Source organism: Ipomoea nil, unplaced genomic scaffold, assembly GCF_001879475.1.
Source record: "Ipomoea nil cultivar Tokyo-kokei standard unplaced genomic scaffold, Asagao_1.1 scaffold0276, whole genome shotgun sequence".
NCBI classification, from domain to species: Eukaryota; Viridiplantae; Streptophyta; class Magnoliopsida; order Solanales; family Convolvulaceae; genus Ipomoea; species Ipomoea nil.
The window spans coordinates 3822408-3894496 of record NW_017616704.1 but is presented as its reverse complement, the minus strand read 5'-3'; the positions used below and the strand labels follow the sequence as shown (position 1 = coordinate 3894496).

General features: G+C 33.9%; 7 protein-coding genes and 1 long non-coding RNA gene across 8 annotated transcripts; 3 read left to right on the top strand and 5 right to left on the bottom strand.

Annotated features, from left to right (window-relative positions):
- Nucleotides 1–7912: 7912 nt before the first annotated feature.
- Nucleotides 7913–9139, bottom strand: LOC109155874 (protein FAR-RED IMPAIRED RESPONSE 1-like). The gene has a single exon (XM_019303557.1). The coding sequence runs from the start codon at nucleotides 9137–9139 to the stop codon at nucleotides 7913–7915; it is 1227 nt and encodes a 408-aa protein (XP_019159102.1).
- A 205-nt stretch (nucleotides 9140–9344) lies between these two features.
- Nucleotides 9345–10598, bottom strand: LOC109155864 (protein FAR1-RELATED SEQUENCE 5-like). The gene is made up of 2 exons (XM_019303545.1): nucleotides 9784–10598; nucleotides 9345–9390 (listed from the first exon to the last, which is right to left on the bottom strand). Exons 1-2 carry the CDS (start codon nucleotides 10596–10598, stop codon nucleotides 9345–9347), a joined length of 861 nt encoding a protein of 286 aa, XP_019159090.1.
- Nucleotides 10599–25127: 14529 nt separating this feature from the next.
- On the top strand, nucleotides 25128–26333 carry LOC109155855 (putative F-box protein At3g52320). Its single transcript, XM_019303533.1, has one exon. It carries the CDS (start codon nucleotides 25128–25130, stop codon nucleotides 26331–26333), a length of 1206 nt encoding a protein of 401 aa, XP_019159078.1.
- A 1422-nt stretch (nucleotides 26334–27755) lies between these two features.
- LOC109154823 lies at nucleotides 27756–31010 on the bottom strand. Its single transcript, XR_002049797.1, has 2 exons — nucleotides 30759–31010; nucleotides 27756–28137 (listed from the first exon to the last, which is right to left on the bottom strand). It is a non-coding gene; the product is annotated as an uncharacterized LOC109154823 (long non-coding RNA).
- Nucleotides 31011–44940: 13930 nt separating this feature from the next.
- On the top strand, nucleotides 44941–49744 carry LOC109155840. Its single transcript, XM_019303511.1, has 9 exons — nucleotides 44941–45013; nucleotides 45717–45851; nucleotides 45934–45990; nucleotides 46102–46182; nucleotides 46870–46878; nucleotides 46993–47441; nucleotides 47570–47897; nucleotides 47981–49198; nucleotides 49314–49744. Exons 1-9 carry the CDS (start codon nucleotides 44941–44943, stop codon nucleotides 49742–49744), a joined length of 2781 nt encoding a protein of 926 aa, XP_019159056.1.
- Nucleotides 49745–49936: 192 nt separating this feature from the next.
- Nucleotides 49937–50971, top strand: LOC109155832 (ATP-dependent DNA helicase pif1-like). Its single transcript, XM_019303499.1, has 2 exons — nucleotides 49937–49993; nucleotides 50057–50971. The coding sequence occupies exons 1-2, from the start codon at nucleotides 49937–49939 to the stop codon at nucleotides 50969–50971; spliced, it is 972 nt and encodes a 323-aa protein (XP_019159044.1).
- Nucleotides 50972–53556: 2585 nt separating this feature from the next.
- LOC109155822 (ATP-dependent DNA helicase pif1-like) lies at nucleotides 53557–55035 on the bottom strand. The gene has a single exon (XM_019303491.1). The coding sequence runs from the start codon at nucleotides 55033–55035 to the stop codon at nucleotides 53557–53559; it is 1479 nt and encodes a 492-aa protein (XP_019159036.1).
- Nucleotides 55036–55557: 522 nt separating this feature from the next.
- On the bottom strand, nucleotides 55558–56568 carry LOC109155818. The gene is made up of 2 exons (XM_019303478.1): nucleotides 56505–56568; nucleotides 55558–56396 (listed from the first exon to the last, which is right to left on the bottom strand). Exons 1-2 carry the CDS (start codon nucleotides 56566–56568, stop codon nucleotides 55558–55560), a joined length of 903 nt encoding a protein of 300 aa, XP_019159023.1.
- Between the last annotated feature and the right edge of the window lie 15521 nt (nucleotides 56569–72089).

Sequence of the window (72089 nt, the reverse complement as noted above, 5' to 3'; positions counted from 1 at the left end):
CATCCCAACACACCACAAATTATTTTCATTTTAAATTTTAACCAAATATGGTTATTCACATTACCACACATCTTCACTTTCTACCTTTGCTTCACTTAGCCGAATGCACGAACCCATTCATCTTCCACACAATTACATACTACTAAAATGCACAACTACAAACTATTATCATGCACTCTAATCCTAACACACAATACTAATATGAACACACATTTCAAAATAACACAAATTCACCACACTACTTCCCCTGACAAGTAACCACAATGACCAATTCTCACCCAATATTAAAGATTTTTCTTTTGTTAGTGATCCCTCACTATTTCTATTCAACTAATTAATAACTCAGCAGATCCACCACAAACAAACTCTAAAATTTGTCTTCTTATACTATTACGCTGCTTCAAACCATCCCACCCCTCCCACTGCCTCGCAGCCACACCCACCCTCCCACCACCTCACAGACACGCCGCCCCTCCCACGACCAGTAGCAGCGATTTGTATATAAATAAATAAATAAATAAAAAATAAACAAAGCAACCAATTACAGATAACTTGCAGTTCCTACATTTGCATATGACCGAACAACAACTTCGAAAATTTTAATAGCCACAAAAAAAAAAAAAAAAAACAGATACTTACGGATTCTATTCGCCGCTGACTTCGCTTTGGTGTTGCGTCGTCCATGGATTCTGATGGTGAACACGATGTCTACTCTACAAGTTCTTGTCATATTGTGCAAAGCTTTGCCTGAATTGATTGTGGACGACTGACATCTCACCTACAAGAATGATGTGAACCCTAAGGAATTTAATCGGGTTTTTTCTCACATACCTTACACGACATTGCCACAATCACATTACCATTTACCTTTTTATCCCCCTACACTAATTATTACTACCGTTACTGCCTATTTTTGTGGGATTTAATTCTCCATTTTTATGCAATCTCAACCGTATAATGATTTCATCCAAAGGCTTACAATCATCCACAGTCCTCACCTAGGACACTATCCTCACTTGATCTTCACCCTAGATTTCGAATCAGGTGCACACCCCCCCTTTAGCCGAGCACATGAGAACTCTTTTTAATCGTTGATCTGTTATTTTGAATGGTCCATATTATATATAATATTAGTACACGTGAGGTGTTTTTTTTATATTGGACAGGGGCGTTTAGGTAATTGCAAATGTGGGGTGATTATTACACACACCAATGTTCGCCGGGTTTGGTGCGTGTGTGTCTATTAAAAAGGGTATTTTAAGCATTCTCTCTCCGCAGTCAATTTGTGCTTCCCTTAGACGCTTCCTCTGTCTTCTCCGTTCTTCGTCTCTTCGTCTCTCCGGGAGCTATTCGATCGGCTGCTGGTAGGCATGGCTGGGTCTTCGAGGAGACTTTCCAAGCGGCTTAGGGGGATCTCCTCCGCTTCAACTTCCGGTAATCCTCACTCCTATTCTTTGTTTTTCTGTTTATCTTTGTTTTTTTTTTTTTGTTTATTATTACTTTTTTTGTGGTTTTATGCCGTGGGTATGTTGTTTAGCATTATTGCGATGAGTATTTCCAATCTAGGGTTTAAATATGCATTAGGTTGTAGTTCGGTTTTTCGTTTTTTTTTCGATGTCCGGTGATTCGTTGTGGGTTTGTGGGGGTGCACGGCGTGTGCGTTTTGTGATGTTGTCCGGGTGATGGATTAGGGTTGTTATTTATTATTATTTTTTTTTTGGTTAAGTGTTGAGGGGGTGCGGTTGGACTGGTGTGGGTGAGGGGGTCAGAGTAAAAATGTCGGGGGGTGCGATTGATGGGTTAGGGTTTTGTTAGTGTTCCCTGTTTTTTTTTTTTTTTTTTGAATTTTTTTTTGATTCGCCTGGGGTTGGGGGTTTTGATAGTTTATGGTTGGTAGGGGTTTTGGTGGGTTTTGGGTTGTTGGTGTGTGTTTGGTTTTTGTGTGTTTCGATTGTTTGTGGGTTTTTTTTTTTTTTTTTATTTTTTTTATTCGGATTTGTGGTGTTTTTTGTTCCAGGTTGGATTTTCATTTGCAGTGGATATTGTGTGGGGTCTCATTTGTTTGTCGTGTGTATTATTTAATCCTTGTGGTGTTGGTTTTGATGCCAAAAGTGTTTTTTTTTTTTGTATTGTTTTGTGCCTTTTATTGTCCTTTTTTTTCCTGTATCTTTATGGGGGTGGGGGACCTTGGTAGGTCGGTTTGTGCGTAATTTGCTGTTTCTGTGTGCCTGCTTGTTTGATTGTATATTATATTTGTATATATTGTTTGATTTGTTGCCTCTTGTATGCTTCGTTAGGGGGTCAGTGCGTCGTTATACTATCTGTGTGCGTCATACGGTTTTTATTAGTTTTTTTTTGTTGATATCTTAAGTTTGTATTATAGGTCATGGATGTTTATATTTATGATTTTTGGGTTCCGGTCTATGCATACGAGTGTCCCACTGTGTGCGTGGGATATAAACTGGTGGCATTTTTACGTTGTTTTGTGGTGCTTGGTTAATATTGGGGTTTTAGGTAATGTATGTTTATGATTAGGTTGTTTGTGTTCCGGTCTATGCGTACATGTGTCTCATTGTGTGCGTGATAAGTAACGGGGGGTGAGTGGTATGGGCCTTTTTGAAATTGTGTTCATGGTCTGTGCTTATAAGTTTAACACTGCATGCACGTATGGTATTCTGGTTAGTGGGAAGTTGGGGCGCTGCATTGTTGGATGTTTTTGTGTCCTTTATAAAGTTTCAAATGCTGGGTTCCCGGTATATGCGTACATGTCCATTGCGGTGTGCATTTGTATGCATTTGGTTTTTTTTTTTCCATTTTTTTTTGTGTCTTGCGTATAATTTTTGCTGCCTCCCTAGGTGATTTTGTGGAGGAGCCTGTAGGTGTTGCTGTTGGGGAGCAAGAAGTTGTTGGCGATGGCGGGGTACCTGTGATGCCGCCTGAAGTTGCCCAATTGCCGCCGCAGCCCGCACAACCAATTGTGGATGCCGAAGTCTCGCCCGAGATCCCCGATCAAGTTGATGAGACACTTTTTCCCCCTCTGAAGATTCGTGCTACTCCAACGCATCTAGTTAAGCCGATGAAGAGGTTTACTGCGTGCCAAAAGAAGGCGGTCGTGGAGATGGGTTTAGGGGATTTACTGAATCTGCAAGTCCGGGACATCCCGAAGTCATTGGCCAGATGGTTGCTTGTCAATTTCGACCCCAAGGATATGTGTTTGCGTCTTGAGGATGGGGCTGTGGTAAAGGTCACGGAGGGTGATGTTCATTCCATCTTGGGACTGCCGGCTGGCGAGACTGTGATTTATAAAAGGGCGAAAGATGACGTCAGCGACTCTTTGAAGGATTGGCGGTCGCAGTTTGACAAGACAAATCATGATGTTACTCTGCCGATGATTGCTACGGAGTTGAAGGGAAAGCTTGAGGGTGATGTTTGGTTTCGGAGGCACTTCGCTATGCTCGCTATTAGTACGTTGGCGGGCCCTATGATGAATGGTTACGCTAATCAGCGTGTGTACCACCATTTTGAGGATGTTGAGCAGATTAGAAACCTAAATTGGTGTAAGCTTGTGATTGAGTGTTTGGTTGAGAGTCACGAGAAAAGGCTTGTGAAGCAGAATCAGCCCTTTACCGGTCCTTATTTGTTTATGTTGGTACGAATTATTTATGTTTGTTATTTTTTGGTATTCGGTTTCCCATTCTTGTTGATGCTTTTTAATTCTTGTGTGTGTGTGGTTTCCAGTTGTTTTATGTGGATAGGGTCGTCCATGGGGAGAGAGTTGTGCCCCGGGCGATGCCAGCTTCGCGAGGATAGACTACACGTCTTCTTAAGGAAAGGCAACTTGCTGAGTTCAGGGATGGCGGTTTTGGACGTGGTCAGGTGGTTGGGGCATACATTCCGGATCCTGTTGCTCCAGTTAAGGTATTTTTTTCAATTTCTAATTATATTTGTGTTGTTGGGGGTTGGTTCTCAGTTCTGGTCTGTGCGTGGGTGCATTAGTAGTGTGTGCATCTTTTTGTGGTAGTCCATCATGATGTTAGTGAATTCGGTTTAGGGTTAATTTGTTTGGTTGATGGTCTATGCGTATTTTGTAATCGGTTTGTGTGTGAATTCTTCTTGTCTACTTTCCATTACGGCGTTATTTGTGTTTGCATTATCAACACTTTTAGTTTGTATATTGTGTTCTGCGTATCTGTGATTAACTCTGTGCATATCCTGTTGTGCGAAGTTGAGCTATGTATTGGATTTCATGTTTTTTATTTTTTTGCGTTAAAGGCAACTCCTATACTGCTAGTGCTGTTATGTGCATGAATATTATGGGGTTGTTGCGTTCAAACGTGTTTTTATTTTTTTGATTCTGATTTTTGTTCGAATTCGTGGCAAACCATGTATGCTTTATTTTGTTGTTGGGAGTGTGGGGGTGTCAAGAATTTCCTTTTATTTTTTCTATTTTCTCTGTTAATGACGTAATACAATTTGGTGTAGACTGTTGATGAGCTTTTAGCCGACAAGACTGGTATGGTTGTTGGGGCGTTGGATGATTTGATGCAGTTTATGGAGCAACACAATGATCGTGCTGCGCAGTCGGAAGCTGTTTCGAGGGTTGTTGCTGGTGCACGGAGATTCTTGCTATTGGCTGATCGTGCTGGAGAGTCTGGCGGGGATCCTCCTGTTGAGGCTAGAGCTGGGGGTGCTTTCAGTGATGATGAGATGTGGAGGGACCCTGAGAATTTGGATGCTATTGATGCCTGTGACGTAGCTGCTCAGCAGGAGAAAGCTGTTGGAATTGTGCCCCCCTCTAGTTCAGTCATGGACCAGCAACAGTCGACTGTACGTTCTGCAGAGGCGGTAGTTGAGAGTGGGGATGGTGATGGTATTGATGTTGAGGTCCCGCAAGAGGTGCAGGCTGTTGTGGAGACCCCTGTAGCAGTTCGTAAGGTTGGTCGTTCGCGTAGGAAAGCTAGGCGTCTTTAGGTTCTTTGTGGTGACTATCTATGAACTTTTTTTTGGATGTCTTTCGCCACTAACCCGTTTTTGTATTTTGTTATCATTGTGTTGTGGCATGCACGGGGGTGGTTGTATGTGACGTTGGTGGTAACTCTATGTACTTTTGGTTTGTACATTATGTATGCACAGTCCTAGACTTCGGTTAACTATTTTAATGCTTTGATCTTTTCCATTTTCAGTGACCAGCTCGATATTCATTGCGTCTTTTATTTAGTTATACACATGATTTTGTTTGTATGACTTTTTACTTGCATTCGATAGGGTATGTCAGATATTCCTTCGTTCAGTCTTGGCTTGTCTCAGGATTTGCCTAGTGGTGGTTTGTCTCAGTATTTGCCTAGTGGTGGCTTGTCTCAGGAGTTGCCTTCCGAATGTTGGGAGGTCGTCGATGCAATTGTTTGGGAATATAACGCACGTACACCTGACGTAGTGCGGCGGGGCTGTTCATCAGCTCCATGTGCTGCGGTAAGTGCGGTTTGTACTCTACGGTAGTTAACTATTTTTCCTGTGTTTTTTTTTTCTTAAAGAATGGTCTAACGTGTTTTGGGCCTGGGGTTTTGACGTGTTTACTCTGGGTGCGTTTTCCTTTTTAGCTATGTGCGTATCACTTGTTCTGTCCATTTTTGTTTATTCACTGTCTCTGGTTGGGTCTGTGCGACTTTTCTGCTGGACATGTATTACCATGCTTGTTTCTTTGTTTTGTTCATTGTTGTGTGCATTTTTAAGTTTTTTTTTTATACAAAATTATTCTATATGTAGGGATGAGGAATTATTTTATTATGGTGGTCGGTCGGCACAGAGGGCAGAATTTGTTTCTCTGTTGGAAGGTAATGAGGTGATGGTTGGTATACTGAATGCTTGGACTGCTGTTTTGACTTATAGGGAAAGGATGAAGGCTGTTGGTTCACCTTCCAGATTCTTTGCGTCACCGACTACTACGGTTCTGCTCTATTCCTCGGTAGTATATGTTTGTATGAATGCTTTGGTTCTTATTTTAGCTTTTGGTTATTTGAATGTAGTTGTACACTGTTGTTGATCTTTCGGCGCCACACTCACGTCGGTTGCAGTGGTTTACGGATAGTATGGAGGCTGAGTTGGACTTTTCTTCATATACGGCATGGGATCAGTTTGACATGGTTATTGCGTTGCCTGTCTTTTTTGATATAATGTGCATTGTCTTTGCCTGTTTTATTTAATGTTCCCTTTGTCCTTTTGTTGCAGTTTCTGTTTCCTATCCTACAAAAGGGTCACTACTATGTCATTGTCGTGGATCTCAGGCGCATGCGGTTTGATGTAGTTGATAATTCATCGGTTGGTAATCTTTCGCTAGATAAATATGACCACGTCCCCACGGTGCTGGTATGTTTGGGTCAATACTTTTAGATTCATATGTGTTCGTGTATGCTTGCTTAACTTGTTGTCATTCTTGCAGCACGATTTGCTTACCGTTTTCATTGAAGATGTTGGGGTAACTGAGTTGTTTATGAAGGTCACAGAGTTAATTCCGCGTAGGGTTCGATTCTCATGGCGTGATGCGACAAACACAATTGATTGTGGTGTGTGTGCCATGCGTCACATGGAGTGTTGTATTGGCAAATCATATGCTTCATGGGACTGTGGTCTTCGGAGGCGCGATGCGCGTGCGGTGCAAGCTCTACGTGTCCGGTTCGTGTATGATATCTTGATGTTTGAAGGCAACACTCATCGCCACTCAAATGTTAACTGTGTTATGCGATCCATTGCAGTGGTCCGTGGCAGGCCATAATTTTATTCGGATGTTTTTTAACATTGTCAACCACATTTAATAATGTTATTTCTGCTCTTTCTTTCCCATAGAGATTTTGTTTGTTTCTGTTTTGCACGGCAACATTGCGTTTTACACTTGTAACCCGAATTTAAATAATAGTATGTGGTTTCTGTTTTGTCCCTTCCATTTTTTAATGTTTGTTCTTTCATGGTGGTCAGACAGGGTCTAGCTTTAGTTCAAATAAGCTAGTCACACACTTTACAACCGGTATGCTATTCAAATTATCTAGTTGTTTACCTTCTTTGCGCATGTTGTGGGTTCAATTTGCGTGTCTGTGCGTAATGGTCGCTCACTAAGTGCGTGTCATGGTTACGGTCCGTGCGTATTTGTGGCTCATCATTACGGTTTGTGCGTCATGGTAATAATTTCTGATCCATGTTTGCCTTTATACATTTCTGAGCTGGTGTCTACTCTTATCGCTTTATTTGCCTTTAATAATTTTTTTTTTTTTGAAAATTATTTGCCTTTAATAATTTAGTTTTCCCAATATATCTTCTACGCTTACATTGTTCAATTCGTATAATCGACTAATAACTATATTGTGTCAAGACATCTTCTAAGCTTAAATTGTTCGATAATAACATCAAATTATTCCCGTGTCCATTTTTCTAGACACAGTACTACCCTTGTGCGTCGTCTCGTAATGGTTTGTGCGTCATAGAAATAAGTTATTCGTCTTAATATATCTTCTACGCTTAAATTGTTCAATACTAATAATCTACTAATAACTCTATAATGTCAAGACATCTTCTAAGCGTTAATTGTTCGATAATAATACCATATTATCCCCGTTTCCATTTCTTTCGACGCAGTACTGCCCCTGTGCGTCGTCTATTATCGATCTGTGCGTAGGTTTGTAGGTATGTCTACTATCACCTCAACTCACGTGTAAACTGTATTTTTTACGCTTGAGCTGTATACTGGTTCTCGCACATGCATGCTGTATTTTTTTTTTTTAAAAAAAACCACAATGTAATCGTAAGAATTAAATACATGATCTAGTTGTCCAAATATAATAGTTCGCATTAAATAGTAACGATATGACTATTTTTCCCAACTTTATTTTTGTGGACAGCTCCTACTATTGTGGCTGGTTGCTAGTCAACAGGTCTTGCATGTTCGTTTCTTCTTACTTTGCTCCTTCATTGCTATCTCTTTAGCAGTCCTCATTCGTTTTCCTGACCCTTTGTTGCTTGAAATGGGTGGTGGGTGCACATTGACTTCCTCAGGTTGTGGGACGCCGCAGTATGACTCCATAATCACTTGTTTGCCTTTATCTGGACCCCCTCGTTCTCCCCCGCTCTCGGACCATGTCGCTTCGAAATCCTCTAGTGTTTTTCGAATCGGCTCCAACTTCGAACTGTCTCCTTGTGCTAGACCTAGACATCTGTATAACAAATTAATTATGGTGTTTTCTTCGTTATTGTTGGTTGAAGAAGTCCTAGCATGTTGCAGACTATCATTCCCCACTCCATTTGTGTTTTTTAATGTTGTTTTTGTCCATCGGGGGTTGATATGTTGGGGAGGTGTGTGCTCGATCCGTTCGTAGATTAGCACCGCATAAGCATGACTGCACAACAAACCAATCCGTGTGTACATTCGGCAAGTGCAAGTTGTTGTGTTTGTCCCATTCTCTACTATGACCGTGAATCTCTTGTTATATTCATCCTCAACCACGTACGTGCCTATTGGGCCATCATGCTTGACAGAACGCACTCGACAATCAAAACATCCGGCGCATATATTCTCTTGTACCTCGTAAAACACAGTTAATGTGTACTGTGCCGCTGCATCTTGCTCTATTCGCAGTTGCGTTTTGAACAAGGGTGTTTGTGCGTTGCAAGACCCACTTAGATCCGCCTCTGTGATCCGTTGCTTTCTAATTGTACTCTCTAGCCGGATGAAAAATTCCGAAAGACACATGTGTTTGTTTGTGTTGGTTCGGAAAATTCTATTTTCTGCTTCAGACCGGGATGTTGTACGGAGTAGTCCGCCCATAAACACGTCTTCAAAACACGCAGGCACCCATTTCTCACGCTCGTCGTACATACGATTCAGCCATGCATTTCCTTGTAATTCGTACTTTTCAATTACTCCTTTCCATGCAACTTCGAAATATTCGGAAGTCGCGCTGTCATTCCACACTACATCATTTAGTTCCCTTCGGAACTCTTCGTTTCGTGCCATCTCTGCGCTCACCTTATCACTCACCTTCGTCATTATGTGCCACATGCAATAACGGTGTCGGGTCTCCGGAAATTCTTTTGCAATTGCTACCTTCATTGCCGGGTCTTGATCGGTTACTGTAATACGCGGTATGCTGCCCATTGCGTTCTTGAAGTGCCTCAGCGCCCAACAATACGAGTCCACATCTTCCCTAGCAATTAGTGCTGCGGCAAATGTCACGCATTTTTTGTGGTTGTCTACGCTCGCGCAATTTGATTGATTTATTTCTTCCCTTTTTACATATGGAGGAAGAAAACTTACATTTAGAGGATGGTAAACACACGATTCCTTTATCCCCCCTTACCTTTCATGATAAAGTGGCTCCTGTGAATGGGACAAACACGAGATTGTACCTGTCACACCAGAAAACTAGTTACTTCTCATGCATATACTGTCCAGTTTTGATGGTCACGTACGTGCCCATGCATGTGGTAGACACTTGTTCGCTCACGCCTCAACTCACGCACGCACAGCAGAATGCTATTCACCCTATACCGCTCCATGTACATTTTAAACAAATTCACACAGAATTTTACTTTAATTTTTTGCCGTTCTGTTAAGTCGCCATGCATTATCTACCCTCTAATACGCTCACTATATAACTCACGCACGCATAGCGGACTGTTTTTCCCCCATCACCCTCCCCGTTGATTTTTAAATAAGGCTTGCAAAACTCTGTATCAACCTCAACGTTTACACATATAATACGATTGCAATTTTAGTTTTTAGTTTCCGGAATTGCGTACCTGTTTGTTTTGTACGTTGCATCGAACGATACGACATCTCCGAACGCACAGAATTTTTGTCGTGCTACTCCGTCTGCCCAAAACACACGTGCCAATTGATCTTTTTCATTTGCTTCGTATTCGAAGTACATGTCACTGTAGTCAGATTTGATATCAAGGTATTTTGATATTACCATTTGTGCGTCTCTACCTTGCATGTATGCCAACACCTCCCTTCGGTAATTCTTGAAATCCTGCTGCATGCAACCCACATTCTCAACTCCACCAACCATCTCTGCGTATATGTCAAAGCTCTTACTGGCACCGACATTAACCTTAGAGCAATTCGTTATGAATTGTTGATGACCAACATCTAGTTTCCTATTCACTTTCAAGAAAGGCTTGTAACTCTCCTCGCACAAACAGTGCGTGTGTGCCTCTTCGAATGTCGTCACAACATACCTTCCCGCCTTGTCTCGTTTGAATACAATCCTAGCCATGCACCCAACTCTTGTTGACGGCCGGCGGCATCTGGCCTTGGTTGGTGCATCACTAACAGCCGGCTCTGTGTTTTTGGTTTCCTTAAAACCTTCACGTGAACAAACCATCTTTTTCCTCAAAATGGCCCCATACCTGTTCTTCTTGTCCGAACTTTGACGCACATCAAAGCCAGCTATAGATGCATACTTCATGTAGAATTCAATACCGTCATCTAAGTTTTTAAACATTTGACCTTGTGTCGGCTTAATGTTGGGGTCGCATTCTGTTAACCAAGTCTCATTGCCGCCTGGTGATACGTCCATAACACACTCTCGCTGCCCGGCATCATCTTCCATGGGTAGTGAACGTGACAAACAACATACATTAGTAAACTGGTAGTATGTTCACGAACCACTGTTAGCCCAATATGCACCAACTACTTGTGTACCACGCACACGTCACAATATTCTGAAATCATGGTGGTCCTCACTGTTACGAAGACAACCACACGCACACACCTGCAACTACGTGTTAGTTGGTGTCAAAGTGCACAGCCACAGTTTCAATATAAGTGTCAGTGGCCCACACTCCTAACTCTGTCATTTTCTATTCTCACGCACACACTGCGATACCTAACCCGCACACAACCAGCACACCATCCGCATACAATGTTCTTAAATACGTCGCCTAACACTCCCAAATTATTTTCCATCCGCCCAACAACAATTATATATCAAACTAATTAACATGCATAAACGCACATACCAATTAACGAAGTCGCACATACCTTTGCTGCCTGAAGCAATGTCTACAGTCTCCGCCGGTTACTATGCACTCTCACACTTCCTCACGCGTTTCATCTTTTACCCGGCATATGCACATTTATATTACCTATAATATCTTCCCTAATATCATGCTTAAGATTCCATTAATATAATGTCCATAATTAAACAACTAAATACAATTACATTATGATCCTTGTGATTTCTAAATCTCCTTAATTTCTTACAAAATCTCATCTAATCTTGACCATTCATGGAAATGTAATCAATGGATATAAAGAGTTCTCATGTGCCCATGTGAAATGGGGTGTGCACCGGATTCGAAGCATATATATATATATATATATATATATATATATATATATATATATATATATATATGGGTAGACATCAGGTGAGACATGCCATCTAGATGAGAAATAGGACTTAATCTTGACCTTAGGATCTAACAAATTATTGGCTAAGATTGGTTGGGAAGATTTAAATTAGATAGTGTAAAAAGGCGCTGGTTTTTTATTGTAACAGGCATTCAAAGGGCAAAGGTGTAATTGTGTGTGCAATGTCAGTACGAGAACATAGGAAACCCTTGACTTTCGCTCTGCCCACTCCGTATACTTCGTACGCTTGAACCCCAATCGCCGCGACGAATCCAATTTCCAGACGGCGTTGAGCTTGGCTGACTCCGGCGAAAAATGTTTGGTTCTAGACGGCGTGAAAGGCGGCAGCGTGCAGCGAAGACCCGAACAGAAAGCAGAGGTAATTTTTTTTGTTCTTCGTTTAATATTAGAGGCGTGCAATTGCCGGATGTAAAACCCCAACCGAGGCTACGGTTCCGGCGCGACTGAATGTCTGAGCCGCTTCGGGTTACCGGCGCATGTTGATGGTTTATTAGGGATTAGGCACTAGATTTGTAGCCCACAGTGCACATAGAAGGACATTTAAATGCACACTGGATGAAGTATATGTAAATTTTGTATATGTAAATATTTGTTCAAAAAACAGTGTGCCACATGCTTATTATGTTGTGTGCACGTAGAAAGAAATTGGCGTCTAGAATTAGTTAACCCCCCATGCACAGCGCTCACAACTAAAGTGCACACTGTGTAGAACACATATGCAGTTGCACACTGTGTAGAACATATATGCACTGGTTTTAGCCCACAGTGCACAAAATAGGGCATTTAAATGCACGCTAGATGACGTGAATGTGAATGTCTGTTCAATAGTCATTGTGCCACATGGTTGGTATGTTATGTGCACATAGGAAGAAAGTGGGTTGCAGCGGTAGTCATCCCACATGCACAGTGCTCACACTAAGGTGCACACTGTGCAGAACACAGATGCACACCAGCCCACTACGTGCTTGTACATGGTATATATACCAGATTAATTTGGAGATTTGGAAAATGATAGGATTATTACCTTGCACAGAGTAAAATTGGTGTTTTAACAAGTGGTTTTTAGTAAACATTTTTGCAGCCATTTGAGGATCAGGTTAGTGAGGCGATGACGTGAATATGAATGACCATCGACCTTCGAACATCAAGCGTGCAATTAAGTTCCAAGATGATCTATTCCGCTGTTATGTGACACAGGAAAACTGACAAGAGGAGTTACTGTGGACCATGGTGTCCATTGATTTTATTTTGCTACTACACGCACTCATTCCCATATTGAAGTAGATATTGTTTTGTAATATTTTTGTGGAAACATTTAGTTCGCGTTACTCAACATAATAACTGGGGATGATTAAATTTGTCGTGAAACATGGATGAGTAGTAGTGCACAGTTATTTTATAAACTCAAACATATTGTTGTGGTGAACAAGCAGAATGGCTGGCATCACTAACATAGCCGGACTACACTTAAACTAATTAACATGCACACCACAGAATAAATACGTGCACACACTAATATTCCCTCCAAGGTATCAGTTTTTAATTCACAAGTGAATAACTAAAGATATAGAGTTGCAATTGAATCCATCAATTTTGTAGTGGACCAAAACTCCAAGCAACGAGCAGTGTAGACAACAAAAATTTAAGAAAAAGAATAGAATGTACTACACTCTAGTGCACAGCCAAGTCCAGACTCCAAACTAACATGCACACACACCATTTAGTTCGTGCACACATTGCCTCAAGTAGGTGCACACGCGTCCTTTCATCTAAAAATTCCCATATTAAACACCATAGAGGTAACCCAAATCAGACAAACCCACTACCCAGCAACAAGGAAAAAAGTTACCCAATGTCCACCTCAAATGTGTCAAAACGGCACACGGTGATATAGGAGGTGCACACGCCCACATACTGTATATGGGATGCATTTAATTTAATATGCTCACCTAGACTACACTGGGTGCACACACTTGACAATTCATCCGTATGCTAATAGCTCTCAAACATATACTAGTAACCAGATTAAATTATGTAGATTAAACGTACATACATAAAAATGAATAATTTAATAGTTTCAAGAAATTTCTCAATGGAAATTTAAAGAAGAAGAACTACGCTTTGGCTTTAGGGGGGCAATTGCAGCTATCACGACCATCATATTTCTGTCAAGTCTTGCACTCTCGGGTTGAGTTCGCAGCCTTTCCTGCAGCAAACTCTTTTGACGATTTGAACCACTTCCCACAACCCTTATTCTTAGCAACGGTTGGTGGGTGGACAACAATATCAGGAGACGTGAGCACACCACCAAACGCCCGAGCAACACTTGACTTACCTCCCCTCACCTATTTTTTGAATCCGTGCTACGACGAACATCGAACGCAACTGTACAAGCATAGCAGATATAGAACTCAACACCATCATCCAACCTGCGAAACCTCTAACCAACAAATGGCTTGCTAGCATTGTCACAAATCGGCACCCAATACTTCATTTTCCCTGGAGAAATATCCATGACACACCCCGCGAATATCATTTGCAGAATCTCCACTAACACAAAACGATGCTGCCACATGGTGAAGAGAAAATTTTAAAGACAGCCACTAAGCAATAATTTCTAGAACAATAGAAACACACAATAGCAGTGTGCACATAAGTCATATGGTCTGTGCACTGACTTTCAAACATAGAATAACAAACAAAGAAGTCAAAAATGCACAGAAATGATCCAAAATTAGAAGAAAAAAATGCCACAACCTGGAGATTACACGTCAAATTATTACGCTCCAAGACTTCCCTACAAACAACCTTTGACATAAATAAAAAAATAAAAAAAAAAAAACTAAAAAAAAAAAAACTAAGGGTAATAGAATATGGTAGGACGCATGAGCAGACATGCACACGTTAGAATACATACATTCCCACACTGGCGGGATAATAAAAATCACTACAACATGAAGATGAACGAGAAAACGAGCACTGTAAACAACTTGAAACCACCAATGTTAATAACTAAACGATTGCGAACAACAAACACACTCCCACGCCCCACACCATAATATCAGTATGATCCAGTACAAAAAACCCAAAAAAAACGTAGGAAAACATACCTTCATTAACACATTTCATGCTTCAGCAAAGGAGAGGGATGGCGTGCTGCTTCGGCAAGGAGAAGAGGCTGGCGTTTGACGATGGTAGACACTACGTTCATCAATGACGAAAACCAGAAAAACCAATCCTACTAAAATTAAAACCCCTAAAATCAAGCATAATATATGGATAGAATTCCATTCTAAAAATAAATCAAACGGACAATTACATTAAAACCCCTAATAATTAATATTAAGCAAATAAGGAAGTAAAAAAGAAATCATCTCAGCCATCAAAAAATCAAAGATGGACGCTCCAAAACAATTCTTAGTTCTCACCTAAATAGGTTGTCTCATTTGATTACAAATCATATATATATATATATATATATATATATATACTAAACTTAATAAAAAATAAAAATTTTAATATAACAAATGTTGGGCCAATCTACAATTATATATATATTTTTTTAATTTCTGGGCCAAACCTATCTCATTGCTGCAGCCCATTTTTCCAAAGTCCATTCACAATTTTGGAGGGAAAGCTAAGATTTTGCTTTATTATATATAATAATAATAATAATAATAATAATAATAATAATAATAATAATAATAATAACTAGTATTTGAACCCGTGCGATGCACGGTATAATAATATGATGAGAACAATTATCTATCAATAGTGTATTATAGACAGAGATGTAATTATAAAATACAAAATACAATTGGGCATATGCACTTTAACTATAATAAAATAAAACTAACGTTTATCAAAATAGTTTAAAAATTATTAAATACTTCTTTATATACAACATTTGTAGTTTAAAAATTTTTTATCCATGCATCGCATTGGTTTCTTAAGATGATTTATAACATTTTCAAATTTGTATTTATTTTATAAAAACCAAATATCAGAATTTAGATTTTCAAAACTATACTTTATTATTGATTAGTGACCATATATTTATCTAAATATAATTTAAAATTTTACAAAAATTAATTCAATACTTCAACGAATTAAAAAAAAAAAAAAAAAAACCTTAATACATGAAATAAATTAACCCAACAGGGTAGCTCAAGTGGCAAATGAGCTCTCTTTGTGGGGGAGAATTTTGGGATAACTCGGGTGCGTCCCACAAGTGATGATTCCCTTTGGGCCAGCTTCTGTGCCTCCCGGAGCGAACTGGGTGGACCTGGACCTTTAGACGGACAGAGAATGACCCGGATCACAATGTGTGGTTTACATCGAAAAAAATGAAATAAATTTTTAAAAAATCAAAACAAACCAAAAAAATGAACAAAAACACATATCAAAAAAATATAAGATGATTTATAACATTATCAATTCTGTATTACTTTTTATAAAAAAAAAAAAAAACAAATATTGATTTTTCATTCAAAAATATACTTTAGTATTGATTAATATCCATATACTCACCAAAATTTAATTTAAAATTTTACAAAATATTAATTTAATACTTCAGCGAACTAAAAAAAAAAAAAAAACTGCCTAATACATGAAATAAATTTTTAAAAATTACAAAACAACTTTTATATTAAAATTCATTTCAAAAAAATAATAAATAAACTGCACAAATAAAAATAAATTACAAAACAAAATAATTACTAATTATTACAAATTAATAACAATAATATCTCAACAAATTATTTCCAAAAATAAAACTAAAAATATAATATTCGCTAATAACATTTCCATATCCAAATCTTATAAAACGTAACATATACTAAAAACAATATATATATATATATATATATATATATATATATATATATATATATATATATATAAACTAAACCAGCCCAAATAGCCCAACTAACCCATCCGTATATATAAATATATTTACTCATACCCGACCCAAACCATACACAGATATAACCAAAACCCCTCAAATTAGAAACCAAATTCCCCTCCCCTTTTCCCGTACATTCCTCGTCACTCCGCCTGAACAGCTAAGCTCACCGGAAATGGAAATCGTGCCAAATCACTAACAACAACCTACAATCGAAGCTCTAACAGGCCCAAAATAGTGCAAATATTGTCGCAATTCCGTCATTTCTATCTCTCAAACCAAAAACACGGCAGATCCAAACTCTGCTACCACACAGTTTACCGGAGAAAGAAGATTATCAACGGCGGCGAAAGAAAGAACCTACCGTATCAGGTAATTTTTATTTCATTCTTCAATCTACGCATCTTTTTGTACATATCTTCACACAAACCCTAATTTTTTTTTTCTCAATACACAGTGTAGATAAAAACACAGTGAAACTATCTGCAAAAACACTCCAAGATTATGCAGCACAACACAAATTGGAAGAGAAAGCAACAAACCAACAAAGATAAGTATCTGACTCGCATTTTCCTGTGTATTTAGCGAAAATATGTAACATCAGCAGCTATAATTTGTATATGATGTTTAGGTTTTTTGAATTTGATGGTTTTTAGGGCATGCATGTATATTTATCTTCAAATTTAATTGAATAATTGCTTCTATTACTTCATAGAAATATAGTTCTAATTTTTTCAATTTTTCTAGTGTCTAGGTTCACTCTCAGAATATTTAATAATTCCATAAATTTTTAACAGCATCCATTATTTGTTTAATATCAATTTGCATGCTATAAATTTTTTTTTTAAATGCAAACGATAATTTACTTCTACACATACATTATTTTCAGTATTATATTACAAATACTATGAGAGTGACTTAAATATAGAATTAAAAAATATATATAATTGTAGAAATGAGATTATAACTTTATTTCCATGCTCATGTTTTCTCTTGCTAGTGATTATTGTAGAATTCTCTATGTTCTTCATTTGACTTTAATCTGTAACTTGTTAGCTACATTTGAAATTTGAAATTGGAAATGAATATGGTTCATTCACACATGTGAAAGATACCAATTTATAACACCTACAAAGCATTGATAATAGCAATACAATGATTACTATTTCATAGGCTGGAAGCAAAAATCATGACCTATCTTATTGGTAGTATAAATTTTATAGAGATAGTACTTCAATCTCAGTCTACTTTAACCATTTGGTTATATGATAATACACTGATTTGATATGAGTTTGGATTGTTAGGTGTTAGAGATTTGTAGGAAAAAGTGTATCCGTAGACTTCAATGATGTTACTAATCTCTTTCTATCACCAATAGATAGAAGTCATATGTTAAGACCAAATTCATATTGAAGAGTATATAAGAAAACATTACATTTATTTGGGGGAATTAGGCTTTTATTTATTTTTTCTTATTTTATGGAAGGATATCTAGGTTTTTTTAATATTTTTTGGGTTTTGAATTTTTCTGAGTTGTTTGTTTTTTGATTGGTTCTTTTTTATACAAGACTGATTTTTCTAATCATTTGTTCTCTGTGAAATGTGTGTGTTTAGGCTGTTGATTTCCAATGTGATCTTTTGTGTATCTAGACTAATTCTAATAATTTTGTATAACTATATATTTTTTTTACTCTAATATTCAAAGGTGATTATGGAAACTTGCGCTTCTAAGTTCTAGATGACAATACAGTCTGATACTAAGAAACTATGATTTGCCTAGAGCATGAATGAACTTCAAGTCAAACATTTTTCTTGATTTTTAACCAATTTACTAATTCCTCCCATATTTTACTGGGATATTCACACTTAGTTGCTTCTTCAAAACACTAAACTCCTACACTTGTGCAGTTTTGATTTGCTTATCAAATTTCAGGACAATGGCGGTTGAACACAAAATAGCTGCACATCATAAGAGGAAGAAGTGCTAGTCTCCTTATGTCAAGCATTCTTTTTTTTTTTTCCAAACAAATAATCGATATTAAGAGATGTGCATTTTGTAACCATACTACAAAACAGCTTAGGGGTTGCAACCATTGAAAACCATTTTTCCAAATTTTTAAGTTAGAGCAAGTTTTATGTCCATTGATTTCAGATTCATAGAGCACATTAGTCAAGATGTGCATGTTTTAATTGATATCCCTCTCAACCTGTATATGTTAATTGGCTCCAAAAAGAGATTTATAATTATATGAAGCTTGATTAGCTAACTGCAAATAGAAACATAGTGTTTCAGTGATATCTTATTCTCAAACTCAGTTTATTGTTTCTAAGATAACACCATGTAAAGATACCATTTGCTGGTTTTATCTGAGTAAAGAGTAACACCATATTAGTGTGATATATCTTCTTGGCATATGGATAGTCTATTTGGACTCACATATGAGAATCTGTAATATTGCCTTCCACTTTGTTTTTGGTAGATCACAATCAATCCACACATGAAGCAAAGAGATTATAAAAAAGAAAGGTAGATTTTGCAATTAGGCAAATTACATTTTCTGTGGTGGAGATGTTGACCATACACCCTTATGTTCCTTATGTGTTTTATGCATTAACCTTATTAAAATGGACTATTTGAGAGAGAAAGCCATCAATATTAGAGAATGGAAGACATCAATTTACCTGGATTCTCATGTGGACAATTCAACTACCACCTATCAACTATTACATCCAAACCTTAGAATAATTCAATCAAATCTTACATTCACACTGTAGTTTTTATAATAAAACTGATGTCATTTTTTTGATTGTATGAGACACATCTAAATGAAGAGCATTGAACTATCAAGGGGATTAACATGCCAAGAAAACGAAGTGAAAAAATGAACATTCAGATCTCTAGGCTGGCAGGTAACAACTGTATTCTTTGGTATTTTGTAAAACTTAGACAATAACTAACTTGTGTCAATTTTATTTTTTTTTTGTATGACACACGTCTAAGTGAAGAACACTGGACTATCAAGGGCATTAGCAGGCCAAGAAAAAGGAAGGGGAAAAAGGATCTGTTGAGACTGGTAGGCTGGCAGGCAAGAACTGTATTCTTTGGTATTTTATAAAACTTAGACTGTAACTCCAAATATAAGCTATACTTGCTATCTCCATTCTAATAAAGAAATTAACAACATGTTCTTTTTATTTTCATATAAGTTACATGTATATGAAGAACACTGGAATCCAGAGGACAAATAGCCAGCTAAAAAATGAAAGGGCCAAAGTAATAAGGTAAGAAGTTGACTCCCTTTGTGAATGTATTGTATTTCAAATAGAGGATTAACATTACTGCCAAATATGAATGCTTTTATAACTAACAAGTTTTTTAATTGGAGAATGTAGAGCAATCTCAAGAAAGGGAAGAACATTAGAAACTAACAGCAACTACTAAAAATATTATTGCTTTGAACAAAAGGAAAAAAAAATTACTTACTATCAAATCATGAAACACACATTCACGACTTCTAATGACTTTCTCATCTGTTCCTTCAAATGCCAAATAGGTACGCACCAGACGCAAACGCATTGCTTTGGAAGTCTGCTGAGGATGGATTTCAGAGCAAAGAATAAACTGGCCAGGCATGGTTAACGCTAAGAAGCTTTTGGGGTGGTTTACAGGGAAGAAGAAGATCGGAAGTGGAAGAACATTAGCACAACCTACCTATTTATATTGTTAAATAGTTGTATTAGAGATGTAAAACCCATGATTAAAAGTTAGGCATGCGCCGGCAAGCAGTAGAAGGACTCTTTGAAACCAATACACAATTATTAGAATTAATATAGATACACAAAAGATCACATTGGAAATCAACAGCCTAAACATACACGTTTCACAGAGAACAAATGATTACAAAACTCAGTCCTGTATAAAAAAAGAACCAATCAAAAAACAAACAAATCAAACAAATTCAAAACCCAAAAAATGTTAAAAAAAACCTAGATATCCTTCCATAAAATAAGAAAAAAAAAAGCCAAAATTCCCTCAAAACAGTTTGGGCGGGATTTGGAGGGCAATTTGATTGGCCAAATCTATGGGCTTTATTATATATAAGACTAGTATTTACACCCGTGCGATGCACGACCATATATATAATATATAGAATATACAATATAATATAATAAAAAGATAATTTTTTTAGGATAATATGAAGAGAATATAATATATGAAAATCTAAAAATTTTGAAACGATAAAAATTAGTAAATTACAATTTTATTACACATTACAAAAAATTTCTTTGTACATAACATTTTTAGTTATACTTAGAATTGGTACATTTTCGCCACAAATCAAATATGAGTATAGAAAGTTACCCGACAATTAAATAAGAATTAATATTTAAATAGGTACTTAACTAAAATAATAAATTTTTAATACAAAGTATTCTAAAATAAAAATTATTAAAAACATCTTAGTAAACAACAAAAGAAATCTATATTCTCATTTATCATTACACCAAAATCAATTAATCTATATATTAATTGCACAATTTGGTATTGTCATATCTTTGAATAACATAATATGATTGGTGAATGCTCTATGACTTCATTATAATATATAGAAGGATAGAATGATATATAAGGAGACAACGGTGTAGTTCTTTCCAGATATGGCGCCTACGTTCTTTACGGCCCCACTGAACGTCAGGTGAGGCACAACCGCACCTAAATAAAATTTGTATGAAGATACTCACAACTACGTGTTTATCTACCGTATATGGTAGAGATCAATAAAAATTTCTATCTTATTAGATGAATATAAAATTCAAGCTGCATGTTGATAGATATTCTATCTAAGCGTTTATAGAAATTAATATCTCCAAAAAAGAGGTTCAATAGCAAGGGTTAAAGAAGAAAATTCATTTACATGAGTTTGAAACTACGAAAAAATGCAGATCTGGGAAAAGATAAGTACATATATTTTTATTAGTTTTTTAACAATTATTTTTTAAATCCATGAATCTAATAAATTATATTTGGATTTTAGAGTTCTAGAAATAGTATTTTCAGAAATACAGTATAAGACAAAGATACTTATAATGCATTAAACTTTTATATTCTAATAAAACAGTATTACCAAATTACCAATTACCAAATATAATAATAATAATAATAATAATAATAATAATAATAATAATAATAAGAAGGGATAAGGGTCAAATAGACCCTCAAACTATATACCAAAGTGCAATTAGACCCTTAAGCTAAAACAACATTCAATTAGACCCTTAAACTTGTTAGATATGTGCAATTAGCTTACTTAACAGGTTACCAAAAGGTAAATTACAACTTTTCTTACATGACATACATTTTTTGTGAAACCTTATTTAAAATTTTTAAAAAATATATTTTTAAAACTAATTAAAAAAACTTTCCATCTGATAAGAAACCTAACTACGTCTTCTCATGAACAACCTCAGCTCCTCTAATCATCACCAAATTAAACCCCGACCTTTTTATTTCATATTTTCTCCATCTTAATTCAATTATTAGTACTGATTCAAAAAAAAAAATAAAAATCAATTATTAGTACAACATAGCAAGCTTTGCTACTGTACGTTTCTTATACTGCAATATATATATATATATATATATATATATATATATATATATATATATATATATATATATATATATATATATATTTGCAGTATAAGAAACAGTAGCATAGCTTGTTCTAGTGGAATGAACTTGTTCAGGATCGAGCGAAGAGAAACTTGAGAGCGTTAAATCGCAAGAAGATTCGCAGATGATGATGGATCAAAGGAATCGCAAGCGCATGATCTTGAACTGGGAATCAGCCAGCGGTCGAGGATGAAGAAGCAAAAGCTTCGTCAGGTGGAAAATTTATTATCATGAGAAGACGTAGATCGAGTTTTATCTCAGATGGAAAGTTTTTTTAAATTAGTTTCTAAAGATTAGCTTTAAAAATAATTTTTTTTTTTTTAATTTTTGAATAAGATTCTACAAAAGATGCATTTTATGTATTAAAAGTTGACAAGTTACCTTTTGATAACCTGTTAAATAAGTTTTTTGCACAAATCTAACAAGTTTAAGAATTTAATTGGATGTTTTTTTAATTTGAAGGTCTAATTGAATTTTAGTATATAGTTAGAGGGTCTATTTGACCCTTATCCCTAATAATAATATAAGTAAGCCGTTTCATCCCGTTCGGCCATTCCCATCTCGGTCTTCACTCTAATCCATGCATTCATTTCCCTTCTCTTTTTCACTAATCCATCCATTCATTTCAAGAAGCTTCGCTCAAAAATCTTCGCTTTTGTGCTTTCCGTTTGCCAGTCAACTACAACACACCATATCACAGCTCCACGATGATTCTCGTGAATCGCAAGAACGTATGGTTTGTTTCTCACAATTTTTTCAATACCCATCTGAGATTTGTAGATTGCAGAGCATTTCCCTTAAATTTATAGGTCGAATCTTGCATAACAAATAGTAGCAGTTGCACCCTAGTTGATATAGTATATTTAAGGCATGAAAAAAGAACTGAATTCTGATGCGAATGATCTGTTTTTTAACAAATAACAGAATATTTATTGATTCATTTGAACTTAAATTTGTCTTTTTTTCCTCAATACGAATGTCTAACTTTTGTTACTTAATTTGATTGTAGGTAATCCAATTTTAGGACTAAAAGATTCAATGAAGCATTGTGAAAAGTTGTTCAATCTGTTCTTTATGGTTTTATATTGTCATGGGATTTCCAGTGTAAGTTTTTTATTCTACCAACATAAAGAGTTAAAACAGTCACTAAATACGTAATTATTTATATCTGCTTTAGAAAAGAAGAATATTGACTGCAAACGGAATATAATTTCAATAGAATATGGACGAAAGAAATAAAAATATGATATCATTCACTGGAAAATCAAATCTGATATCTAATAACCGTAAAAATATGATTTAACGCATTTGAGAAGATAGAAGCACAGTCCTCAATCTCTACCTGTCAGTTTTTTTTCTATCACTATGAATATTGTATTATTTAATCCTACCCAGAGTTCAATAATAAATAACTTTTAATGGATTGAGATAAGGTATTAGAGAAATACCTTTTAATGGGTTGAGCAAACTCGTCCAGATTGATGATGAAGAAGATGAAGTGAAAAGTGCATTATCTGCCCTCAAGCACAAAAGATTGATGGTACTGGAAATCATGAGGTAAACATATATGTTTTGGGCTATTTTCATCAAAATTATTATAAAGATAGATGTTATAGACTATATATGTATGTCATATAATTTATCGGGTCTTAAAAAAATAGTAAAAATTGAAAGAAACAATATTAAACTCAATATTGATGTTTAATGAACTTACCCCCTGAATTAGCTTATATATATGATTAATATATTCATAGTTTTATATAATATATCACTACTGAAAATTATGAAATTTCCGACCACCTGAAACTGATCTTAAATCAAGTCAAAAGCCTTGTTCCGACCACTTTTGGTATCCGGAAAAACCTTTGTTGCTATTTCCGACCACTTTTTGGTATTAACTTGATTTAAGATCACTTTCAGGTGGTCGGAAATTCCATAATTTCTAGTAGTGTATGTAGATAGATTTTAAATTTCACCAATGGTATAATTTTCTATTCTTTGGCTATGAATGTCTCTTGATCTCAATGGCTATGAATGAAATGAAAGAAATGTGTTAGGGATCAAGATACATTTTAATGGAAGAAATATGTCTGTTGAAATTTAAAAGAAATATTTTACGAAATATATATTGAATATATATATATATATATATATATATATATATATATATATATATATATATAATCATAGTTTATATAATATATGTAGATAGATTTTAAATTTCACCAATTGTATGATTTTCTATTCTTTAAAAAAAAAAAAAGAGTTGAAAAAGGATACAGAGATTTACCAAATGTGCAGGTGTAGTGCAACAACTCTTCTGGATATGGAAGCTTCGGCGGCAACACCTCACGCAGAGAATATGGGTCTTGTTCCTCCTCTTCTCGAGGCTCTGTTCTCTACACCATTGCTATGCAGTTGCAGAGAATATTCACTTTCGTTCTTTGTAACTTGGTACGGTTTGTATTGAAGAGAATGTGATGTATATATATGTGTTTAGATATAACTAAGGGTAATAGTTATACTTTTTATTATATTACCAATTATCATTTACCAATTAAAATTAGGGTTACCATTTTACATTTGCTTACCAAAAAATTATATATAGATACCTAATTTGTATTTGAAGAATATATTTACCTAATTTATAATGAATAATATATAATATATAATTTTTATATTTTGATAATTTATTAAATTAGAAAATTATAATATTACATAAATGCCTCTAAGTTTTGGGGGGAAAATTTGGGAAGGAGGATTTTATTTTTATTTAGATATAGATATAGATATAGATATAGATTTGTAATTGTGAGACTACTATGCATGTGTTGACAGTATTATTTTATTTTATTTTTAAAAAAATAAAAATTAAAAATAAGTGCTACTTAGAATTGAAGTAGAATGATCCAAATTAAAGTTCGTTCAAATCCTTATCCTAATTGTTTTGTCCAATTCCAAGAATTCTAGAACTTGTATTAATATTCCTTAGCCAGTCAGGTTTATGAATCCTATAGCTGCATGGTTTCTTGTCTCATATGTTTGCAATAAATTAAATATGAATAATTGTTGTTCAACCAATTTCATAACTCCATGCACGCATTGCATACGTCCTCCCTTTGCATGTAATGGCTCAAATGTCAAAAGCAATGCCGACGGTATCCGATGCATCACCGTCGGTGCCGGAAGATATGGTGGCCGAGATCCTGAGCCGGTTGCCGGTGGAATCATTACTGAGATTCAAGTGCGTCTGCAAGGAGTGGTATCAGCTCATCCAACAAGATGACTTCATCGAAAAGCATCACCGCCACGGCGCCATGAGTTTCTACTATCATAAAGAATACATAAATCAACCCTTTTACTGGCCAGATTGGCGGATTCCTCCGATCCATAAGGATGCGGAGTTCACGTGTATTGATATACAGAAAGGGTTAGTATTAGAGCAAGAGCGCCGTGAAGTTCCCACGGAAAGGCTTCGCATAAGGAATCCGGCAACGAGGCAAACGGTATACCTGCCGGATCTCCGGGTCGGCAACGAACAGCGGACTTGGGTGGTGGCCAGAATGTTCTTCGTCGCAAAAAGCAGTAAGGAATGTAAGGTGATAAGTTTCTCGGATTTGGAAGAATCAGTTTTGTTCGGACGATTTAGAGTACTAACAGTGGGCGTTGATGCAGCGTGGAGACCTCTCAAGAATTCCCCACCAAACTCCATACACTGCATTAGCAAAGCCGGCGGCCTTGGCCGGCACCCGAAGATATACGCTCTGAGTATTGAAAATATTTTTTATGTAGTCGCAATGGACGGCAAAGACAGGAACATTCTGTGGGTGAACTCAGAAGACGAGAGCATTAAAACTGCTGAAATCCCAGAAAATCTCTTCTCAGATTGGAAATTTGTGATGCCAAGAGAATGGAATTCAAAGCTGTCTCTTTTCTACAATGGGGGAATCCGAGATCTAGATCAAATCAACATTTGTGTTTTCGTGAATAACAACAAGAATGAGTGGACTAAAACCCAGACCGTCGATCTTAAATCATTCATCCGTGATTATCCAATCCCGTTCTTCACAGAGGAGAAGAAAATATGGGTGAGAGGGATTAACGGGAAACGGTGGGAGGTAATTTGGATTCCAGATGTAAGCTTATATGGTGTTGTTCCATGGCGTATGAAGGATGAACTAAGCATTAAACCCACAGTTTTGCAGCTAAAAGGAATGGAATCAGACAAGTTTGATGAAGCAATCGGCGCACGTTTTTGGAAGGAAAGAGATATGCCGACCACCACCTCCCAAATTATTTCTGCAATTTCAATCCAAATTAAATCTCTGATGTGAATTCCTAAATTTAGTCATTCAGATTTTGCACATATTAATAACTAGATTACATGGTGAAAATAGAATTTACAATTGACCGTTATCCTTTTTTTTTTTTTTCTCAGAAGTTAGAGACTAAACTATGGACACTTTTATCGAGTTAATTCCAGCAATGGTCCTCCGACTATTGTGATTTTTCAAAATTAGTTTCCGATTTTCAATTTGGACGAAAAGGACATTTGACTTTCTAATTTGTTCCACCAAAGGTCCTTCTGTTAACAATCCGTTTCTTGGCCCTTAGAGGGCAAATGTGTCTTTTCGTTGCTTTCTTCTTCCTCTTAGCCTAGCAGCCTTGGTTTATTTTACCCACAGAAGCAGTCAAAGAACTCCAGTGACATTGTTCTTCCCACATTGACATTATGTATCCATAGATCTGGAGATATTGATAACAAAATATAAATAATCTTGGAGATATTGATCACGACCGACCCAACCGCCAGTCTCGCCCACTCCCTGAGCGCAGCCGCCACTGCGGCCATGGAAGGGGTTCTTGGAATTTGTTTGAACTTTGTATATACCAAAATTAGGACTTGGTCATTGCAAGGCATTGTAATCGAAAGTTACCTACGGACAAACCTTGTTGTTGAAGGCTATAGTTGGCAGTAGATATGAATTAGTGCAATTTTAACTCACAATTAAATCAAAATCACTATCCAAAAAATGCATTAATTACATATAGTTAAATTCTTCTGCTAGATGTCTTATCATCTGACTATGACACTGGAATCAGCAAAAAATGCATTAATTACATATAGTTAAGGTCTTTTGCTGCTAGATGTCTTATCATCTGACTATGACACTGGAATCAGCAGAAGTACGAAAGTCGAGACTTAGAAGACCTTTTGTGAAGCAAATACTAGGTTGACTAGTAGATATATTTTTGACAGAGTCAATACGAGAAATTTTCTTTGAACTTTTCTGAAAAGAGCTGTTAGGCACTTTTCCCAATGACTCCTAACTACAAGTTATCTTCTGAAAATTAAAAGACATGCTTTTTGGACATGCACCGATCAATGACATTCATCTTTATACCAATATAGCCAGGAGATTTTGGCTCTCATTCTCCCGCCCAACAATTAAAGATTTTCCATATATTTTAACCTTTTTATTTTTTTTTAGCTATTTTAGATACTATGATTGTTTTTGTTGGTTTTGGAATCCTATTTTAGAGGATAATCATTCATTTGATTGGTTTTGGGGATGGATTTCGTTTTCCGATTAATTTTTTCTAGGAAACGTGTTATTGTATCTATTTTTTCCTTTTTTTTTTTATAGCTATTTTAGTGGGCATGAGTGTTTTTGTTGGTTTTGGAATCCTATTTTATAGGATAATAATTCAAAAGATTGGTTTTGGGGATGGGTTTCGTTTCCCGATTTCTGTCATAGAGGAAACATATTATATTTGAATAAGAAATCTAGGTTTTATCTACTAAGCTAATCCTCTAATCTTCTAATTTTTCTCTTTCTATAAGTATTCTACTGCTGCGACTCTGCATTATCTCCCTCAGCCGGCTACCAGGTCTTGGAACTATCAGCTCTTCTTCTTTTTCACTCAGCTGTGATGATTACTTACACAGCATAAGTGATGGCTTTCAGTATAAATACACCTGTTTATACAAGCAATTGCACATTGCAACCTTTCAATATTAGTCTATTCGAATCACAAGCTCTTCTTCTTTGATGGCTGGTCAGTTTGTTCTTGCTTCTCAGCTCACTCCACTGTGCAATAGGAAGGCCATTCGAGTTAGGCTGGTGCGAACATATGCTGTTTACGAAAACAGAGAAAACAAGGCGATTAGCAGTCTGGAATGTGTTTTCCATGATGTAGAGGTGTAGTATTTTCGATTTTATTAACATAAAATTTCTTTGTATTTGCTTATGTTCACTACTTTCCAGTTTAATACCTTTGAATGTGTTCATTTAGGGTGTGTTTGTTCATTGTACTATACCTAAGGATCAAGTGCAAAAATGGACCAAATTCAAGGAAGGTTGTGTTTATGGGATAAAGAACTTCCTTTGCATTACTAACTGCTTGAAGTTCAAGACAAGTAATCATCGTTACATACTTAAATTTAAGCATGATACTATGGTTAAGGAGTACAAGAAAGTCAGTTTTCCTAACAAGACTTTTCGTTTAAAATCGATATCTTCCTTGGTTAGGAAGGATGATATTGATGAGAAGATGCTCATAGGTATATTCTTATCTTTAAATACAGACTTTTTAACTTTTAAAACTATCCTTATTTAATACCTAACTATTTGTATTTGTTTTTCTAGATGTGATTGGAAGGGTCACTGAAATCTATTCTCCAGTGGAGAGGGTTGTAGCAGGACAGAGAGCTAGGCTTATTGATTTTGTTTTGGAAGATATCAAGTGAGTGTACATGTTTATATTACATTTCTATGAGTCTAAAAATTTTTATATTACTATTCTTTTTAAAATAAAATTTTCTTTTATTTCTTTTAGTCAAGATCAGATTCAATGTACTCTTTGGGGGGATCATGTGAACAGTTTGCTTCCTATTTATAGCTCAACAGTCACTGAAGAACCAGTGATTGTTTTGCTACAGTTCTGTAGGGCAAAGATCTTCGATAGTATGTGTTCTCTTATTCTTCTACTCCATTGCTCAAGTTTTATTAATTTATTCTTTTATCTTTTAGTGGCATTATCCTGAAATTGCATATTCTTTATTTCTAGATAGAGATGTGCACATATCAACTTCATTTAATGCAACAAAAATTTGGATCAATTAGAAAATGCCAGATTTTGAGGAGTTTAAGAAAAGTTTAAGGTATAAATTATACATTATGTTTCTATTTTTAAATTCCTCAGTTCTTCATTGAATCTATTTACTTTTATTCCTTCTATTCCAGTCTGTCATCTGACAGAACTCCATTAAGAAAGTTGGACTCAAGCTCTAGACTACCTGGATTTAGGCCAAGTCGTAACAGTCTGAGTGATGATATTGTTGTAACTTCTCTAAGTGAGATTTACAACAGGAAGGAGGTAAAAAATTATTTTTTCTCTTTTATTATTATTTTTTTTTAAAATCCAGATGGCTAACTAACTTCTTTTTTTGCTATTACACAGCTATGTGAGTATTGGGTGGCTGTTAGGATTATGGATGTTGACAGTTCAGATGGTTGGTATTACATGTCTTGTAAGGGAACTAACTGTGGGAAAAAGCTAACTCCAAGAGAAGGTTTGATGTACTGCTCTAAGTGTGACCGTAGCTGGCATGAGGGGGCTGTCAAGTATAAGGTGGTTGTTCGTGTAACCGGCAGTACATGTGAAGCACCTATGCTCATTTGGGATAAGGAATGTTATGATTTGGTTGGTGTTTCAGCTTCATCCCTAAGAGAGAAGTATGCTGAGGTGAGAATGGTTTGTGTACTCTAATTTGGGATTGGTAATGCTATAGATGTTCCTATGTTTATTTCCTTAAAATTGTTTTTTCTCAGAATGCAAAAGGTTGGATCCCACCTGAGTTGCAGTCTATTTGTGGGATGCCTATACTATTTAGGATTTCTATGAAGAAAGATCAAGTGGACAGTCTCAGCTCTGCATTTGGGGTGTTAGGGTTCTGTAGACAAGCTGACATTGTTTCAAAACACTGTGGGGTTATAGACTGTGATTTAGATGCAACATAACAAGCTCATGAGGTTTAATTGTTTTCCTATTTAAACTGTTTTCTTCTTTATAAAATTGAATAACACTATGTGTATTATTCAATTTTTTTCAGGATACATTTGGTCTGGATGACTTTGGTGATTTTGAAATGGTTGGATTTGATGAAGGTGGTTCTTCTGGAAATGTTGCAAGCACACTTAAGAGGTCTCTAATTGATGAGTTCAATCAGTTTGATGACTCTAAGAGACTAAGACTTCAGTGATTAAGTTGGAAAAAATGTGATGCAATTGCGGTTTCTATTCTATTTAGCACACTGAAGAGGTCTCTAATGGATGAAGTCAACCTGCCTTCCTACTATAATAGACCTACTATTTCAGTCTATAAGTTGGTAAAAATGTAATGCTTTTGCGGTTTCTATGCTATGTTTTGTAATGTTTCCCTAATGGGGTCAGTCTATGTACTACTTTCCAATTATGTCTTATGTTTTGGGACTCTAAGGACAATATGAATATTATGTCTACTTATTTTAGTTTGTATTTCTATTCTCAAGTTTATTTTACTTATATTTCCAGTTTAAATAGTACCAGCTAATGGGGTGGTTTTAGTTGTACATAACTTTTCATTTAATTATGCTTTATGAATTATATCTTCATTTGATAACTCTATCTAGAATTAGATAATTAAATACATATTAATGAAGTTATAACATCATAAGTAAATGTAAAATCTTTTGTATTATTTGAAAACAAACTTACTTATTGAGTCTTGCTAGATATTTGATGCGAACTGTTTTGTTATACTGAGATCCAGATCCAGATCCAGGTCTCTTTGTATCTGAAAACAACTGCAAATATAAACTATCAATGTCTTGCTACTTTTTAAAAAAAGGTTGTCTATCTGTGTACTAAATTACAACTTATGAAGTAAAAATAGAAGTATTAATAAGTTAAGTTGGCATGATCAAATAAAATTACAATACAGTACTAAATTTACTCAATTAGTAAATAGATTTCAATCACAAAATGACAAAAGCTTACAGATCTAAGCTGGAGTGATGGCATGGAGTATTTCAGGTTTTTCAAAAGGTTCTAGATTAGTTTTTTAGTACACTAATGACCATGAGTTACAAATCTAAGTTGGAGTCATGATTTCCTAACTTAGTGTTGTATTAATAGTATCTGTTGAACCTTTAATCCTATTTATTTAACTAAACTTAGTACATGTGTTATACATTCAAAGTCAATAGTTTATGTAAAAACAGTTTTAAGCTATAAGTAAACAGAAAAAAAAAAAAATCAGATTTTAGTGTGAAAGAATAGTACTAGGTTAGAATCATAGTATGCAAGGATTTAATTTGGGATTTACAATTGAAGCCTAATAGCTTGACAACAGTTATTATACAAAACCTTGGAAATTTGCATTTGATTAAGGCACTTTTATTTGTTGAAATCAAAGTGCCTATATCTAATGCAAATTTCAATACTTGCATTATTTAAGATATTATGAAAGTATTTGGGTAGGGATTTACAGTTGAAACCAAATAGTTTGACAACAGTCTATATATAATTTTTAGGCTCATTTGCCTAATAGAAAAAAATAAAAATTTGATCACTGTTATCAATGAAGCAAAATGTTGAAATTAAAAACTAACGACTAATTAACCATTATGTATAAATTCAATTCAGATATGACTAGACTTTGTATTTGTAATAAAAATCAATGAGTTTATAGATGAACAAATGTATAATGTATGGCAGATGTCATGAGTTTGATACTCAATTTGTAAACTCATTTAAAAATGTGATATTACTAATCTGTAAACTCAATTAAAAATGATAAATGCATAAAACCATGTATAAAGATCAAGCCAAAATTTGATCTTATAAACTGATAACCAATTAAACAATATTGGGAAAATAAAATCAACTATCAGTACACTGTTACATTCCCAATAAAAATGAAATTCAAATCTAACAAAAGGCTATAAAATAGTAATCATTTACAAGTATTCATGAGAGTTGTGCTAGGGTAATCAAATGCTATTGCCACTATAAATAAAGATCCAACACTTGGAAGATCAATTCAAACTGCAGGTTCTGTGTAACTGTATATGCAAAGCATAAACTTAAACAAACATGAGAAAGTTAGAAAAATCTACTACAATTGGTTGCAAGAGAAAGTATGGGATTTCAAACAAAGGTATGAAAGCATTTTATATTACACTACAGTTTATAAATACAAGTTTCATATAAATACTTAAAATCACATCAATTAATGCCTAAACAAGTAAAAGAATTAATAAATATATAGCTAAAGCAAAAAAAAAAAAAAAAAAAAAAAATTGTCCAAGAACTGTAATATTGGCAAATTATACTTATCTTTGATGATGTGTAGTTTTCGTTCTGTTTTGAAGAGTACTGCCAATTTGGTTTTCTTCAATCGCATTATATTTTTCTTCTCAGGCTTAGTTTTGTTTATCTACAATAAATTAGATCTCACATGCGAACAAAATAGGTTTGTGGTTAATTAGAATAACACATATTTCAAAATAACATAATTTAAATACAACTAACAAAATCTGAAGAAAAATACTGGAATATTTAAGTGAGAATTTATTTTTTACAATTAGAGAAAAACTTATATTTTTTAGAGCTCAAATCCTCTTTATTTTCGTTTTCCAGATTCGAAATTGATTTGCATGCGTATAAATTGGTTAGGGTTTGCGGTTAATTAGAAAAAATATATATACATAAATGACATAAAATAGAGAAAAATAGGTATTGTATAATCTTCCCTCCATAGTGTTCGAACATGATATCTGGAAATCGACCGAGATTTGGGTAGAACAGTGGGTAAAAATATATAGATAACTGAAATTGGTTAGGATTTTTATTTAATTAGATAAAAATATATAGATAACTGAAAGAAATTAGAATTAAATTACCATGTATTGTAGATTCTTGCCTCCATAGTGTTCGAAAATGTATCTGCAAATCGAATCAGATTTGTGTAGAACAATGTGGGTAAATTCTCTAATGGTTTTGGAATGGTGAAATGAAGGATTTTTAAAGTGATTTTGGTAGTATGGAAGTCGGATTGTAGTTTCGAGTTGGTATTTTTGCTTGGTTTCCTTCTTCGTCGATGGAGGTAGGCTTAGGGCAGAGCTACGAGAGAGACAGCGAGGAAATGGGGCGGTAGGGTTGTACTGACTCGGGTTTGGGGGGTTTTATATGGTGGGCTATGTTTGGGTCGAGTTTTATAAGATCTGTTGGGCCAGTGTTTTGGGTATAATATATGTATCTAATAATATATATTCAGATAGATTGGCCCAGTTATACAAAATAATTTTAATAATAAAATATAGTTTTAAATATAAATTTATATATATTAACTTTTTAATTTGTTTAATTGTGGATATTTATATAATTTGGAGTATAAATTTGAACCAGGTTATTGAATTTTTTTTACACATTAATCTTTATTGATTTTTTAAATTCTGTGTGTATATAATTTTTTTTTTTTAATCTCATAAGAATATTATAATGTTTCATTTCAATAAATTTTATAACTGTTTGTTATATTATTATTGTAGTTTTTTCTTTCTTTGCGTATTCATTAAATTGTGAAATACATATTTAGAATGGACGTATTTGATATATTACGTTGATATTAAAAACAAATTGTAAATATAGCATTATATATATATATATATATATATATATATATATATATATATATATATATATATTGTTGGACAATTTTAAATATATAATGTCCTCGCAAGTGCACGAGTCAGTGTAGTGGTAGTGTGCAAAGGCAAGGGTCGAACCCAAGAGAAAGTTGATATGATGCAATTTAATAAATTGAAATTGATTAAATTAACAATTTAAAGTACTAGAAACAAATAATATCAATAATTAAGATTAGAATAAACTTAAATCCGAAGTAACTGAATCAAAATGTAACTTGATAATTTAAGGTGTCTAAAGCTAATTAGAATTCAAAATGTCAAAGAATAAAGATCAATAGAACTCAGGAAGCTATGGAATAAAATTAAACAAAGAAACCAGAATATCAAATTAACAGTTAAAGTTGGAAAAAGCTAAACACAACAATTTTAACACATTATAAGATAAACATAATTGACCGATAAAAATAAAAACTTGATTCAATGCAAAATTCTCATGATAATGAAGTCATTTTCTTAGGCAAATTAAACCAGCAGAACATTACAACCTCAATTCACTAATCACTTTTTATCAAATAAACAAAAGAACTTTAATGGTAATTAAAATTGCTATGCTAATTAGAGAAAAAGAATAAACAAAGGCGAGAATATGAATGAGAAGACAAGAAGAATTTGTGTGCCTATTACGAAGCTATGGCCGAAAGCTTTTGAATTAAACTAAGCAAATACTCTACAGAATTGCAATAGCAAATTAATGGAAGGAAAAAAAAAAAAGGAAAAATACGTGTGCCAATTAACAGTTGCTGTCCAGAAATTTGATTTGCTTTGCCAAAGGTGTTGAATGATAAACTTCTTGCTTTAGTAAAGCCAAATTCAATGATAATCCAGAGCTTGCTTACTGCCGTCCAAGGAACTACCGCCAGGAAGAATTCAAGCCACTGTTGGACGGAAATCGTCGCCGCCAAGCACTGCCCACCGGAAATCTCCGGCTTTTGGTGAAGAACAAAACCGCCTCCGGAATTGTTCCGGAGTTAAAAACGGATGGTGGGTGGTAATTCGTGGTGAAATTCCGTTGTCAGTGATGAAGGTGATAAATGGCTGTGAGGAGGTTCGCTGAAGATCTTAGACCGAACTTTATTTATAGCCTTCGACTGCTTCTCCTTACACTATTCAATTCTTGGCATAGATGTCGCAGGAGAATGAGGATCGACTCTTCTTTCGGGTCTTTAACTGACTGGACCGAATCTTCGTTAGGATGGGATGAAGTTGCGCCTCTCTCATATTTTATTAATTAAAGTCCTGATCCTAACAAAATGGACAGATCTAATCTAATCTAATCTGATAATCTAATAATAATAATAATAATAATAATAATAATAATAATAATAATAATAATAATCTTATTAAATTGGGGTTAAGGAATTATTGTTCTAATATAATTCAAATAATAGACAGATTTAATAAAAATAATCTTAAAATAGATTAATATTAACAAAACTACTTATGTCAATAATAAATAAAATTAGATAAAAATTAATCAATTATTTGCAGCTTAACTATAAAAAATTATTTAAAATAACAACAAAAATAATGTTTATCAAATCTTCCCACACTTATTTATTTGCTTGTCCTCAAGCAAAAACATTATTAACAAGAAAAGAGATTAAAATAAAAGCAAGTATTAGATCGAGTTGTACCCAAATAGCCTTTCAAATTTATTTGCCTCATCAATGCAAAATTAAAGTCAACTCAAAGAGTGCATAAAATAATTGATTAGAAATTAAAATCTTTAGCAACTAAAATAAATATAAAACTTGTGCTCGTATGCTAATACCCCTTATATGAGCTATACAAAATCTCAATAAAGTAAATACGAAAATTTCACAAAATATAACCTAAACCAAATTCGAAAACATTCTATCACAGTGCAGGTACAAAACATGAAGGAAACAAGGATCGAGACATTTATTAAAATTAAAATGCAATTTGCTCGTCTCTTTCAAAGTTCACTCATTATTTTTCTATTTTGACTTTTTTCCAAAGAGAACTTCCCCAAAAACCTCGCCATTTTACGCCAGACTTGTTTGGGTTTTCATTTTTGTGTGTACTCATAAACCAGACCACAACACTTATTGATTTATTTATTATACATGTGTATAGATGGCTGATTCAGCGGAGTAGAATCTCTTAGATTTGCAAAATAAATAACTTAATAACCGAACACTCTCATTTATTTTTATTTTATTTTTTTTAAATCATTTTTATAATCTTTTCTTTTCACCTCACTTATGTCATAAAGATGATCCTTGAACCAACACACTACACCACAATTTATAGCACTCAAGAATTTATTTAAGAATTTGAAAAAGGAAAAATAAAGTGAAAGATGCATATAAACTACTAAAGAAATTGTACAGAACACATAAAGGTATTTCCTATTCTATTTATGTTTTATTTTTTTTTTTTTGTTTTTTGATTTTTTTGGTTTTTTTTGAAACAGAGATATTCAAAAATATAAGAATAGAGATTAACAACTAGTCAAATGCACTATACATACTAAGAGTTGACAAAAATATGCATAATTTTCATCATAGGCTAGTCAAAAGGCTTATTGGGTAAAGGCTCAAGTTCTTATTATTTTTAAAAGTATTTTTTTTTTTAATTTTTTTTTAAAGAGATTGACAAATATTTCAAAATAGAAATCTCCTCCCCACACTTATTTCAAACATTGTCCGCAATGTTGAGAACAAACAAAAAGTATAAGAGAAACACAAACAACATGAAAATAAAGGAGAAAAGGGGAAGAGAATTGGGTTGCCTCACAATAGCGCTTCAGTTATTGTCTGTAGCTGGACAACATGGGCATTTAGAGTCCTGTAACTCTATCTGTTCAATACTCAAGACTGAGGGATCACCCTCGAGGTACTGTTTTAGTCGTTGCCCATTTACCTTAAAATTTTCACCTGTGTCTGGATTTTCAATCTCGCAGGCACCATGAGAAAATACTTCACGTACCACAAAAGGCCATGTCCACCTAGATTTTAACTTACCTGGAAACAATCTCAAACGAGAGTTAAATAACAAAACTTTCATCCCAGGTTCAAAATATTTCCTCAAAATAAATTTATCATGGTAAGCTTTAGTCCTTTCTTTATAGATTTTTGAGTTTTCATAGGCCTCATTCCTTATTTCATCTAATTCATTTAAATTCAATTTTCTTATTCCACCAGCCCGCTGCAAATCAAAATTTAAGAATTTAATAGCCCAATAGGCTTTGTGTTCTAACTCTACTGGCAAATGACAAGCCTTCCCAAATACCAACCTGTATGGGCTCATGCCAATTGGAGTCTTGTAGGCTGTCCTGTAAGCCCACAGTGCATCATTCAATTTGATTGCCCAATCCTTCCGGGAAGGATTCACTGTTTTTTCCAGTATTCCTTTGATTTGTCTGTTACTCACCTCTACTTGACCAGAGGTTTGTGGATGGTATGGAGTAGCTACTTTATGAGTAATGCCATATTTTTTCAAAAGACCTGCAAAAAGTTTATTACAGAAGTGGGTACCTTCATCGCTAATAATAGCTCTGGGTGTCCCAAACCTGGCAAAAATATCTTTCAGAAATTTCAAAACAACTTTACTATCATTTGTCCTAGTAGCTACAGCTTCAACCCATTTTGATACATAATCAACAGCCACAAGAATATAATTATAACCAAAGGAAGTAGGAAACGGCCCCATGAAATCAATTCCCCAAACATCAAACAGGTCAACAACTAGAATATTTGAGAGAGGCATTTCATGACGCTTACTTATATTACCAGTCCTCTGGCATCTATCACACTTAGCACAAAATTCATACGCATCCTTGAACAAAGTGGGCCAATAAAAACCGGACTGCAAAACTTTCGATGCAGTTTTCTTCCTACTAAAATGTCCTCCGCAATTTAAAGTGTGACTGTGATTCAAAATATTTTGCTGTTCAAACTCAGGAATACACCTTCTAATTATTTGATCAGGACAAATTTTAAACAAATAAGGCTCATCCCAAAAAAAATATTTTGCTTTGGAAAGAAAATGTTTTTTTCCTTGTGAATTTAAGCTTGGGTGAAATTGACCCGAGACTAAATAATTCACGATGTCAGCATACCAAGGTTCTGTATTCTGTAAAGAAAGCAATTGTTCACCTGGGAACATGTCATTGATAGGAATATCAGAATTAGAACAATTATTAGCTACTTCGGGTAAACGAGACAGATGGTCAGCTACCACATTCTCGCACCCTTTCTTGTCCTTGATAGTTAAATCAAACTCTTGCAACAACAAAATCCATCTTATTAGTCTAGGTTTAGCATCTTTTTTAGCCAACAAAAATTTTAGAGCAGAATGATCAGAATAAACAATCACCTTAGAACCAATCAAGTAAGAACGAAATTTTTCTAATGCAAAGACTATAGCCAACAACTCCTTTTCAGTAGTTGTATAGTTAGCCTGGGCATTATCCAAAGTTCTACTCGCATAATGAATCACATAAGGCATCTTATTAATTCTTTGTCCTAAAACAGCGCCTATGGCATAATCAGATGCATCACAGATTATTTCAAAAGGAAACTCCCAATTAGGTGCAGTAAGAATGGGAGCGGAAGTTAATTTTTCTTTCAAAAAATTAAAAGCAGATAAGCATTCATCATCAAATTTGAAAACAACATCTTTTGCAAGCAGGCTACATAAAGGCCTACAAATTTTTGAAAAGTCTTTTATGAAACGCCTGTAAAAACCTGCATGACCAAGAAAACTTCGCACTTCTTTAACAGATGTAGGGGGAGGTAATTTAGAAATAACATCAATTTTAGCCTTATCAACCTCTATGCCCCTGTCAGAAATTATGTGCCCTAGAACAATGCCCTCTTTAACCATGAAATTACTTTTTTCCCAACTCAAAGTTAAGTTCATTTTAACACATCTTTCAAGCACAGAAGATAAATGAGCAAGGCAATCATCAAAAGAATCACCAAATAGAGAAAAATCATCCATAAATACTTCAACATATCTTTCAATCATATCAGAAAATATTGACATCATACACCTTTGGAAGGTTGCAGGTGCATTACATAACCCAAATGACATTCTGCGATAAGCAAAAGTGCCAAAGGGACATGTAAACGTCATTTTTTCTTGATCTTCAGGTGCAATAGGAATCTGAAAATAACCTTGAAAGCCATCAAGAAAACAATAATAAGCATGCCCAGCTAATCTTTCTAACATTTGATCAATAAAGGGCAAAGGAAAATGATCTTTTTTAGTTGCGGCATTTAATTTTCTGTAATCTATACACATGCGCCACCCAGTTACTGTTCTCGTTGGGATCAATTCATTTTTTTCATTAGTGACCACCGTAATTCCAGATTTTTTTGGCACTACATGAATTGGACTTACCCATTTACTGTCTGAAATTGGGTAAATAATACCCGAGTCCAACAACTTTAGAACTTCTGCGCGTACAACCTCCTTCATGTTTGGATTTAACCTGCGCTGAGGTTGACGGACAGGAGTTGCTCCTTCTTCAAGTAGGATCCGGTGCATACACACCGTTGGACTTATTCCCTTAATATCACCTACTGTCCAACCAATTGCACTTTTATATTTTTGTAAAACTTCTAGTAGACTTGTTTCTTGCTCAAGTGAAAGATTAGAAGCAATTATTACAGGATAAGTATTATTTGGACCTAAAAAAGCATATTTCAAAGAATTAGGAAGAGGTTTTAGTTCAAGCTTGGGTGGAACTTCAGCTTCAATTGAAGAATGGTATACTTCTTTGGTTTGCTCCAAACAGCTTGTAACTGAACCTCCTTCACCATTCCCCTCCTTTATTGGGCTTTGGCCAGGTTGGACTTCATCAGCCTCAATCTCTTCGACCTTCAATGGATATGCATCTAAAAACTCAGCAGAAATTATTGAATCTAAAACATCTACAGCAAAACAATGACTAGTATCGTTTTCAGGCAACTTCATTGATTTCAGAATGGAAAATTCAACAGTCTCATCAAGGATAGACATAGTTAATTTTCCATTTTGGACATCAATCATTGTTTTTGCTGTGGCCATGAAAGGTCGGCCAAGCAGAATGGGCATGTCCTGCTTATGATTACAGTCCTTATTTATGTCTAACACAACAAAATCAGCAGGAATTATTAATTTATCAACTTGGACCAGAACGTCTTCTACAATGCCCCTAGGATATCTAACAGAGCGATCAGCAAGCTCGAGGGACATTGTAGTAGATTTCAATTTATCCAAACCCAATTGCAAATAGACATAATATGGCATCAAGTTAATGCTCGCCCCTAAATCAAGCATTGCCTTTTCTTTCTTAGAATTCCCCACTGCAATAGTTATTATGAAACTACCGGGGTCTTCTAATTTTGGGGGCAAGTCAGTTTGTAAAACAGCGCTGACAGTTCTAGACATGAAAACTTTTTCATTATGTTCATACCTACGCTTTCTAGTGTTCAGTTCTTTCAAAAACTTAGCATAGGCAGGCATATTTTTAATCATGTCTAACAAAGGCAAATTCACATGCACTTTTGACAACAAATCATAAATTTCAGAAAATGATTTATCAAATTTTGAATTTTTCAATCTACCAGGAAATGGAACTGAAGGAACATAAGGCTTAGGGGGCACATAAGGGTCAACGGATTTATGCAACTTGGGTTCATCCTTATTAACATCATCAACATGTAAGTTTTCAACTATTTCGGCTGGTCGAGAAGTGGTATTCGCATTATTTTTAATAACTTTACCACTTCTTAAAACAGTCATAACCTTAGCTTTCTCAGGTTGACTAGGTAACTTACCTGGTACATGGCTTTGCATAGATTCGGCGATTTTCCCCACTTGTACTTCCAATTTTCTCATGGAAGCTTCAACTTGTTGAAACCGCTGCTCACTAGCTTCCTGCCGTTTATTGCAAACCTGTATAAAATTGTGCAAAGCATCCTCCACAGATGGTTTTTTGGGTTGAGGCGGAGCAGTTGGTTGAAAATTATTTTGGTTATTACCCCAAGATAAATTAGGGTGATTTTTCCAACCCGGATTATAAGAATTGGAGTATGGGTCATTTCTCAGCCTCTGATTAAAACTGTTCATTGCATTAGCTTGCTCAACATTGTCATTTCCTTCAATCATAGCTGCATTCTTTTGGTTCATACTCATCATGGAACACATGCTTGTCATTTGTTTTGTTAACTCAGACATATAAGTCGTCAATTCAGGATTTGAGCTAACTTCATACAAACCTGGTGTCCGTCCCCTTATGCTCTTTTGTTGGGAGTTTGCTCCTAGCATTTCATACAAAGCTAAGGTTTCCTCCGCAGTTTTTTCTCCCATGGCACCTCCAGCCGCATTATCAACTATCGATTGACAGGCTTGGGTCAAACCATCATAGAAGGTTTGGTTTTGCAGCTCCAATGGGTAACCATGATGGGGGAATTGAATGAGCAACATCTTGAACCTTTCCCATGCCTCATGGAACGGTTCGCCCTCAACTTGCGAGAAAGTTGCAATTTTCCTTCTTAATTCCGCAGTTTTAGCATGAGAATAGAATTTACTTATGAATTTATTGTACACTTCTGGCCATGTTCGAAGGGAACCTGGTGTGAGAGACATGAACCATGTCCTTGCTGCATCTTTCAAGGTGTACGGGAAACACCTCATTCTCAATTCATCCTCCGTCAAGTCATTCAACGGAAAGTTTTGTACTATCCCGTAGAAATCCCGGATGAAGGTAAGGGCATCCTCGGTCGCCGAGCCGTGAAAAGAAGGCAATTGACTATAGTGGACCGTCTTAAGCTCATAATTTCTTCCTGCATTGGTAAGCACTATACAAGAAGGTGAATTGCCTACTTGGGGCCTACCAAAGTCTTTCATCAGCCTAGGGTTGGGCCTGGGGTTGGGGTTAGGATTGGGGTTAGGGTTAGGGTTAGCTGGAGGAAGTGCATCCATAGTTGTGGTTGTTTCTTGTGGTTCAAAAACTGGATTTTCAAAAACTAATACTTTTTTCTTTCTCCTATTAATATGGTCGTCTAAAGGTAACAATTTAGGGTTTAAAGAACGACGACCCTGCATAAAATAAATAAATAAAATAACAAAGATAAATAAACTCAAACAAATAAATAAATAAGATAATGAATAAAGAGTAAAACGGAAATAGAGAAAACTAAACACTTATTAAGTACTTTTTTACTTTTTTTTTTTAGGTAATGGTAAGTAAAGGGGGAAAAACAATTACTAAGAAAAAGGAAAACAAAATAAAAATAAATCAAGGGATAGGGAAAACAAAAACAGATATAAAACAATATTTTATTGAATTGAATACTAAACAATTATTGAAAAAGTGAAAAGAAAAAAGGAAAAAGGAATCAAATTGCACAGTAAACAAACTAGAATCAATATGAATCAGAAAGTCAAATAACAATCAAATCAAAAAAGTCGGAACATGAATTAGAAACAATTTCTAACTCTGTATTTTAAGTCTAATATTACCAACCGATTAAAGAAATTAATACAAAATATTAACGATAAACTAATCACGCCCTAAAATCAAACAATTTAGTAAAAATCAGTAATTAAAATTAATAAATAAAATAAACAGCAACTAAGCTTAGAATTTGGGAATTGATTAAATAAAAAGTGTTCACAATTTGGGAATTGAAAATTAAAGCAAAAGAGTACTGCAATTAAACGGAAGGAAACAAACAAAGACCAGAAAAATCAATTTGCAAAGTTTTAGAAATTAACCCTTTAGCAATTTGATATATATAAACTAATAAAAACCACTGCCAACATGCAATTGAATTCTAAAACCTGGGAAGTGAAAAAAAATGCCAAAGCTAAATTGTTGTTGCTGCCGTTCAGAAAAGGATTTGTGCTGAAATTAGACTAATGAGCAAACAAGATTAAACTGTAAGAAGGAAACAAAAAAAAAAAAAAAAAAAAAAAAAAAAAAAACAACTACTAAAAAAATAAAAATAAATTGCAACGTAAACAAATTTCCCCGACAACGGCGCCAAAAATTGTTGGACAATTTTAAATATATAATGTCCTCGCAAGTGCACGAGTCAGTGTAGTGGTAGTGTGCAAAGGCAAGGGTCGAACCCAAGAGGAAGTTGATATGATACAATTTAATAAATTGAAATTGATTAAATTAACAATTTAAAGTACTAGAAACAAATAATATCAATAATTAAGATTAGAATAAACTTAAATCCAAAGTAACTGAATCAAAATGTAACTTGATAATTTAAGGTGTCTAAAGCTAATTAGAATTCAAAATGTCAAAGAATAAAGATCAATAAAACTCAGGAAGCTAAGGAATAAAATTAAACAAAGAAACCAGAATATCAAATTAACAGTTAAAGTTGGAAAAAGCTAAACACAACAATCTTAACACATTATAAGATAAACATAATTGACCGATAAAAATAAAAACTTGATTCAATGCAAAATTCTCATGATAATGAAGTCATTTTCTTAGGCAAATTAAACCAGCAGAACATTACAACCTCAATTCACTAATCACTTTTTATCAAATAAACAAAAGAACTTTAATGGTAATTAAAATTGCTATGCTAATTAGAGAAAAAGAATAAACAAAGGCGAGAATATGAATGAGAAGACAAGAAGAATTTGTGTGCCTATTACGAAGCTATGGCCGAAAGCTTTTGAATTAAACTAAGCAAATACTCTACAGAATTGCAATAGCAAATTAATGGAAGGAAAAAAAAAAAAAGGAAAAATACGTGTGCCAATTAACAGTTGTTGTCCAGAAATTTGATTTGCTTTGCCAAAGGTGTTGAATGATAAACTTCTTGCTTTAGTAAAGCCAAATTCAATGATAATCCAGAGCTTGCTTACTGCCGTCCAAGGAACTACCGCCAGGAAGAATTCAAGCCACTGTTGGACGGAAATCGTCGCCGCCAAGCACTGCCCACCGGAAATCTCCGGCTTTTGGTGAAGAACAAAACCGCCTCCGGAATTGTTCCGGAGTTAAAAACGGATGGTGGGTGGTAATTCGTGGTGAAATTCCGTTGTCAGTGATGAAGGTGATAAATGGCTGTGAGGAGGTTCGCTGAAGATCTTAGACCGAACTTTATTTATAGCCTTCGACTGCTTCTCCTTACACTATTCAATTCTTGGCATAGATGTCGCAGGAGAATGAGGATCGGCTCTTCTTTCGGGTCTTTAGCTGACTGGACCGAATCTTCGTTAGGATGGGATGAAGTTGCGCCTCTCTCATATTTTATTAATTAAAGTCCTGATCCTAACAAAATGGACAGATCTAATCTAATCTAATCTGATAATCTAATAATAATAATAATAATAATAATAATAATAATCTTATTAAATTGGGGTTAAGGAATTATTGTTCTAATATAATTCAAATAATAGACAGATTTAATAAAAATAATCTTAAAATAGATTAATATTAACAAAACTACTTATGTCAATAATAAATAAAATTAGATAAAAATTAATCAATTATTTGCAGCTTAACTATAAAAAATTATTTAAAATAACAACAAAAATAATGTTTATCATATATATATATATATATATATATATATATATATATATATATATATATATATATATATATATATATATATATATATATATGGTTCATATCAGTATTCTACTAAGAAACGAATCAACACTTAGTCAAAGATTTTTGTTGAAATAATTTATAAAACAGACAAAAAATATATAGATGAGAAGTATAAAAAATTAAAGCAAACTTATCTTTTTCGTATATATTTTCTGCCTATAATTTGTTGGTATTTTTTAGGCTTCTTTGCTGTTGATTGATGTATGTTTGTTCCTTTCTGGGCTTAGCTACGTACATCTGCATACGTAGAAATTAGGTTTTCAGGAGTATATAAATAAATCAAACTAATTTAGGGAAAATCGAAATTAAAACTTACTGCATGTGGGGAAATTGTTTCCTTAAACTGCCGATCGAGTTTAAGCTTCAAAAGTAGACGATTTGATTCCAGTTCTTCCGATTTCTGGGTTTCGATTTTTGGAGTATTTCATCTTGGACTAGGGGTTTTCATGGTTTAGAGGATGAAGCTTGAAGGATTGAAGAGAGTAGAGGTAGTTGGCTTATATTTCGTGAATCATTTATGGTTGGTGGGATGAGCGAATTGTACTGTTGTCGCGAAGGAGAGGATGAATCGCGACATTTTTGGTGAATGGCGAATGAGGAGACAGAGCGAGGGAGAGGGATGTGGAGCGATGGAATTCTGGGGTTATTGTTTGGGTTGGGTAATAACGGATTAGATATGTGGGTTTGGGTAGGTTTTGGGTTGGGTTGTTTAGTTGGGTTTCGGCCCATTTTTTTTTTAGTTTTTTTTTTTAATTATTACTATTATTATCAATATTATTATTATTATTATTATTATTATTATTGTTATTATTATTATTATTATTGTTGTTGTTGTTGTTGTTGTTTTTGTTGTTGTTATTATTATTGTTGTTGTTGTTATTATTATTATTATTATTATTATTATTATTATTATTATTATTATTATTCCTTAATTTGTTGTATTGACTAGTAGTATTGCGTTATTAATATTCATAATATTGTTATTTTTTTTGAAAATATTTAAATATTTTTTATCATTATTGATATTAATATTACTTTTTTTTTGTTATTCTTATGTTCTAATGTGTGAATTCTTTTTTTTTTTGTTAATATATTTATTAAATATGTGATTTTTTTATTGAGTTGCCTTCAATGTATTTGTATTTATAAATTGTTCATCTCGATATTTGCGTTGACTTTATAATAATAATATATTTTAAAGCATTTTTACACTTTTTTCCTTTTTTCCAATTAAATATTACGTTAAATAATGTTACAAGTAATGATTTTGTCTATTTCATATAATGAATTTGAAATTATTTTTAAATTTTCCATTTTGGGAATCAATAAATTATTGACAATTTCATCTTGGATTTTTGTTAGAGAATGTGGATAGTGTAACTCCTGAGCAGATCAGAACACGAAGGATCAATCGGTTTGGGATTCATGCACATAAATCATGCTTTGTGGGGGTCTTTGAAAATTCTCTTTATACGCCTTTGAGTGTATTAACAAATTGTAAGTTCCACAGTAATTTTATCACATTTTAAATTAAATCTTGTGTTTTTAAATTTTATAAAATGTATTTTCTTTAATGTAGGCAATCAAATCAATACTACGATATCTTCTAATGTTGAATGCTTGAATAGGCATATTGGTAGTACTAGCACTGAAGCGGGAAATTTATTTTTTTTTCTTTAAAAATGTTATATTAAATGTTAGGTAAATTTATATTTTGACTTGATTTGTTTGGTGTGTAATCATACAGTCGACATTGTTGATAATTCTAAAATCATATTGAATATTCCAAGTGTTTCAAGGCGAAGGAAAACAAATGTAACTGATGCAGGTATTTTTTGCATTTTTTCCCTAATTTTTCGTTATAATATATTGCTTTATTTTATTCTTATAGTAGTATATTCAACTAACAATAGGACAATCAATTATATGTAGACAACCTATCCAAAATAAGCGAAAATCTATTGTATGACCATTAATTGTATATAAATTCTTAAATTATTGTATACCTTTGGTAGCTTAAAGTTTTCAAAAAGTTCATTTATCTATATATGTACATTTTTTTGTGAACATTTTTTTTTGTAGGTGTGTATTTAGACAATCGGGATCCGAATTTTAAGTGTCAACATTGTGATGCATTGTTTTGATATGATGAGAGATTAAAGAGTGTAAGGGTGAATAGTTTGCCTAAGTATTCTATATGTTGTGGTAACGGAAAAATTAAGTTGGCACCTATCATTCCTCCGCCTAAGTTGATATCTGATTTGTTTTTTAGTGGCGATCGTAGAAGTAAAAATTTCTTGCAGAATATACGATCTTACAATAATATGTTCAGTTTTACATCAATGGGTGGTCGAATTGATAAACAAGTAAATTCTGGATCATCTCCACCAATCTATCGTTTGAACGGTCAGAATTTTCATTTGATGGGGAGTTTATTACCCACTGAAGGTAATTCAGCCAAATTCGCACAGCTATACATTCATGACTCTGCAAATGAAGTTATGAATTGAATTAGTGCTGTCAGGTATGTATACTAATTGTTTTCTATGTTTTTATAATATATTTGTTTGATCAATTTCTCAAATTCATTTTACTTTGCAAATTTTATAATTTTAAAAGAATGAAAGTGATGTACAAGACTTACACCCTCAAATTGTTGCTGATATTCAAGCTGTTTTAGATGAGTGCAATGTTTTGGTTAAGTCATTTCGAATGGCGAAAGAAGAAATCCAGTCAAATCCAAGAGTAGAAGTTAAAATGAAGTTGATTGGGAAGCGTAGCACAGATGCCCGTACATATAATTTGCCCACAGTTTCTGAAGTTGCTGCACTTATTGTTGGGGACTTGGATGCGCATCTCGGTGAGCGAGATATATTAGTGGAAACAAAGTCTGGATTGTTGAAGAGGATTAGTGAGCTCAATCCAACTTATCTTCCATTACAGTATCCACTGTTGTTTCCATATGGTGAAGATGGTTATAGGGAGGATATTGGCTTCAACATTGTTCGAGTAGTTGAAAATGGATCTAGACACCGTATTTCACCTCGCGAGTATCTTGCTTTTCGTATTCATGAGCGTTCATCAGAAGTTTCAACAATTTTATATGCTCGGAGATTATTTCAACAATTTTGGTTGATGGTTACACCATGGTTGAAACTGGTCGATTATTGTATATTCGCACCAATCAAAAATCTTTAAGGTGTGGAGCTTATCAGGGATTGTCTGATGCATTAACAAGAGGTGATATTGAGCCTGGTCGTCATGGTAAACGAGTTATTCTTCCTTCTGGCTTTACTGGAGGTGCTAGGTATATGATTCAGAACTATCAAGATGCTTTGGCAATTTGTGGATGGATTGTTTATCCTAATTTATTTATTACATTTACATGTAATCCAAAGTGGCCTGAAATAGAGAGGTATTTGGGAGAGCGACATTTGAGTGCTGTTGATCGGCCTGATATCATATGTCGGTTATTTAAAATGAAATTGGATGCGTTGATCAAGGAGATCCGTTCTGGATTAGTTTTTGGTAATGTAACTGCAGGTACGTATTTTTCTTTTCCTATATATACATGAAAATCATTCTTATCTTATTTCTAATTTCTGTTTTAATACTTCTTTATGTAGTTATTTATACTGTTGAGTTCCAAAAAAGAGGACTTCCGCATGCCCATATATTGATATTTCTGAGTCAAGAAGATGGTCGAGCTTTATGTCAAAATATTGATACTATAATTTCAGCTGAAATTCCAGACAAGGAAGTAGATAGTGAGTATTATAGGGTTGTTGAGGAGTTTATGATTCATGGTCCTTGTGGTCATCTTAGGAAGAATTCTCCGTGTATGGTTAATGGTCGTTGTTCTAAACATTTTCCAAAGAAGTTTGTAGACTCTTCAAATTTTGATCAAGATGGTTATCCAATTTATAGACGAAGAGATGATGGAAGGTTTGTTAAGAAAAATGGAATTGAGCTGGATAACAGATTTGTTGTACCACATAACAAATATTTGTTGCTTAAATATAGAGCACATATCAATATTGAGTGGTGTAACCAGTCCCGTTCTATCAAGTACTTATTTAAGTATGTCAACAAGGGGCATGATCGAGTTACAGCTCATTTCTACAAAAGTTCTGATGATTTAGAGAAAGGCCAAATTGTAGATGAGATATCTATGTTCTATGATTGTCGTTACATATCTGCTTGCGAAGGAACATGGCGTTTATTCGGATTTGACATTCAATTCAGAGTTCCTGCAGTTGAGAGATTGAGTTTCCATTTGCCTAATCAACAATTAGTTGTTTATGGCGATGATGATTGTGTTGATAATATTTTGAGTCGCCCGAGTGTTGGAGAAAGTATGTTTTTAGCTTGGTTTGAAGCTAATAAAAAGTTTCCCGAAGCTAAAGAGTTAACTTATGGTCAGATGCCCAACAAATTTGTTTGGAAAAAGGATGTTAGAGAGTGGCATCTTAGACGTAAGGGGTTTGCCATTGGACGTATGTTTTTTGTTCCTCCAGGTTCTGGTGAAATTTATTATCTAAGGTGTTTGTTGAACTTGGTTCGTGGTGCAACATGTTATAAAGATCTTCGTATTGTTGAGGGGGTGCAGTATAGTTCGTTTCGAGATGCATGCTATGCTCGTGGTTTATTAGCAGATGACAAGGAATATGTTGATGCGATTAATGAAGCAAGTAAATGGGCATCTGCAACTTCTATGAGGAGACTATTTATTACTATGCTTACTTCAAACGTTCTTATTCGACCAGAAGTTGTTTGGGAGGTAGTATGGATATTCTTAGCTGAAGATGCGGAGTTCAACCAGCGGAAACTACTAGATAAACCAGGTTTTTTTATTTATATTCTTTCTAAGGATTCAAAATACATACATTTTATTTACATGATTGTTCTATATTGGATCATCTGATATAAGTAACATTTAGATCTTATTTCCTTTTTTAGGTTTAATCCTCACAGATGAAGAAAAGGCAGACTATGCTTTGGTGGAAATTGAAAAGCTTTTACGATTTGGAAAAAGTATTTCTTGCTTTCCCTCTATGCCTCTGCCAAATATGAGTTCCTCATCTTCTCATGGAAATCAGTTGTTAGATGAAGAATTGTCATATGATTGTGATGCTCTTAAAGTTGAACATGATAATTTGGTCGAGAAATTGACAGATGAACATAGGCATGTTTATGACATAGTTCTTAGTGATGTTGCGAATGCTGGGGGTGGTTTATTTTTTGTTTATGGGTACGGAGGAACTGGTAAAACCTTTGTTTGGAAAACACTATCAGCTGTTTTGCGTTCTGAGGGTCACATCGTCTTAACTGTCGCCTCGAGTGGTATTGCTTCTCTACTTTTGCCAGGTGGTCGAACTGCTCATTCCTGATTTGCTATACCTATTAATATAACTGGAGATTCTACATGTAACATCTCTCAAGGGAGTGACTTGGCTAATCTAATTATAAACTCCAAACTAATTATTTGGGATGAAGCTCCGATGATGCATAAACACTGCTTTGAGGCTTTAGACCGAACTATGAGAAATTTATTACGGTTTGTGAATCCTTTGAGCACAGAGATGACATTTGGAGGAAAAACGGTGGTTCTTGGTGGTGATTTTCGACAAATACTGCCTGTGATTCCTAAGGGAACAAGACAAGATATTGTTGGAGCAAGCATCAATTCTTCTTATCTCTAGCAAAATTGTAAGGTTCTAAGATTGACTAAGAATTTGAGACTACAAAGATTGGGCAATGATGACAGTGCTGAACATATCAATTCGTTTTCGAAGTGGATAGCTGGTATAGGTGATGGTTTGATTGGTGGTCCAAATGATGGGTGTGCAGTAATAAATATTCCGGAACAAAATGTATTGCGGCCACATGGAGATTCGATATCAGCTATAGTAAATAGTACATTCCCGGAATTTTGCTCAGGTAATTTTGATATGGAATCTCTTAATGGTCGAGCTATTTTGGCTCCAACTTTGGATTTAGTGCATGAAATCAATGATTACATGAGTGGCTTGAATCCGACAGCTATTAGAACTTACTTCAGTTCTGATTCTGTTTGTCAATTAGATTCTGGTGTTGACACTTTAGCTGGTTTACATACAACAGAGTTTCTTAACACGTTGAAATGCTCGGGTATTCCAAATCATTGCCTTATGTTGCAAGTTGGATCTCCAGTTATGTTGTTGCGCAATATTGACTACACTCTTGGCTTGTGTAATGGTATGCGATTAGTCATTACTAAATTGGGAGATCATGTTGTTGAAGCGAAAGTGATGTCAGGAAGTAGTATGGGTACACGAGTTTTAATTCCAAGATTGTCATTGACACCGTCTGATCCTCGATTGCCATTTAAGTTCCAAAGGAGGCAATTTCCTTTAATGTTGTCATATGCAATGACAATAAATAAGAGTCAAGGACAAAGTCTTACAAATGTTGGCTTACTTCTGAAAAAACCTGTTTTTGTGCATGGACAATTGTATGTGACTTTGTCTAGAGTTGACAATCCAAATGGTCTTAAAGTGGTTGTTTTGAGTGAGAATGGGGAGTATTCTTCTTCAACGGTAAATGTTGTATATCACGAGGTTTTTAAAAATTTGTAATTTAGTATATATAATTATTCCAATGTATTTGACTTTTTTATATCTACTATTGTTTTTAACCTTTTTGTACTGCATATTTCACATTTTTATAATGCAGATTTGTATGTATATTTTTATTTCAAATGTTATTTATAATGTAGTTTAATTTTTATCCCGTACATCGCACGGGTGCAATACTAGTTTCACCTAAAAGGAAATAGATTTCGTCCAAAGGTCAATGGTTTATTGCAACAAAGGGAGAGATGACAATTTTTAGACACCTACCATTCAGCTTTATATACAGAAAGATCACAAGAAAAAGGAAACCCAAACATGGAATGCTTGCTTCTTGGGGGTCTGGCCAGGGTTATTATTTACAATACCCTACATAAACAAGGCAAAAAAATATGCTAAATACAATCATCTCTTCACAGTAATATTCATTAGACACTGAAAATCTGAAATTAGTATTTCCCAAGAAGAAATAATAACCATATACCAATTCTCATCACTAATACAGAATTACTTGCCAGCTAAAAAAGCAAAATGAAAACAGAGTACAACAAACTCTGTTGGAAAACTGGAGTACAGAACCATTCAACATAACCAGATAAAAGTTTCTTTAAACTATGTTTGTTGGGTGTTTAATGTTAAACACCCTTCAAAAATAAGAGTATGCCATTGATTGTAACGAACACACGGTATTCTTTAGTAAAAGGCGAAAGAATAGTTCGCTCTGTGTTCATTACATGGCTGCTTGAGTTTCAAAAGGTGTTCTGTATATGCATTTATATGAGACCGGACCACTAGCGTTTATGTTGTTTCTTCGATGTGGGAGAGGTTGTGCGCTGGTTGCAGGTTTCCTTGTTATCATTCAAGTCTTTCCATTCACTGTAATGGGACATGGCTTTAATTTGTTCACGATAGAACGGGCAGATCAGAGGAGATCAGACATGATTATTCCAGTCTTTCCAGAGCTTATCTTTCCTTGCTTAATTGACATAAATTCCAGCAAATCATCATCAGTAGTTTGCTCTTTTGTTCGTTGTTGAGGGCTTTATAAACTGCTTGCTATTCTTAAGCTTTAGCCATTTGCAAAGATGGATGTATATTACGCCAACCATACATTACTACTTATCGCAGTATGATATCAATTTGTCAAATTATTAGGAATTATAGATTTTGATGATATTAATTGATCTATTTTAGAGACTGACTTTTCAAAATTTGCATTGTAACAGTCCTTCTGTTTGAACTTTGTATATACCAAAATTAGGAATTAGTCGTTGCAAGGCGTTGTAACCAAAAGTTACCTACCCAAAAATTTGTTGTTGATAGTGTATACTATCGGCAGACCTTATTCTTTCCCATATGATCGGTAGACCCTAGTGACAAACATCATCAGCAAACCCGATCAACATATCCTAATTCCGATCCCTTGGAATTTATGTCAACAAAAGGTAGACCAATCAATTCTGGTGTTAAGGTCTTCTGATAGATGTTTTCCCATCTTACTATAAAAGAATCAACAAAAGTACAGTACTCGAGTCATGACTCAGTAGACTTTTGTGAAACATATACTAGATCGACTAGCAGACATACTTTAGACAGAGTCATTCATTTCACTTGAAAGGAAATAGATTTTACCCAAAAGTCAATGATGTGTTGCGAAAAAACAAGAGATGATATATAGCTTTTGGACACCTACCATCTCAGAAGGTGCATGTCAACATAAATATTTCAAACGTTCGAATTTCTGGTCCCCTTAACTTTATATATAGGGGACTTCTTCAAGCATAGAGTGTCTAAAGCTATGAACTCAATGCAAAATCTTAGTCAAGTACAAAGAAGACAAGCAGTGAAGAACGTGCAGCTTAGTGTCTAAAGCTATGTGAAGGATTGCAAAAGGAGTTTAGCAAGTAAACTTGTTGCGTGCCTGTAACCAACAAATCATATTCCAAATAATGATAAAACATGATTTTGAAAATTAAGAATCGAACCATACATTACTACTTAGTACTTATCATAGTAGGATATTATTTTATGCATAACTAGCAAGTATATTTTTAAATATTTTATTTAAACTATTTTGTCACTATAATTTTTTTATTCCTTATAACATTTTTTAAAGAAAATTATAAATAGTAAGAATCAATAGAAATCATTGGAACTTTGCAAGTATATATTTGAAAGTCACTAAAAATCTATTAAAATTTACCATTTAAAAATCCTTTAAAACTTTGCACTAGGATAATTAATAATGAAGAGAACAAGAGTTTAAAACTAATGGGAAAGTTACAGCAGTTATGCTTCCCCATGTCACTAGTAGTTGCGCCCGTACGATGCACGACCATGTTATTATGCCGAAATATATTAAAAATTGTTTTATTCATGATATATGGTCAATAAGGTTATAGACGTCACAAATACACAAAATAAAATATTTCATTATATAATAATGAAACAACAATTACAAATTATTAAAGATTTCTTTATAAACTACATTTTGAGTCTTATTTAAAAGACCTCTAGACTCCCCACTTATTAAGACCTTAAGACCATTTGGATTACTGACCCGAGAAACTGCAACATACAATTGGCCATGATTAAAAACATGTTTTTTTCAGTAACAAACCAACATGTGAAAGCATCTGACCTTGACTTTTGTTGATTGTCATTGCATATGATAACATCAGTGGGAACTGCTTTCTTTGAAACTTGAATGGAAGTCTTGGGTCTGAAGGAGTCAAAGATAGTCTCGGTATCAAAACCTTTGTACTTGCGTTATTCCCAGCTATGATTTTTCCCTCAATAACATGATTTCCCAATTGTGTTACTATTAACCTTGTACCATTGCACAACCCCATCGAGTGATCTATATTTCTCAACAGCATAACTGGAGTTCCAACTTTCAGCGTTAGAGAGTGGTTTGGTACACCTGAACACCTCAAGCTATTTAAAAATTCTGTTGTGTGTACTTGAGATTGCATATCAAAGTTTGACTCCGCCTTGCAAACAGAATCACAACTCAAGTATGTCATTGAAGCAGCTTGATTAATACCATTCATGTATTCATTGACCTCAACAACAACATCTAATGTTGGAGCTAATATAGCTCTATTCTCCAGTTGTCTTTCATCCATGTTCCCAGAACGGTATTCAAGAAATGTGCTTTCAACAATTTGTCTAATAGGATCAACCTCGTTTTCTAATACAATTGAAGACGATATCATTATATTGCAATCAACAACATTGTCTTCACCAAGATTACCATAACCTAAATTCGCAATCCATTTGGCAAAACTATCTAACTTCTCAACATCGTCTTCATTAGTAAGACCTCGCAATCTTAAATTCTTGGTTAGACGAAGAACTTCACAATTATTCCACAGGTAAGATGAATTAATACTGGCTTGCACTATATCTTGTCTAGTACCTTTTGGAATAACGGGTAGAATTTGTCTAAAGTCTCCACCCAACACCACTGTTTTCCCGCCAAATGTCATTGTTGAGCTCCTTGAATTCTTGAAACGCATTAAATCTCTCATTGTTCGGTCCAATGCTTCAAAACAATGTTTGTGCATAATCGGAGCTTCATCCCAAATTATTAGTTTGCATTTGATTATCAATTCAGCAAGTGGACTGCCTTGCTTGATGTTGCAAGTGGAATCTTCATTAACAGCAATTGGTATAGCAAACCTGGAGTGTGCAGTCCTACCACCAGGTAGCAGCAATGAAGCTATACCGCTTGATGCTACATTTAGAACTATCTCGCCCTTGGACCGTACAGCTGCTGAAATTGTCTTCCACAAAAATGTTTTTCCTGTCCCACCATAACCATAAACGAAATACATTCCACCTTTCTCAGTTTCAACATCTGCCATCACCTTATTGTATATGACTAACTGTTCATCAGTTAGTTTCGGATGCAACGAATTATGTTGATGCAATAGAGCTTCCCTATCATATGACATCTCCTCGAACAACAACCTGTTACCAGAAAACCAATCGTTGTTTTCATCTGGCATTGGCATAGGTGGATAATCTGATAGAGATTTGTTCCAAGCATTCAACAACTTCTCCATTTCAAGCAACGCAAAATTTTTTTTTTTTTTTTTTTTTGAGATTCATTTAGACTTAAATCTACAAAATAAGAATAAAAAAAACGTAAGATGTAATGGTTTAAAAAATTGATATGAATAATTAATAATATAACAATAAATGTTACCTGAGACTGAGAGGTTCCTTCTAGAAATATATTGAGCATCATCTGATAAGTATTGTCAAACCATCTCCCTAACATTTTCTAGCTTGGACATTGAATTGGATGTCAAAAGTGTAACAAACAACTTACGTAGCGAATGGGCTAAAGACCAAGTTGCTGCCTCAGTGATTGCATCAACATACTCTTTATCATCTTCGATTAATCCGCGTGCATAACATGCATCTCTAAATGAATTGTATTGAACACCATCTACTTGTTTAATCTTATCAAATGAAGTCGGTCCACGAACTATATTAAGTAAACATCTAAGATAAAAAATCTCACCAGTATTTGGTGGCACATAAAAGATTCGACCAATTGCCCAATTTCTTTGCCTAGGTTGTCATTCTCTTTTATCATTCTTCCAAACAAATTTGGTTGGCATCTGTGAATAAGTCAATTGTCTTCCTGCCGCGTATTTTTTATTAGCGTCAAACCAGGCCGTAAACATGCTTTGAGCTACTGTCGGTCGATTTACAACATCATTGACCAAATCGTCGTCATGAGATATTATTGATTGCTCATTGGGGAGATGAAAACTCAAGCGCTCAACAGATGGATTCCTAAATTGTATGTCAAACGCAAAAATCCTCCACGCGGCCTCAGGGGGTGAAATATATCTACAGTCATAGTACATCTTGATTTCATCTATAATCTTTCCAGTAGATTCTTCCACCCCACTATTGTAGAATTCAGCTGTGACTCTATCATTACCCTTGTTGACGTACTTGAATAAGTACTTTATTGACCTAGATTGGTTGCACCACTCCACATTAATATGAGCCCTATACTTCATAAGCAAATGTCTATTGTGTGGAACAACATATCTAATATCAAGGTCAATCCCATTCTTCTGTACTGTACGACCATTATCTCTACGCCGATATATTGGATATCCATCAAAATCCACTGTTGAGTTTTCAACAAATTTTTTGGGGAAGAATTTAGAGCACATACCATTTAGCATGCAAGGTGAATTCTTCCTAACTGCACCACATGGATCGTGAATCATAAATTCTTCTACAGCTTTATAATACTTAGATTCGCACAATTGACTTGGAATCTCGGCAGATATGATCATGTCAATATCTTTAGGATTAGGGTAAGGGTTACTCTTGCTCAAGAATATCAAAATGTGAGCATGTGGCAATCCCCTTTTTTGAAATTCAATGGTGTAAATTACTGCAAAAAACAAACAATGTGAAATTAGACCTTTAAAATTGTTAATTATTTAAAAGATATGAAACAACCAAAAATAATCAAATATATTTATGAAATCACATAAATTACCTGCATCTACCACTCCAAAAATTTTCTCTTTCTGAATGTCTTTAATTAGTGCATTTAATTTCATTTTAAACACACGACATACTATATCTGGCCTATCTTCAGCTTTGAGTTTCCTTGGTTGTAAAAATCTTTCAATCTCGAGCCACTTAGGATTACATGTGAATGTAATAAATAGACTTGGATATTAGATCCATCTACAAATTGCCATTGCATCTTGGTAATTTTACACCATATATCTTGCACCTCCGGTAAAACTCGATGGCAAAATTATGCGTTTTCCTTGGGCAGTAGGATCTACTTCACCACGTGTTAACGCATCTATCAAACATTTGTATGATTCACATCGAAGTGACTTTTGATGAGACCTAATATAAACCAAGCGTTCTGATTCTATCATGGTATAAGCATAAACCAAATATTGTTGGAACAACCGTCTAGCATAAAGCAATGTTGACATTTCATTGAACCTATCTTGCAAACGGAATGAGAAATACTCCCTGGGACTAAGTTTACTCATTGCATTTGAACTCCTTCCTTCAAGAGTAGTAAATTGTATGTCGTCTCTGTATCCGTCTTCACCATAAGGAAAGAGTAGTGGGTACTGCAGTGGGAGATATGCCGGATTTAATTCAATTATTCTTTGAAAATGTCCAGCTTTAGACTCCACCAATATATCTCTTTCTCCTATGTTTGGATCTAAATCACCAACAATCAATGCCGCCACCTCTCCAACCTGTGGCAAGTTATATGTTCTTGCATCCTTGTTCCTCTTACCGATGAGTTTGATTTTAATATCAGCTCTATGGTTACTTTCCATCTCTATTTTGGCCATTCTAAAACTCTGAACCAAAACATTAATTTCATCCAGTGCATCTTTAATGTCTTTAACAATTTCACGATGGATTGTATTGTTTGACTCATCTTCCCTGTTTGAAATAGAAAAACCCATACAATTTTATAATCTATATTGTTACAAAAATGATTTTAATTTATTTAAATTAAATAAACGTACATAACTTACCCAAGTGCAGTTATACGATTTGTGATCTCATTTTGAGTATCATAAATATACAATTGAGCAAACTTTGGTCTCTCGCCAGATTGTGGGAGCAAACTACCCATTAAGTGAAAATTTTGACCATGTAACCTAAAAGTCGGTGGTGCACTACCATTGTTGACCGTTCTGTCAATTTTTCCCCCCATGGAAGTAAAGCAAAACATATTGTTAAAGCACCGAATGTTCTTTAAGAAATGGGTACTCTTTTGATCTTGGTTAAAGAACAACTGTCTGATTGCCATAGGTGGAATATTAGGATGCGACAACTTTATCTTTCCATGACTGCAACATAGTGAATATTTCGGATTTCGAACACCGCTAGATTTATTAACTCGCTCCTCTAACCAAAACATAGCTCCACAATGATTGCATGAGTACGTTTGATCACCAATATCACTGTAATAATCTAGAAGAAAACAAATGTTATTACTCTTACCTATACTCAAATAATAAAGGTTATTACTCGTACCTATACTCACCATTAACATTTGTAGAGTTTGATGGTGTATCATGGACCACACTATCAAAAGCTGACAACAAATTAAATTGCATTGACGCCTTTGGTGTTGAGCTATTGTAATCCACAACGCATGATCTTGTTGTTTGAACTATAAGATGAAAACAAACGTTATTATTCATAAAGCAATTTATATAAATTCATATTTTTAAAAAGGATTTACTTCATTGCGCAACTTTACCATTTGTTAGATTTGTCAAAGGCCCTCGCCTTTCATTGGACACCATAGGGGTAGTTTCGAGCACGTTAGATTGCGATGTCATTGATTGAGTAATATTTTGTAAAACTATTAGGAAAAAAATTAATTTTAATACACAAACAAAAATTCCAAATATAATATAGTAAATATATATATAGATATATAATTTATAATAGAGAATTGTTTATCAATACCTCCACTTTGTCCACCAAAAAACGGCTTTTATTTTGAGATGTTGAATTAACACATGTAATCTTCTCTCTATCACTTGCCGATTGTATTGCAATTGAACACTCTAAACCAAAAATTTGAAAAAATCTCACATTAATCTCTCTAATATAAATAATGAGAATAAACTGTAATATATCATAGTACCGACAACATTGTTTAAAATAAAAGGACTAACCATCCATCACAGTTACTTTTGGTGTGTTGAATGTTGCATTTTCTGTACAATAAGATAATAAAATAAAGAATTACTAATAAATCTTATGATATAATAAAGAATTAATTACTAATAAAACCAATAAAATACAGATTTACTAATATAATTATTGATGTAAATAAGATTAATTAAATTATTACATTAAATAAACAAATTTACCCAAAAAAAAAAAAAAAACAAAGGCTATATATGTAACATCCCTAATTCAAATACAATAAACACCACACATAAGGTTCCTATATAAATAAGCGTATGTATAATATAAGCATATTAACCATATTTAACCATAACAAATATTAAGAAAATTGAAAAAACAAACAAATCTGTTTTAATACTGATGCTAAAATTCCAAATATAGTAATATAGTAAATATATATAGATATATAACATCTCATACCATTGTATACGCTAAAAGCTTGTTTAGAAAGACCTCCACACTGTGCCCCAGTAAAACGCCTCTTATTTTGAGATGTTTCATTAACAAATGTAAGCTGAGATCTATCATTTGACACTTCGATTGCTATTGAGCACTCTAAACAAAAAAATTACAAAAAGCTAACATTAATATCTCTATAATATAAATATCACTATTAAATGTACTATACCATAATACCGATATTGCAATTAGAAATAAAGGAATTACCAGCAATCGTAGTTAGTTTCGGTGTGTTGAATGTTTCATTTTCCGTACAATCATTTTCTGTCATAAAAACAATAACGATTTTATAACCAATAAGATAAATAAGTATTAATATAATTTTTGATTTAGATTTAAATAATACAATGATTACATAAAATAAACTATTTGACTGAACAAAAAATAAAACATATATGTAACACCATAATTTAAATACAATATTTGAATTACAATAAACACCATATATAAGATTGATTTAACAAAAATGAATAAAATAACCATATTAACCTAATTTATTCCACTGCGTATATAGCTACTAAGAATAAATAAGCATACTATATATTATACACATATATATACATATTATCTACTCCGTAATTTTATATATATATATATATATATATATATATATATATATATATATATATATATATATATAGCAAAAAAAAAAAAAAAAAAGAAGATCGAAGTGTCCACAATCCGATCATCACTCCCACTGTCTACTTACCTCTTCTCTCTACGATGTCTCACTCTATCTCTCTCTATCTATCTCTGTAATCCAGACGTCTTAGGCGTTAATGGCATCTGAATTTTGCATTGCCCTTATCCACGAAACACATTCTTGATCCAATCGCAGACTATACTGCGATTGGCTTCGAGAGATAGATAGAAGAGGGCGAATTTAGGGAAACCCTAAATTTGTGTTTGGGGTTTTAAATCCTATTTTTTTTGAAGCTAGATCTATTGAGATGGTTGTTTGTTTCTACGGATGCAACCTAGATGAACGCAGATCTGTATTATATAGCCCAAAATCATACGAAGCAGTGTTATTTTACCATCGCGTGAACATTCAAGGTGGTTACTTTTCATGGATCTCAACAATCGGATGAAGGTAAGTAATTTTCGTACTCATTCTTACTTAATCTTTACTATTTTTGCCCAAAAAATCGAAATGTAAATCGGTTTTCAATTCGAATTATGTGTGCTAAATTGTATGTTTGTATAATTAGGGTTTGAAACTCACTAATTTAGCAACTTAGTGTTATATGTTGCACTTGATTTCTATTAATTTGCAGTTTCTAACGTTTAGCTTTCCTATAATTACCAAGAAATTTGATTTTTGAATATAGCTATACTATATTGTTATCCTTGCTCTCCTATGATAATTTCTGCTTTTTAAACTCAAACAGATTTGAAAGATGTTTATACAGTTCATAATTGCAAGAAAGAAAAAGTTCAAAACTCATAGGAGAAGATTTATAGACAGAATATAGGAAAGACACAGAAACTATGACAGTAATTGATGTTTCGATCAATGTTCAAAGTACCTTTATTTGAAATTGTCTCCTTCCTTTTGGACCCGATGACAGTTGATTTAGTTAACTTCCTCATTGATTTGATCTGCTTAATGTTTGGAAAGTGTTTCTCTGTAGGTAGTGGGTTTAGTTGAAAATGAATTGTGTACTTTGCATTTAAATGTGATTATCTGATTGTAACTGAGTTTAAAACATAAAAGCCAAATGAAATTCCCTAGAATTTTGCTGGAATTTATTAATGATTACTTGTATTGGGAAGCAGAAAAGACACACCTTGAAAAGGTAGTATTTATTCTCAGTCTTAATCCTGGCATATGTTGGTGTCAAAACTAATATTATTTTTTCTAGCTTTAGAACAGAACTGATGAAATTTAATTTTGATGTCAACAGTCACCTAATTAGTAGATGCGTATTTTGTTTTAAAATTTTAGATCCAGTACTCTTTTTGATTCCCAGTTTATTTGATTTATTATTTTCTGTTTTTGAAAATAGTTCACAATTCTGTTTGTCTTAATTTACTCAGATTCTATCATTTGTTTTCAAGGAAATGGCACATGATGATAGTAATTTCTGATGCCATTACATTTCAGAGTTACGATATACTATATTAATATATTTGGAGTTTAGTTTAAGGTGATCTATTGAATTCCACTACTGGCAAATACCACAAATGAAGGCGTCATGTTATACTTACTTACCTGGCTAACCGAGCGTTCAAGATTTCACAACTTTGACACAAAATTCCATTGGAATTTTCTATTTATGTAAGCTCTGTAATTTGTAAACTATCTGTCTCTCGGCATAATAAATTAGATTTGCAACATTTACTATGTATTTCGCAGTTTCGTTAGCAGCTTTATGGAGGTATACTTCTGATTACTACTGCAAATTGTTATCTGCTTAAGACACTACAGAACTATTTAAGTGCACTGACATGTTTTGTATTCAAAAACATTGTTTTGGTTAGAAATTGTATGTTGTAAGACTTTGTATAGACTTAAGTATTTAGTACTTGACTGTTTTGATTGGCATAAATGTTTTGATAAATACAACTTTGATTTGGAATTTAGTTGTAGTCCTTATTTGGCTGAAATCTTATGGCTTTAATATAGAGAGAGAAGAGTCATAAGAATTTATATTTTTGGTAATGACATACTTGGTTTGGTTATCCATTGTATGTTGGCTTACTCTGTATAGATTTAATTATAAAGTACTTGACTATATACAGATGAGAGAAACTATGAGCCCAGCGTATTCGCCGTTCGTTCTTATGATCTCACCAGGGCACTATCTCTTGCTTTGATAACAAATTCCAACACCACAAATACAAATACTCTCCTGCAAAAAATTGCAGAAACAGAGTGGAGCAGTTTGGGCGGGAGAATTGAGTTCCAAGAGAGGAGTTTGGCTCCGGTGGATGTGTTTCTGATAATCAACATCATCGGAAAGAGCGCAGCTATAATGAACTGGGGTTTTGGACGGAGGGACGGGACCGCGAACTTTATATCTAAATCCATTTTGAGTTTTCAAACATGACAACCTATAACCAGTAGGCCGGGTGGACAAAATATTATCTTGTATATTTGGCTCCTAATTACTGCAAAACCTTATTTGTGGAAAAAATCTGGCAGTCGACAAAAGCATTGAGACAACATATATCCAGGCAATAAGATCAGCTCAGAATTTCATATATATGTTGGAAAATTGGTCAGAATATGTTGTAGATCTAGGCTACTGTTTATATAGGCTGAGCATAGAAGAAATCCTGAATCAATCAGTGACGTGCGCAAGACACTACTTTAAAAGCAAATATTGTAGACCAGTTAACACCGAGGACGGTAACAGTCTTACCGGTTGCTTTCGACCAGTTAACACCGAAGTTCAGGATTACAGAAGAGAAGAAGAGAAGAATGTATTGAGTGATTAGAACTGAGGAAGAGCAGGGTATTTATAGTGCTGAAAATACCCACCCCTCCTCTCTCAGCCATTCATTATTTCGCAAATTAAGGTGAGTTTGTGGTGAACATGCCCACAAAATAGGAAGTCAACTGTAACACAAATTAATGTGTGGATGGTAGATTTCTATACGAAATTTACCTCTAAAAGGGCAAAAAACTCGGAACAAAAACAAGGACCGAGTAAAATGCTCACCCCACCCCGACGCACAAACCGAGCCGGGCAGGCGGCGGCGATGCGCGCGTGTGGAATTCCCCTTTCCTTCTCACTCTACAATAGTTTAAGACGCCCAAAAGGGTTGGCAATAAGGAGGGAAAGAGTCCCTTATTAAATCAATGTGGAACAAGAGTGTCTTCCTTCTACTCACTTGTTAAGCTACCATCTTGAATGTAATCTCCAACAATATATTGAAATCCAGTATTTTCTTGGGTCATCATATGTTTGGATATCATAAGAAGATGCATGTCAAATTACATTTCTTTCTACGTATCTTTGTATCACATACATAGTATTTGCTTAGTTTTATCTCAGCTCTCATTCTCACTGTGCTAAGATTTTGCTTTATTATATATAATTATAATTATAATTATAATTATTATATTATATTATATATTATATCTACTATATATATATATATATATATATATATATATATATATATATAGAGGCGGGTTCAGATGCGGCAGTGTCTTACGGTGCGGTTATTTCTTACGGTGCGGCAACACCAATAGTTCACCAAATATGCACCATCAACGTTAGGAAATACACCACACAAAACAGAGTAAACAGAGCCCTGCATCACCAAACACACACCATTAGGTGTGAGTAAAAACACCATACACTGTTCGGAAATACACCATTGGGGGTGGTGAGTTATATGGTGTGGTTTTTTGAGTCTGTGGTGTATTTTGTGATGTTTTATTACATTTCATTGGGGTGTGTTTTTATTACACTGTTGGTGCATATTGTTAACACTGTTGGTGTATTCTGGAATTTGACCGCACCGCCGCACCGTAAGACCCCGCCGCATATTAGCGCTTTTCTATATATATATATATATATATATATATATATATATATATATATATATATATATATATATATATATATATATCTACAAATCTAATAAGAGCGAATAATGTTAGGCCCTTAACTGGAACAAAAAAAATGTCGGTACTAATTGTTTCTTAAAATGAATGGTTCATATTATTTTGATTTTAGTATCTTTTAATGATTTGCCTTTTTTACCCTCTATTATATTATTTTCTTCCCTTAAATAACCCTAAATTCCATTAGTTTAAACTTTAGTAACGGAATATTCCGTTAACTATTTATTATTATTAACATACTCTTAATTTATATAAGGTCTTAGGTTCGAACCTCATCCCAAGTATAGTTGGCATAATTGTTAAACATATATTATGAATATGTTAAAATGTATTAAAAAAATATAATATAAAATTTAAAATAAACTTTGATAAAATAATTAGCTCGACTAAATACATAACATTCAAAGTTGAGCATCAAAGATTATAAATCAGGAACTACTTTAAAATTATTATTTGATTTTCATGAATTTTTTATTTTAAAAAAATCAAATTTAGGTTAAGTTTTTTTTTTTTTTTTTTTTTTTGGTTTAATTAATTTTCATCTGATTATTTAGAACAAAACATAATATTTAAATTATGCTTTTGCATTATTGAAATGATTTAGACCATTATGGTATTAATATTTTTTACTATATCATTATATCAATATCTATTGTAACCATATATTTTAAATTATTTATTAGCATCCTCTATTGACAATATTTATTTACCTATGCATGAACATCTCCTATATAATATTACATTGATATACTTTGAAATACTTATTTAAAAATAATTATTGGGCATTATCCCATTCGCGCATAGCGCGTAAAAAAAACTAGTATACTAATAAGAGCCCAAGAGAGTTAGGCCTATAATGGGTAGAAAAAATGGCGGTCAAATTTTTTAATCAATTGAATGGCTGAGATTGATCAGATTTTAATTTTTCCTTAAGATTTTCTAATTTATCCTTAATGAATGTGATTTTCCGTTAACTTTTCCGTTAAATATTATCTTTTCCGTTAATTTCTGTTAGTTCATTGTTAACTTACTCATTGATTTTAATATAAGAATTTAAAGGTCTTAGGTTCGAACCTCATCCCAATCACAGTTGACATAATTAGTACTCTATTTTACTCTTATTAAATTAATTAAAAATAATAATTTAGTAGCTACAACAAAAAATAATATATATCATTTTTTAATTTAGAATTATGTGTCTACAATGTCTTTTATTCAAAAAAAATTATTCATTATCAATAAATTAAATCTTCAATATTAGTATATATTTATAAATATTTTATGCCCTAATTTTTATTTGCTCTCCCTTATGTCCCGTATTTGGTTTCCACCATATCTATACAATTATTATATTAACAATTATAATCAATCTTGATTATATTATCTTGGATTTGTAAACTTAGAATTGCCTATTTAAAATTTTAAATACGCAAATTTAACAGTCAATTATCTATGCATGAACAATTCCAATATAATCTTGCCTTAATATACTTTAAAGTAATTATTTAAAAAAAATATTGGGCATTATCCCAATCGCGCAATGCGCGGTAAAAAATTAGTATATATAATAAAGATAAAGATAAAGATATTATGGAATCTGAATTGAACCGGAATCTTTTAGGGTCCGATTTAATTCGAAGCAGACTGTTCGAACCGGACCACGTCTCTAATTTATGGCATATATCGTAATTTTATTTCATTTTTTATTTTGTTTTTTAACCAGGAGCATCAAAGGAAGACTTAGGCCTTTTGTGGGACTTTTTAAATTATTTTGACACACATGCTATCTTCTAGGGATGAAAGTACATGTGAACTACGGTCTAAAATATCATCACGAATATTATTAATAAAAATAATGTACTTATGTGTTATAATAATGTATATTATGTTTTAGAATAATATACATTATGTGTTAAAATAATGTACATTATGTGTTAAAATAATGTATATTATGTGTTAAAATAATGTACATTACGTGTTAGAATAATGAAATATCTAGGGTAATATAATGTACATTATATTTTAAAATAATGTACATTATGCTTTACAATAAAATACATTATGCTTTACAATAATGCATATTATGAGTTATATATATATATATATATATATATATATATATATATATATATATATATATATATATATATGTGTGTGTGTGTGTGTGTGTGTGTGTGTGTGTGTGTGTCTGTGTGTGTGTGTGTGTGTGTGTGTGCGCGGTTAAATCTAAGCTATTGATCTTGTCTAAATCAACGTTCAAGATTAACAATGATTAAAAAAATGTGGTGGCAATTTGGTCTTTTTGCATCTAGGTTAAATTTAAGGTGCGTGATTTTTTTTTTCTTACGGTGCGTGGTTTGTATGCTTAAGGTAAGTCAGTTGTTGAAACGTAAGGTGCGTTGTTTTACTTCTTAAAGTACGTGGTTTGTGTGCTTAAGGTGAGTTAGTTGTTGAAACTTAAGGTGCGCAATATTAAAACTTTAGGTGCATGGTTTTCCTTCTTAAGGTGTGTGGTTTGTGTGCTTAAGGTGATTCAATTGTTGAAACTTAAGGTGTGTCGAGTTAAAGCTGTAGGTGCGTGGTTTTCCTTCTTAAGGTGCGTTGTTTTCCTTTTTAAGGTGCGTAGTTTGTGTGCTTAAGGTGAGTCAGTTGTTGAAACATAAGGTGCGCCATTTTAAAACTTTAGGTGTGTGATTTGTGTTCTTACGGTGCTTTGTTTGTGTACTTAAGGTGCGTGGTTTGTGTACTTAAGGTGTGTCATTTTAATGCTTAAGGTTAGGTGCGTCAATTCTACACTTAAGGTACGTTTTTTTGTGTTAACAACACGGGAAGCTATACCCGCACATGAACCCTTCCATATATATATATATATATATATATATATATATATATATATATATATAATATTAAAGCCTAATAGGCTAAGTCTGCAGACTTGAAGGCTAAACCTTAATACATATACAATCACTATTGTGTGGACCACGATCCAAAACGACACAATATACATTATTGTTAAATATAAAGTATATTATTCTAATTCATAAAGTATATTTTTATAACTCATTAAAGTAAATTACATTATTTTACCCAAAAGGTTTATTATTGTAACACATGAAGTACATTATTTTAACTCATAAAATACATTATTCTAACACAAAGTATATTATTCTAACTCATAAAATACATTATTTTACCCCAGAAATTTCATTATTCTCACACATAAACGACTGCAGCAGATAGCGTTATTGACCAACGAATTGTTTTAACGCCAAAACGACGTCGTTTCTAGCCGTGGTCCACACAGCTGTGTGAACCCCGGTCTACACAATAATTTGCCATACATATAGGCTTTGGCCTATTTAGCTAAATAAGCTTTAAAATAGTCGTAAGCCTGATCTTTTTACTAAATAAGTTAGACTAAGGGTGTGTTTGGTTCGCACATGGGAATCGGAATCGGAATGGGTATCAAATACTTGGTATTTGGTAATGGTAATGGGTTTTGGTAAAAGTATTTTGCATGTTTGGCAGTAGGATGGAATGGGAATGATTAGGCTAAGGATGAATAATGTGATGAAACCCTTATAAAATAAGGGAATAAGTTTTTCATTAATGGGGTATTCCAAACCCTTAGATTGTAATTCAAGATCCGCAAGGAGACTACCAAACATATATTTTGCTCAACGTACAAGCATCCTCAATAGATATGATTTGTTTAAAGGTTTTTTAGGTGCCAACTAGGAGAGAGGATGTAGGAAAAAAAGTGTGAAAAAGAAAAAGGAAAAAAATTAAATCTAACAAAATAAAAATAAAAAAGAAAATATATAATAAAACATACTAATATTATGCTCTCAGTAGGTGCGATTGTTGCGCTCAACACATGTACATTTGCTATTTTTGTTCATTTTCTTTGTCTTGGCAGGCCTCACTAAAAATCACTACTTACAAAAGTAAAATTCATCTAAAAATTATGTTCACCATTAATATAAATATCATAACTTAGTTTTTTTCCACCTGCAAAAACTATCTAAAAATCACTAATGAAAATACCCTAAATATGCATAACCTCAGTGATCTCAATATCATTCTACCATTTTCTATAGGCTTTTATCACATTCTTTATAGGCCCCTCAGGTTGTCATTCCATATCAAACAATCCACCACCTCATTATTTTTTTTATTTTTATTTTTTTGTGATTTTTAATTTTATATTTAAACTATTATTAACGATAAATACAAACCATATATCACCCCAAGATGATACTTGTAACACCCCGAAAATCCGACTCCTTAATTAGGATTAATTGAAGAATTAATTCTAATTTCCTTGATGAATTTCTTTCCTAAATCCTGAAATTTAATAGTCAAGGGACTAGAGGTTGATTAATTCCTTAGTCAAGCATGAGTACCTTATGCTTTGTGCTTTGTACCTAGACTTTTGTCTTCCTAGCCTTTTAGTAAGGGTTAACTTGTCCTTTCACACATGATTGGTGTTTATGCTTGCCCTAGCAAGACACACATTTCATTCATCATCTTCTAGCCAATCTCCTAAACACTCCACCTTCTTTCTAAGAAATCTTGGCTTACTCTCCAAGCTAAAAGAAGATCTTCCTAGCCTTGCAAAGATTCAATCCAAGATCCCACCTTTCTACCTCCCAAGCATAGGAAGGGGTAAGATCTAAAGTTATTTAGTGTTTTTAGTTAGCTTTAAGGTGTCTTTATCTAAGTTTGGTGTTTTCTTGTGGTTTGGCTTGTGTAAGAAGGTTGTGAGGAAGTAGAGCTTCAAAGTAGGGCCTAGGATGGTTAGAAGAAAGAAGGTTTTGGTCTTCAAAGGTAACACATGCTATACAAAACCTATTTTCTAATTGCTATTAATGATTATTGGCTTCTATTTGATGATTCTTGGTGTATTTGTGAGATTAGATGCATGATCTTGTGATAATGCATGTTTAGAGCTTGTATTTAGGGTTCTTGAATGCTATTCTTGGGTTCAAGTCATATCTTTGTTGTGTGTGGGGTTTTGAGTGTTTTGGACTTGAACTTGACCTTGAAGTTGAATTTCCCCGAAGGGAAAATGTTGTACAGGGATGTACCCCGCTGGCAGAACGGCGGACAGTGGCCTACCCGCCGCCCCACCCGCGGGGAACGCAGCCTTATGGGGTTGTACCCCGCGGGCAGGACCACGGGTGGTGGCCTACCCGTGGCTCCATCCGCGGGGAACGTGTATGATGATGGCGGGGAGTTGTTTCCCCGTGGTTCTTTCCTTTTGGTATTTGATGTTGACCTCCCATTGTTGGATTATCAAGCTTTTGTGAGTCTTCTTGATGTTTCGTATGTCTAGAACGATGCTTTAAGAATCCATGTTAGGATTTGGTGTCTTGAATCGTGCTAATGGTCCAATCTTATGATTCGTTGGATTAATATGAGTCTTTGAGGTTCGTTGGAACCATTTTGGTTTACCCGTTTGATGAGCATGCTAGTTATGTTGTCTTTGATGCTAGTATGTGTTGTTTGTCAATTCATTTTGAGGATTGGCAACTTGGGTTGCCAATCATGTTGGTATTAGATTGAAGTCCATTGTTGTTGTTGAGTATTTGTTTCATGTCTTTCATTGAAACCTCTTGATTGAATCCCTTGATGTGATCTTGTACAAATGTGGTACTTTATTGATCATTCCGTGATTAAGCTATTGTTGAGCTTATCCGTTGTTGTACACACCTTGTGTGGAATCTATGCTTTGTTGTATCTCTAGATTTCGTGTGTATTGACTCTTGTTGAGATGTTGGATTTGGATGTGATGAGATGATTGAATTGGTAAAGTGGACAGCGTGGGGACTTATGTGTGAATTGATCCGTTAGTGGGTTTAAAGCTCTGGATTGCCATTTGGATACTTATGATTTGTGGGCAACTTGGGAAACTCATTCCAGTTGCCAGAGATAGTAGCTAACCCGTTGAGCTTGGAATCTCAATAGGGGGTGTATACACTTAAAGTTGCTAGATCTGTTTCCATTGGGCTGCGGTCCTAGTCATTGCGATGACTCTATGGTATGTGATTGATGAGTTGGAGTCCTTCACACTGGTCCACTATGATTCGGGTCGTTGAGATGACTCTTTGATGTATGCTTCGGTTTGACTATGTCCTATGTGGGCTTGGAACATGTTGTGAGTATGAACCTCATTTATTGATTATGAGCAGGTCTATGATGAACCCTACCTTGAGTATGGTAGGTAGTATCTATTGTTAAGTATGTCGTTTGTTGTTCTATTGCCTTGTTGAGTATGTTGGCATGTGGTCCTTGTTGAGAGTGAATTGATGAGTCTATTGATGTTTCCTATCTTGGTTTTAAAATGATATATGTTGTATTCCTCTGTCTCAAATGGTTTTGCTTATATCTATGTATATTATGATACTTAACGCGTATTGGTGGGTTACCAGCATTATTCGCTGACCGGGTGTTATCCCTATCTCTTTACAGGTTTTGAGTAGCTTTGGAGAGCGAGCTAGTGGACCGTAGTAGTCTAGTGTAGCTCCTTATGCTTTACTAGTTGTTTATGGCATGTGAGCCTAGTTAGTTTAACCGTTAGCTGTTGTGGTTTGTTTAGTAGTTTACCTGTGCACCTATGTTTGATATAGGTGTGGCATAGCACCTCCGTGTTTAGACGTTGCTTCTGTTGTTTAATGATTAATGTTTAGCTTTATGTCTCTTGTTTAAGCTTTTAAATTTTGGTAAAATCGGGGGTGTTACAATACTGGATTAAGAGTATGGTTTAATTTTGTTGGGTAGGGAATAATCATGTATGTAAGGGATACATTGTATGATATAAAGTAAAGTATGTGCGTGTGTATAATAAATATATTTTTTTTTGTTTTTTTGTTTTTTGTTTTTTTTTTTTTTTTCACAAAAGAACATTGATATGCCTGTCCAAAATCTATATATATATATATATATATATATATATATAAAAGTAAAATTCTCCTTCGTAAATTTTCCCCCCAAAACTTATGGGCATTTATATAATATCTTAAGTTTCTAATTTAATTAATTATAGAAATATAGAAATTATATATTATATATTTTTCATTTCCGTCTATATACTCTATATAAAGTAATTTATGTGTGAATATTATATATTAGCTTATTAGGTAACAATTAGGTAGCAAATTAGGTAAATATAAATCCAATCTATAATGAATAGCCAATAACTATAATGAATAGCCAGTAATATCAATGTTATGAATTAAATAGGAATAAAATTAATTAGGAATATTAATATTAAGGGAAAATGACACTTTTTGTCCCTGAGTTATATACTTATAGCACTTTTTCCCCCTCAATTATTTAGGTAAGCACATTAGCCCCCTCAATTATTCTAAAAGTGGTGCTTTTTTCCCATGATATATTAAATTGACATTTATACCCTTAAAGTAAACATTTTATTTATTTTACTACTCCAACAAATTATTGCGTATACGTAGGGATGACCACTGATCGGTTTGAATTGAACCGGATACTAAAGCAATCGAATTAATAGTTTTCGGTTATAATTCAAATCTAGAACCCAATATTTAAATGTCAATTTATTAAAATTATGTATCAAAAAAATTGAATCTTGAACCGTGAACCGGCGGTTCCGGATTCGATTCGCGATTTTGAACCGTCTTTATTTTAAAATCTTATTTTTAATTTTAAAATAGTCTAAATTCAATAATAAATGTATTTTATTTTTTCAGTTCAGAACATGAACCGTCCGTTTCGGTTCACGATTTTAATAAACTCTAAATATCGAATTTCGATTCTAAATTGTAATTGGAATATTTCGGTTTGGTTGCTATAGTGTTTGTTTGGTTTGAACCAAATTATGGTCATAATTTGTTGGAGAAAAAAATAAATTAAATATTTAGTTTAAGGGTAAATATGTCCATTTAACATTTCAGGGGGAAAAACAGCCACTTCAATAATTTAGGGGGGAAAAATGCTATAGGTATATAACACAGGGGGAAAAAGTGTCATTTTCCCTAATATTAATATAATGACTTGATTATGAATATCAATATAATGAATTGATTATGGCAATACCTTAAATAAATAAATACACTTTTCTTTTGAAAAAATCTTACAAATTTATAATTCTCATATTTTTCACCTATAAATACAATGAGTTGATGACTAAACAAATTATGAGTCTTCATTTTACCTTTGATCCCTCTTTTCCCTGGCAGATGACTCTCTCATCACCCATTTATCAATTTATTAATCATTATGGTTCAATAGCCACTAAAACTAATATGTATATTTCAAAGCATTAAAGGTACAATTTCTCTTCTAGCTATTTTTATCTCTGTGAAAAAA

Bases quoted from the DNA above. Each gene is read 5' to 3' on its own strand.
- LOC109155874 (XM_019303557.1), bottom strand. From the start codon at position 9,139: ATGGGCAGCATACCGCGTATTACAGTAACCGATCAAGACCCGGCAATG.
- LOC109155864 (XM_019303545.1), bottom strand. From the start codon at position 10,598: ATGGAAGATGATGCCGGGCAGCGAGAGTGTGTTATGGACGTATCACCA. The intron at 9,391-9,783 runs GTACGCAATTCC...CTGGTGTGACAG, and splicing joins GCAACGTACAAAACAAACAG to GTACAATCTCGTGTTTGTCC.
- LOC109155855 (XM_019303533.1), top strand. From the start codon at position 25,128: ATGGCTCAAATGTCAAAAGCAATGCCGACGGTATCCGATGCATCACCG.
- LOC109155840 (XM_019303511.1), top strand. From the start codon at position 44,941: ATGGCGAATGAGGAGACAGAGCGAGGGAGAGGGATGTGGAGCGATGGA. The intron at 45,014-45,716 runs GTAATAACGGAT...GATTTTTGTTAG, and splicing joins GGGGTTATTGTTTGGGTTGG to AGAATGTGGATAGTGTAACT. The intron at 45,991-46,101 runs GTAGTACTAGCA...GTAATCATACAG, and splicing joins ATGCTTGAATAGGCATATTG to TCGACATTGTTGATAATTCT.
- LOC109155832 (XM_019303499.1), top strand. From the start codon at position 49,937: ATGACATTTGGAGGAAAAACGGTGGTTCTTGGTGGTGATTTTCGACAA. The intron at 49,994-50,056 runs GTGATTCCTAAG...TCTTATCTCTAG, and splicing joins ATTTTCGACAAATACTGCCT to CAAAATTGTAAGGTTCTAAG.
- LOC109155822 (XM_019303491.1), bottom strand. From the start codon at position 55,035: ATGGAGAAGTTGTTGAATGCTTGGAACAAATCTCTATCAGATTATCCA.
- LOC109155818 (XM_019303478.1), bottom strand. From the start codon at position 56,568: ATGAAATTAAATGCACTAATTAAAGACATTCAGAAAGAGAAAATTTTT. The intron at 56,397-56,504 runs GTAATTTATGTG...TGTTTTTTGCAG, and splicing joins TTTTGGAGTGGTAGATGCAG to TAATTTACACCATTGAATTT.